Raw genomic sequence first — 72,089 nt, 5'->3', positions numbered from 1 at the left:
GTTAAGTCTGGAGAAGAGAAAGCTGCAGTGAGATCTTATTGCAGCCTATCACTACTTAAAGGGGGCCTATAGGAAAGATGGGGACAATCTTTTTAGCTGGGCCTGTTGCTACAGAACAAGGGGTAATAGCTTTAAAATCAGAGAGGGTAGATTTAAATTAGTTATAAGGAAGAAATTTTTTACAATGAGGGTGGAGACACACTGGAACAGGTTGCCCAGAGAGGTGATAGATGCCCCATTCCTGGAAATACTGAAGGCCATGTTAGACAGGGCTCTGAGCAATACAATCTAGTTAAATATGTCCCTGTTCACTGCAGAGGGATTGGACTAGATGACCTTCAAAAGTCCCTTCCAACATAAACTTTTCAATGATTCTATGATTAATTTATAGGCAACTTAAATTAGGGATTCAGACTAGACCAAAGTCTCATCCTGAGTGTCCAGAACAGTAGCATCAATGAAAGTACAATGGTTATGGGTTTGCACGGCAAGGTTTTGGTAGCAGGGGGGGCTATAGCGGTGACTTCTGTGAGAAGCTGTGAGAAGCTTCCCCCATGTCTGATAAAGGCAGTGTCAGCCGGCTCCAAGACGAACCTGCCGCTGGCCAAGGACAAGCTAATCAGTGAAGGCGGCAGCATCTCTGTAATAACATATTTAAAAAGGGGAAGAAAAAAATCTCTGCAGTGAAATGGCAGTGAGTAGAGAGGAGTGAGACAATGCGAAAGAAAGAACTCTGCAGACATCAAGGTCAGTGAAGAAGGAGGGGGAAGGAGGTGCTCCAGATGCCAGAGCAGAGATTCTTCCCTTGCAACTTGTGATGAAGACCATGGTGAGGCAGGCTGTCCCCCTGCAGTCCATGGAGGTCCAGAGTGGAGCAGATATCCACTTGTACCCGTGGAAGGGACCCCACGCCAGAGCAGGTGGATGCCTGAAGGAAGCTGTGATCCCATGGGGATCCCACACTGGAGCAGGCTCCTGCCAGGACCTGCGGACCCGTGGAGAGAGGAGCCCACACAGGAGCAGGTTTTCTGGCAGGGTTTGTGACCCCGTGGGGGACCCACGCTGGAGTAGCCTGTTCCTGAAGGACTGCACCTTGTGGGAAGGACCCACACTGGGGCAGTTTGTGAAGACCTGCAGACCGTAGGAAGGACTCAGGTTGGAGAAGTTTGTGGAGAACTGTCTCCTGTGAGAGGAACCTTGATGCTGGAGCAGGGGAAGAGTGTGATGAGTCTTCCCCCTGAGGAGGAAGGAGTGGCAGAGACAACACGTGATGAACTGACTATAACCCCCATTCCCCATCCCCCTGCACTGCTCGGAGTGGGGAGGAGGTAGAGAAACGGGAATGAAGTTGAGCCTGGGAAGAACAGAGGGGTGGGGAAGAATTTTTATGATCTGGTTTTATATCTCACTATCCTACTCCGATTTGATTTGTCATGAATTAAACTCCTTTTTCTCCCTAAGTTCAGTCTATTTTGTCTATGACAGTAATTGGTGAGTGATCTCTCCCTGTCCTTATTTCGACCCTGGAGCCTTTCATCATATTTCCTCTCCCCTGTCCAGCTGAAGAGGGGTAGTGATAAAGTGGTTTTGGTGGGCACCTGGCATTTATCCAGGCCAAACCAAAACAATAATACATTTACACGTTATCAGCTTATGCTTCATGATAATTATTTGCAGATATTGCTGTTCACTAGCAAATGGCTGATAAATTAAGATCAACATTTTGAATATTTTTCTTTTTATTATGTTCTATGAAAATATCTTCAAATCCCTTGTTACAATTCTTGTATTTGTTGTGAAGTGGGAAGTTAAACTGAACCTTTCATCCACATCTAATATTACTTCAGAAAGCAGTAAAATCTTTGCTTTGCCATACATATATTCATATAATGTTTAAACATTAAAATGCTACAGTATGTTCATTTTGAGTTTTTGCTGTACAGTAAGGACAGATACCACACACTGAGAATCACACAGAAATGTAGGCGTTGGAAGGGACCTCAGTGGGTCATCTAGTCCAACCCCCCTGCCAAAGCAGGGTCACCTAGAGCAGGCTGCACAGGAACGCATCCAGGTGGATTTTGAATGTCTCAAGAGAAGGAGAATCCACAACCCCTCTGGACAGCCTGTTCCAGTGCTCTGCCACACTCAAAGTAAAGTTCTTCCTCATGTTCAGATAGAACTTCTTCTGCTTCAGTTTGTGCCCGTTGCCCCTTGTCCTGTCACTGGGCACGACTGAAAAGAGTTTGGCCCCATCCTTTTGACACCCACCCTTGAGATATTTATAAGCATTTATAAGATCCCATCTCAGTATTCTATTTTTCAGGCTGAACAAGCCCAGCTCCCTCAGCCTTTCGTCATAGGACAGATACTCCAATCCCCTCATCATCCTTGTAGCCATCTGATGGACTCTCTCCAGTAATTCCTCATCTTTCTTGAACTGGGGAGCCCAGAACTGAACAGAGTAATCCATATGGGGCCTCACTAGGGCAGAGTAGAGGGGGAGGAGAACCTCCCTCGACATGCTGGTCACAACCTTCTTTGTGCATGCCAGGATACCGTTGACCTTCTTGGTAACCAGGGCACACTGCTGGCTCATCACAGGCTTGTCATCCACCAGCACTCCCAGGTCCTTCTCCGCAGAGCTGCACTCCAGCAGGTCAGCCCCAAGCCTGTACTGGTACAAGGGATTTTCCCTCCCCAGGTGCAGGACCCTGCACCTGGCCTTGTTGAACTTCATCAGGTTCCTCTCTGCCCAGCTCTCCAGCCTTTCCAGGTCAGGACAGGCTCGAAGGATGAAGGACGCTGTTTAGATTCAGTATTCATTTATGAAACAAGAAGCTAAAGACCTTGCAATACTTCCTTCCTGAGGAAAACTTTTCTGTCAAAAGTGGCTACTACTTTCAAGTGGCCACATAATAGCAAAAGAAAAGCAATTCAAAATAAGGCAGAGATTGAAATTTCTGAAATGGCAACAAAGGGACCGAAAGCAGAAGGGTTGAATAAGTCTATTTGACTGATATTCTAAACATGTTCCTTTAAAAATAATAAGAAAACTAGACCTGAAAACTGTAAAAAATATCCTAAGTGCTTCCATCTTTTGGGTTTTTGGGGGTTTTTTTCAGCAGTGATGATGAAGAGTAAAATCAGTACTGTTACCAGTATAGTAGCTGAAGGACATGGAAAGCAGATATTTTAAGAAGATTGTGAGAATCGGCTTTTAGGTATTATTTCTCTTTCTAGGATGGAACGACTATAATGTTAAGCAAAAATGTTAGGGCCAGGCTTCAGCCTTGTTGACAAAACTGCAGTACAACTCTGAATAAGCATCTAAATTTACAAAGATAGATGTGAAAAGCAATGGACAAGAAAATGTCTCGGAGGCTTTGGAGAGGCAATCATCAGTATTATGTGTTCTTGCTGGAGTAGGAAAGTTAAAGAGTATTTACTTCTTCCTGCATTTTTTCTTTTAAATAAACGTCCATAACTCATACAGTCATGCTGAATCTCCGTTCTTTATTTGTCTCCAGGTTTAAAAAGATCTGTAATTGCCTGAAGTACATTTCAGACCAGCCCAAGTTAAGAACTGGGATGTTGTCAGGTCATTTTTGTTGGAAAGAACTATGTAAGCAGTTGTACCTCATTTGTGTATTTTTTACATTAAAATATAGATGCAATTCTGTCCCACATTACAGTATAGCAGAAGATGCTTTTCCTTGCTTAGACTATCCACCATTTCTCTCAAAATAGTATATGCAGAGATTGTCTTTTTTTTCTACCAGCAAACATAATTTTTTATTCTGCTTTCAAGTGTTTAATTTCTATTCCCAAGTCACTATTTCTGTCACAGACAGATATCTCTTCATTCACAACTGGTCTCATGAAAACTGCTTTTGGACAAATCTTTGCTTGGTACTTACCTGAGTGTCTAATATTTTGGAAGAATATTTCCTTTTTTCCCATTTTGCAATTCTTGAAAATATTCCTTCCATTCATCCCCAAAACGACTGTTAACTGACCCATTACCTTGATCCACTTGTGTGAATTGTGATAGCTGTTAACACTTTCCATTAGGCATTCTGTTTCAGCTGATCATAACTGAGAAGGACAATATTCAGACTAAATATTTAGACAAAATATTTGGAAAAAAAATGTACATGTCAGTGATTAGATGTACATTTTACTTTTTCTTGATAACCACTGATCTCATTTTCTACCTCACTTGAGTTCTGTTTTCTAAGTCAATATCTAAAAGCACTGAAATGAGACATTCTGTCAGGACTTTTTAAAAATATTTTTTCTTCATCAATGATCAAAGTGCTTCTGCTGCCCATCCTGTCTTTGTTCAATGCATATATGGCAGCAACTACTTTCTTAGACAATTTTATGTAGATCTCTATTCATAATGATGCCTGAATATGCTGTCTCACAGCTGTTGTCTGGAGCGCCCCCTAAATGTTTTTACAATTTCACCCTGTACTAATAGCACCTCTAACAATTATGTCTTTAGAACTATCAACTTTCATAGCACTTGTGTGTTTCAGCATCTGTGCAAAAAAAACTTTTCTAAGTGTTCCAGGAATTAATTTTGCTAATCCAGTACTTGGCTTTTTTTTCTGAGTCAATACTCCAACATTTCTTAGTGTGATATTCCAGCTTTTTAACATTGTGATCATTTTAAGAGACAAGTAAAAACAAGCTGAAGGCAAGTAACACTTACTAGTGTTCCAATAACATGTTTTTAATGAGTTAGCCCTTTTTATTTAATAGATATAAATTCCATAGTTTTATTTCTTTGGGGTTTTTTAATGCAACACTTGTGTAGGAAGAAAAAATATTTACTTTCAGTCTTAGATTGTTGGGAGTGACTGTGTTTAAGAAAAGGTTAAGAATATCTTTAAGTAACTAGTCACTTGCTTTTTACTTGATTTGGTGTATGTTTTTAGCTTGCTAAGCAGCCATCATTAGTACCATACTTGCATGATGAACTGTACGTAATAGTGAAATCATAGCATCTTAGCTTTTCCAACCACCTGGAAAACAGTTCAAGAATTTTGAAGTCAAATATATATTTACAGAGAACATGATGTATAATGACAATATTTCTCCTATTCAAATGGGCAGCTAAAGGCTCAGTTCACAAGCATCATAACCGAAGCACCTGTACTCATGCCCCAAAATAACTTGTGACCAGGTGCACAGAAGAACTTGGTCCTGATGAGGCTCACAATCATTACAGCTACCTTTTATGCATCTATCTATGGATCTGAAGTTCATGTGTCTAAACTGAGAACTAAACTAAACTTAAAGCAAATGGGAAGAGCCCAACTTTCTCAGCCTGTCCTTGTAGGGGAGGTGCTCCATCCCTCTGATCATCTTTGTGGCGCTCCTCTGGACCCAATCCAACAGTTTCGTGTCTTTCCTGTGCTGAGGGCTCCAGAGCTGGACACAGTATGACGGGTGAGGTCTCACCACAGCAGAATAGAGCGGCAGAAACACTTCTCTTGACCTGTTGGCCACAATTCTTTTGATGCTGCTCTGGATACAGTTGGCTTCTGGGCTATGATGCCGTGAAAAGCCAGAGCTGAAGACTCAATAGTCAGAGGACTATTAAGCAGGTATTCTTTATTGCGGCGCCGGGCACACAGGGGATCTCTCTTCCAAACGTGCGCGCCAAACACCCTGTCATTTCAGGTTAAATACAATCACAATATACATATTCATTATGTTTCCGAGAAATGTTTAGCATATTCATGACTTTTCCAAGAACAAATTAGCATATGTTAATTTCTTTCACACTTGTCTGTTAGTGTCCTCGGGTGGTCTTTGGGGGTCTCAAGATGAAGGCTTATATTCCTCATCACAGCGTCTGCTGGTTGACCTTTGTTTCTGCGCAGACTCAGTTCTAAGATTACGTATATAATGTCCTTCCAGGTTGTTTTGCTTCGATCTTGTTGCCCTCTTGGTGCCTCTTTATCTCTGTAGCTTGGTACGTCTGCCCTCCCAAAGCTGAGCTGTCTGGAGTAGAATTATTTAGGAGCCTCTCTATCTTAGAGCTTTCCTGCCTTCTCAAAACAGAAAGTCGAATTTGTCTAAGTAATGTTATTGAGGAGCCTCTTTATCTTAAAGCTTTCTTGTCTTCGCAGAACAGCAAGGACCTAGTTTAGTTTAATTACAATCACTCTGGTAAGTCGAAATTTTACATTTACAGGTATCAGCTACAAGCGCACATTGGTGGTTCATGTCCAGCTTTTCATTCACCAGTACCCCCAAGTTCTTCTCTGCAGGGCTGCTCTTAATCCCTTCATCCCCCAGCCTGGATTGATAGTGTGGGTTGCCCCAACCCATGTGCAGGACCTTGTTCTTGGCCTTGTTGAACTTCATGAGATTCACATGAGCCCACCTTTCAAGCTTGTCCAGGTCTCTTTGGTTGTCATCCTGTCTTTCTGGCATGTCAGCTGTACCACTCAACTTGGTGTCATCTGCAAACTTGCTGAGGGTGCACTCGATCTTGCTGTCTATGTCAGTAATGAAAATATTAAATAACACTGGTCCCAGTATGGACCCCTGAGGGACACCCTTGGTCACTGATGTCCTTTTGGACATTGAGCCGATGACCACTACCCTCTGGCTGCGACCATTCAACCAATTTTTTGTCCACCAAGCAGTCCACCCACCAAATCCATATCTCCCTAATTTAGAGATAAGGATATTGTGGCAGACCGTGTTGAAGGCTTTACAGAAGTTCAGATAGAAAACATCCCTTGCTTTTCTCTTGTTCACTGATGCAGCCACTCAATAGTCTTGATACCATTTTCTACTAATACCTTTTAAGGTAGCTTTCAGTGTTTTTTTTTTTCCCTCGTGTTGACTAGTGAAATACAAACAGTCTTTTCTTCCTTGATCAAAAGAAAACTGCTCCTTGCTCCCTAGCCAGAAGGTTTCTTTTCTTAAAATGTCTTTCTTTTCAAAACATGTCTTTATGGATTATATGGATTTATTTCAGTGTGCACCTCATATTATGCTACTTCAGTTGAGAAAAAAGACAGGAAAAAAGAAAGAAATGAATTTTTAAAAAGAGATTAATAGGGTTGTGGTCCTTGGTTGCTATAATGTTTATCCTTGAACATCTCTGTAATTGTGATACAACTGCATATTTACATGGATATTGAGAGAAGATTCACATAAGCAATAAAGAATGTTTCAGGGGGGTATAAAATATTCCTACAGATGAAAACCCAAATTAAGTTAGCTTTCTATCAAATAGACAACCATCAGATACATTAACTGTGAGAAGGTATCACATCATGTTAACAGTCTCATTTGAGGCTGTCCATCTACAAAACCAAAAGGTAAAAGAGACCAGAAAATCTTTTAAGAATGAAATTTATTGTCTGTGGCTGGAATTACCTATCCTGGAATCTTGTTTCCACAGTTATGTTCCCCTCTTACCTCCCAGGTCAATTCATTCAGAACACGCTTTCCACAGATGACAAACATGCACTTCAAGTTCACTGTTTTCAAGGATGTTAATAAGTAGATCACCCACTAAAAGACTTGTTGAGCACTGTTTAAAGACACTATAAATCCAGGTGGAAAAAATTCTGAGATATTGACTTAGATCTAACTGACAACAATTTTCCTCCATACTTGTATTTACTTCCTAGCTATCATATCAGCTTTTGGTATATTCCTTCTGCAGCTGCTGTTTCAGCAATTTCTACTTATTTAGTCAAACATCAATTTTTAGACTGTGATTCTGGCAATGTCAAAAAAACATTTCTATATCTTTTCTCCACATCGTTTAACAACAAACTGATTTTGAATATTAAGGTACTTAAAGAAAAAACACCCTACTTTTGAATGAATTCACTCCATTGGTTCATTGACTTTCCATTTCTGTATCACAAAACAATACTGAAAACCTCAAATCATACTGCAGTACATTTGTTTACATTTGGCACAGTGTAATTTGAAAGACTCCTTAGTTTTTTAAATGTCACAAGGCAACAGAAAAGACCAGCAGAAGGCTGATAGCCTTAGGAACCAGTCTGAGAAGTAAATCAATCTTCCCTGTATCCATCCCTTTGTTTGTTTAAATGTTGGCAGCACATTTGCATTCTTGACAAATTCACATATCTCTGATTGTTTTCTATTTCCAAGAATTGGAAAACTGTAAAACTAGTTATAGATTTATTTTTTTTTTCTTTCAGCATGAGCAAGAAATCTTACAGTTCTGCGAGATGTGGCTGCCTTCACTCCTTGTTTCTTTTATTTTATAAATGATGAATTAAGGAATAGGAAAAAAAAGAAATATTTTCAAGTAAAGAAAATCATAAAGAAGTACATCTAGCTGCTACAAGCTGTGTTTTTACATGGCTGAGCTCAGGAAAAGTGAGAAAATTAAAACAATTCAGCCTAAATTTTTATCCACTATCAGTTGGAGTACACCTGCTGAAACCAATTGAACGATAATATTAAGGTAGGTCAAAAGCCAAAAATGATAACTAGCAATTGTTTCCAGAATAAGTTCTAGACTGGGATAGATTTGAAGCAGAATCTGAAACAGAAAATAAAGTTTCAAACAGCAATATCATGTAATTCTGCATTTTATACTCTGGGTGCTCACTTAACATTTAATAGGACTTCAGCATTCCTTCATGCTGTGCAGCTCAATTTTACATCTGTCAAGTCCCTGCATGTATTCATGAACTGTTTGAGATTACTGAGCTGAGGTATGAAAATGCAAATTTTGGAAGCAATATTGTCTGGAGGGCAGAAGGAACCCTGGCAAAGCATGTTTTGGAAATGAGTTCAGTATTACAAGCCAAAGACGTCTTATCATCAGTCAGATGGCAAAAAAAGTAAAACTGGAGCTAAAATAAATATGCATGGTACAAAAATTGTATAAAGGGATAGACTGAGTTCGCTTTCAAGTCAAGATTAAAAAGACTAAATAGAACTGGGGCTTTAGGGGCTGTTTGAAAGCATCCTTCCAGCAGCTTTCATGATGCATTTATTTAATTTCATTTATTTATTTTTTTCTAAAATTGCAGATAATAGCTAATAAAAGCAGTAGAACTTAGGATGATAAGCATTTATATGCATTGCATGTTGACTACTCATGACTGCTGATTTTATTTTGTTCATCTTTATAAGTGAATTAAAAAAAAGCCTTCCACTAAAACCCCTAGGTATTTCCTGCACAGACTGAGGAACATACTCCATGGTGCTCTGTTTCTGACTCAAGATGTTTTGAGCTACCTGTAAGGAACATCAGGCATGGGCTTCTCCATGAGAGCAAGAGACCTGAATGCTTAGGGCAATGTGAGGCTGAGAGGGCAGCAACTCATCAACAGTCACGGAGCCTCAGTACCAGGGCAGGGACGGTAATGGTGACTGGGGTCAGCTAAATGTCCAGTGATGACAGGGTAAATCCATGGTGACCAGGCAGGTCTAAGGCCAAGCTGGGAACTCCAGTCACCATGGCAAGGCTGCAGTCAGCAAGAAACAAGGCCTGGCACAACATACTTCTGATGTAGCTCAGGCAAGGACTGAGGGCCTGAGCCTAAATGCAGTGCATAGGTCAATAGGCAGAAGCTGCACGTAGAGGCCGAGGGGAGGCATCTGACAGCTCTCCTGTAGTATATCACTTTCTCCTTCTCACTACTCTTTCTGGAAATTTATCTGTATTTATACAGGTCTGATCCAAGGTCACACAGTTGCACTATATCATAGCTGGCTTTCAACACAAGCAGCCGAAGCCTGGGGAAGAGTGTGCAAAGAATTATGGAAAAAGACAGTTATACGCTGGTCAGGTCAGCTAGAGCCTCTTGGTACACTCAGTACTCTGACAGATAACAGTCTTATTATGTGAATAACATGCGGTATGTATTTTTCCTCAACGTTGCTTCAAGTAGAGCCTTAGACAAACATAAGAGAAAACCTACTGAACTTGTGATTTAATCAGTTACTTCAGAAAATTTTAACCTCAAGAAATTAAATTTGATTCTAGAATTTCTTGCATACCTGATTTTCCTACAGTTGCCCATGTTTTGGTAACAGAATATTTCAGCACAAATATATTTCTCCAGGAAGAGGATTTTTTTTCATATCTTTCACCTTATTCTAAGGTTACCTCACTATTCCCATCTTCATCTCTATGTCGGATGTCTGCATCATTACCAAGGCTCAGAGGTACACTCTGTGCTCGTCTCTTGAGTTTGTCATTCACTGCACATCCAATACACAATATGCTTATCTAAACCATTGTTATAGCTTAGCTGTGGCCTGCAACACATTTTAGTTTTCTAAACTAAAATACTATCAATGCAATCAATTGCTTAGTCTCAGTTATCAAAACCCTGTTCCGTACTGTAGAAGACCGCTACGAACTGGCTTTGTCTTGACGTTGCCATTGTTGTCTCTTCCTGGTCTCCAAAAAAAAAGCCACAATGACTTGCAGGAAAGCACTTGTGCACAGAGCAGCAAGTGGACTGGCAAGATAGGACTCGTCTAAGAGGGCAGCACATATGGCATGAACTGCACATAGGCAAACACACTCTGTGCATGGGCAAGTGCCCCTACAAAAGGGCAGCACATGCTCCTCTGAGGCCTCTTCCTCTCCTCCTCGCTGCCTTGCAGCCGGACCTCATCCTCGCCGGAACCTCCACACCTGGACAGAGACTGAGACAACTGGACATCACTGGACATCACCAAATCTGTGGTGGTGGTAACCGATTCCCACTACCCCCACACTCCTTTCTTCGCCCACTGGGGTTGTTCAACTTCACTGCTTTCTTTCTTTCTCTCGTCCTTTCTTCTCCTTTTTTTTTCCTTATTCTTTCTCGTGTCCTCACCCTGCTGCCGTCCATGCCCGACATCCAATTCCTGGTTCACCGAAATAAAGTTTACAATGTTGTATGGCATATGACACCATTTGCATCTTTATCTCATCCCCTGGGATCGCATCGAAAACCCTCCTGATATTGGATCGGGACACATACACAGCAAATAGGCACAAGTTTGTATTTTAATGTGACAGATCAATCTCTATAAACAGAAAACCTGGACGAATAAACTATGTAAATAAGTTGATTGCATAAAGTTAAGTAACAGATTTAAAGCTGTTAATGTTTGCATATATGTAACTTGTGTTTGAAAAAAAAAGTTGTTTATTTGTGAAAGATCTCTACTGCAATTATAGTAAGCAGATCTCTGCATATATCTAAAAAGTAAGAATAGACAACGGAAGTCATAGTCTGTGTAGAGTATCCAGAGATCAAAGAGGACAGCAAGACTCATTTCCCTGAAGAAATCAAGCCAAACTGGAACTAGCAGTAAAGCTACTTGCTGTGTTACATTGCCCTAGAAGGTTACATAATTTTACTGCATAACTATTAGCAATAATTCACGGAAAAATATTTTCAGAAAAGCTCTTTGTGTAGTCTGCCCCACAATTTCTCAAAGTCCTTGACCTACAAGCCGGTAACTGAAAATAACAAGAGTTATAACCCTGCTTATAGAATTCCCTCTGACAGGAAATAGGAGATTCAAAACATTGTAGAATACATATACCATTAATTTTAGAAGGACAAGAGTTAATTTAAATGGAAGCTTTATAAGAATCTCAAAGTATATAACTTTGTTTCTGTTAAGAGCAGAAGAAAATTCCCACAGAAAATAAATTCTTTCAAATAAACAACTTTCTCAAGCTCAGATCTAATAAAACATTTGAAGTCATGATACATTTATTTAGATAATGAGGACACAGACAGTAAAGAATGCTGGTTGTCACTGCCTTCAGTGTTGAGCTTTCAGTGAAAGGCAGAGGTCCGTATTTCTCAACTACTATATAGCTATTCCACTTCTAAAAGGACTTTGCTGTTGCTAGAAAGAGATGCAGCAAATCTCTGAGGGGAACAGAGGGCCCGATCTGCCGACCGGACCCATCCCACAGTGAAGTCTGCTGCCTCCCTGGGGCCCGGGTTAGGGATGTTGCTAAGGAACTCCCTGGTCTGGTGCGGCCTTCTGATTACTACCCCCTCTTGGTAATGCAGGTTGGCAGGGACGAGATAGCAGAAAGAAGTCCCAAGGCCATCAAAAGGGACTTCAGAGCACTGGGGCGACTGGTTGAGGGATCAGGGGCGCAGGTGGTGTTTTCCTCCATCCCATCAGTGGAAGGAACAGCACTGAAAGGGGCAGGAAAACTCACCTTGTTAACAGGTGGCTCAGGGACTGGTGCCATTAGTCAAATTTTGGCTTTTTTGATCATGGGGAGGTATACACAGCACCGGGCCTGCTGGCGACAGGTGGAACTCAGCTATCTTGAAGGGGAAAAAGAATTCTTGGCCACGAGCTGGCGGGGCTCATTGAGAGGGCTTTAAACTAGGTTCGAAGGGGGAAGGGGATATTGCCCAGCTCACTAGGGATGAGCCTAGGCTTGGAGTGCCAAGGCCAGGGGTGAGATTGACAGCCCAGCTCAAGTGTGTTTACACCAATGCACATAGCATGGGCAATAAACAGGAGGAGCTGGAAGCCATTATACAGCAGGACGGCTACGACTTGGTCGCCATCACAGAAACGTGGTGGGACAACTCACATGACTGGCATGCTGTCCTAGATGGCTACAGACTCTTTAGGAAAGACAGACCAACAAAGAGAGGTGGGGGAGTTCCTCTATATGTGAGGGAGCAAGTAGAATGCATTGAGCTTGGCCTGGGGGCAAATGAGGAACAAGTTGAAAGCTTGTGGGTTAGAATTAAGGGACAGGCTCATAAGGGTGACATTATGGTGGGTGTGTACTACAGGCCACCTGACCAGGAGGAGGAGGTTGATGAGGCCTTCCACAGGCAGCTGCAAGCAGCCTCACAGTCACAGGCCCTCATTCTCACGGTGGACTTCAACCACCCTGATATCAGCTGGGAAGACCATACAGCTAGGCAGGCGCAATCCAGGAGATTCCTACAGAGCATCGATGATAACTTTCTGATGCAAGTGGTGGAGGAACCAACAAGGAAAGGCGCGCTGCTGGACCTCGTGTTAACAAACAAGGAGGGACTGGTGAATGATGTGAAGGTCGGAGGTAGACTCGGCTGCAGTGACCATGAAATTGTCGAGTTTAGGATCTTGCATGGAGGAAGCAGGGCGATAAGCAGGATCAAAACCCTGGACCTCAGGAGGGCTGACTTTGCCCTCTTCAAAGAGCTACGGGGAGGAATCCAGTGGGCCAGGGCTCTCGAAGGCAGGGGGGTCCAAGAGTGCTGGTCGCTCTTTAAACAACCCTTCTTCCATGCTCAGGAGCAATGCATCCCCCTGAGAAAGAAATCGAGCAAAGGAGGCAGGAGACCTGCATGGTTAAACAAGGAGCTTCTAGCAGAGATCAGGCGGAAGACAAAGGTCCATGGAATGTGGAAAGAGGGGCAGGCCACTTGGGAAGAGTACAGAAATGTGGTGAGAGCATGCAGGGATGCGATGAGGAAGGCCAAGGCCCACCTGGAATTGAAGCTGGCAAGGGATGTCAAAAACAACAAGAAGGGCTTCTTCAACTACATCAGAAGCAAAAGGAAGGCTAGGGACAATGTGGGGCCGCTGCTGAATGAGGCGGGTGTCCTGGTGAGGGAGGATGCGGAGAAGGCAGAGCTAATGAATGCCTTCTTTGCTTCAGTCTTCAGTGCTAAGACTGGCCCTCAGGAATCCCAGGCCCTGGAGGTAAGAGAAGAAGCCTACAGGGAGGACGACTTTCCCTTGGTCAACGAGGACTGCATGAGGGATCGCTTAAGCGATCTGGACGTCCACAAATTCATGGGCCTCGATGGAATGCACCCACGAGTGCTGAGGCAGCTGGCGGATGTCATTGCTGAGCCACTCTTCATCATCTTTGAGAGGTCCTGGAGGATAGGAGAGGTGCTGGAGGACTGGAGAAAGGCCAATGTCACTCCAATCTTCAACAAGGGCAAGAAGGAGGACCCAGGGAACTACAGGCCGGTCAGCCTCACCACCATCCCGGGAAAGCTGATGTAGCAGCTTGTCCTGGAGGCCATCATCAAGCAAGTGGAAGAAAAGAAGGTTATCAGGAGTAGTCAGCATGGATTCACCAAGGGGAAATCATGCCTGACCAATCTAATAGCTTTCTGTGATGACATGACTGGCTGGGTAGACGAAGGGAGAGCCGTGGATGTTGTCTATCTTGACTTCAGCAAGGCTTTCGACACAGTCTCCCATGATATCCTCCTAGGGAAGCTGAGGAAGTGTGGGCTGGATGAATGGTCAGTGAAGCGGATAGAGAACTGGCTGAATGGCAGAACTCAGAGGGTTGTCATCAGTGACGCTGAGTCTAGTTGAAGGCTGGTAACAAGTGGTGTCCCCCAGGGGTCAGTACTGGGCCCAGTCTTGTTTAACTTCTTCATCAACGACCTGGATGAAGAGTTAAAATGTACCCTCAGCAAGTTTGCTGATGACACCAAACTGGGAGATGTGGTAGACACACCAGAAGGCTGTGCTGCCATTCAGCGTGACCTGGATAGGCTGGAAAGCTGGACAGAGAGGAACCTGATGAGGTTCAACAAAGGCAAATGCAGGGTCCTGCACGTGGGGAGGAACAACCCCATGCACCAGTACAGTCTTGGGGCGGACCTGCTGGACAGCAGTTCTGTGGAGAGGGACCTGGGTGTCCTGGTGGACGACAGGTTAACCATGAGCCAGCAGTGTGCCCTGGCTGCCAAGAAAGCCAATGGGATCCTGGGGTGCATCAGGAAGAGTGTGGCTAGCAGGAGGAGGGAGGTTCTCCTTCCCCTCTACACTGCCCTGGTGAGGCCTCATCTGGAGTACGCTGTCCAGTTCTGGGCTCCCCACTTCAAGAAAGATGAAGAGCTACTGGAGAGAGTCCAGCAGAGGGCTACGAGGATGATGAGGGGACTGGAACATCTCCCCTACGAGGAGAGGCTGAGGGAGCTGGGCCTGTTCAGCCTGAAGAAGAGAAGGCTGCGAGGGGTCTTAATAAATGCTTATAAATATCTGAAGGGTGGGTGTCAGGAGGATGGGGCCAAACTCTTTTCAGTGGTGCCCAGTGACAGGACAAGGGGCAATGGGCACAAAATGAGGCACAGGAAGTTCTGTCTGAACATGAGGAAGAACTTCTTCCCTCTGAGGTTGACAGAGCACTGGAACAGGCTGCCCAGGGAGGTTGTGGAGTCTCCTTCTCTGGAGATATTCAAGACCCGCCTGGACAAGGTCCTGTGGAGCCTGCTGTAGGTGACCCTGCTTCGGCAGGAGGGTTGGACTAGATGACCCACAGAGGTCCCTTCCAACCCCTACTATTCTGTGATTCTGTGATTCTGTGAAATATGCATACATGATTAACTGTCTTTTTTTTCCTAACTCAGTTTTTTTTTCTTTTAACCACGACGGAAACATGCTGGAGGCAATACATCTTATATGTCAGGTTTCTCGCTGAAAAGGAGAAGTTCTGTGAAATGTCCATTTACAGTACTGTGTGGTTCTCTAAAAGACTTTTTCCAAGAACTGATCTTTCCAAAAGGTGTACATATAGACAAATATTTTCCCTTCATCTCCAATACACTCTGTCTTGTAATAGCAGGACACTCACACACACTGCATACTGCATGCAAGGAGAGGGACAAAAAAAAAGAAAAAAATGTTCTGTATAAAGAACAGTCTCAGAAATGTGTGAACAAAATATAACTGAACTAATTAAGTCTGAGTGATCCAAATGACTATTGAACATGGGTATTTAATATATTTACAAATTGCTAATAACACCAAGTAAATGAATCATGTGTTAAAAGAAGATGTCTGTGTTGGTAAATTTACCAATATGAGATATTAAGTATAATTAGAAAATTTACCCTTCATATGTGATTAGAAAAGGAAATTTGGGGAAGAAAAAGATGGTATTTGGAAAATTAAAAGTCAAATATTGGAAATACAGCTGGTAGGCTTTAATGAAGGAATAATAACAAAATTAATTCCTGTCTACAGCTGCTGAAAAAGCAGAAGACTTGTTATGCAGATTGGTTTAATCTACTGGTATCCCTAAATTTTACTCTGAGATTCAGATGTGAACAAAAATCTCAAAATAAAACTAATTCAAGACCAGTGAGCTTGAATGAATGAAATTTTGCATAGAAAAAAAAAAAGCAGAACTGTTTAAATCTCAGAAGTCACAAAGCACTAGAGTTGTTCAATAGTTCTGTGAAAGCAGATAAAGACAAATGTTACAGTTGTATTGGATCGTAATGCACCCCCAGTACAAGAAAGAAGTTGATACATACTAGGGCAACTTCAGCAGAGGGCTGCTGGGATGGTTGGGGCTGTAGCACTTCCCGTGGTAGGAAAGCCTGAGGGACCAGGACTTACTTTAACTGGAGAAGAGACAAATCTGAGGTGACATAACAGCAGCTCCTCGGTGCCTATGAAGAGCTCATCAAGGAGATGGAGGCAGGCCCTTCACAGCAGTGTGTAGTTGGAGGAAGAGAGATTATGGGCATAAGTAGGCAAAAGACAGATTTGAAATGAATGTAAAGAAAAGCTTTTTCCCCATGAGGAGAGTGAAGTGGTGAAAGATGTTGCCTGGAGAAGTTGTGCAGTTGCTTTGTCCTTGGAGGTTTTCATGACCTGACTGGACAAAGCCCTGAGCAACCTGGTCTGACCTCACAGCTGCCCCTGTTTTGAGCAGAATTAGCAAAGTTCTGAGGTCACTTCCCACCTGAATTTTTCTATAGTCCTGTGGTTCCAAAGCACTACACTTCCTCAGCAAATTTCTGTGAAAACCACAGGAAGATTTTAAACCTCTTTTGTCAATGTCTGACTCATGCGAAGGATGATGTCACTTTTAGCAGTTAAACTAGTGGTCCAGACAGTAGAAGACTACATCTTTTCATATTTCTTTTTCAGTAGAGAGACTAACTTGGTTTAGAGCAGAAATCCTCTCACCTTTTAAAATTACTGCACTAGGGTTAAGTTGAATTGCACAAAAGGAATTGTGCCTATTTATCTCCAACAACTTTACAGAAACCTAGGAGAACTAGCTTGGATATATATGTTTACATTTGAACATCATGTGTCAGTAAGGTCCCTCCCTAGTAAACACGCTAATATTCCAAGGAAAATTGATAGACATACAGAGGCCTCAAAGATAAATACATTGCTATATATTTTATGCAATTAGATGGCCAGGTAGAGAACAAAAATTATCATTAATTGATTTATTCTGTGAAATGTGCAAGGTTTGCCTGTTCTCACTATAATTATCAGTGTGAGGTGATAGATTGTTCATGATGACAGCATTAATTCTCAGTATAACCCTGCTAATTCAATCAGTTCAAGAACACTAACCCAAAAGAAACTGTGCATTGTCAGTTATGACATTCATGGAACAAATTATGTGCCAGACCCTTTCTCTCATTTAGTGCTCAGAACAGACTCTTCTCAAGAAAATAAACTGCTGTCAAATTTCTAGGACCTGACTAAATGACACTGTTTCCTGAAAATTACTTTTAAAAAAAAAGTTACAGAAAAAAAGATTTTTCAATAAAAGAGATGACAGAAAATAAATTTCAAAATTTACATTATAGTATTAGAGTTTAGGCAACTGAATGCTGCAGTGAGGAGCTGAATTTTAGCCATATTTCTTCCATGGTCTCTTATGCATTTTGTTATGCTTGAAATCTTTTCAAGGACAAAAGTTGAACACACTTGATAAAAGGAGCCAAGAGTTTATTATTGATTTGCTTAAAATTTTAACAGTCTAGTTGTCCAAATTATTAGTCCAGTGTCAGTAATATATACTCATAACCCCATTTTATACGATAAAAGCATCATTAATAATACAGTTTAATTTCTTATATAGAAGAAACAGTCTTGCTATCTACCACATTTTTGGTGTTATGCTCAAATTTACAGTGTTCCTCTGAGTCATAAGCCCATGGATTTCAGTCAGGGAGGGCTAAAGCCGGTCATCAGCATCCTGTAATCTTTGCCAGGTGATAATCATGGTAGAAGTTTCTTTCTCCTCTTCAGCAGGAATACAGAGATGTTGATGGTTTCTTCCTCCTCAGTCTTGAGACTGCATGATTTTATTTTAATGTTAACTGAAAACAGTACAAATACTTGCTCTGTCTTTTATTTGGTTTGAAATCATTCCCTTTTTTTAATCTGTCTCATCTGTAAGACTGGTTTTACCTGCACAATACAAGGCTGCACATACGTAGCCTGGGAAATATGAGATCATCCTACGTTTACGTTCTTCCGTGCTACATTTTATTCTGGAGTCATAGACAGTTCAGCTGACACAGAGTAACTACTTGTTTTCTTCATTAACTCAAATTAAACTAAAAGTAATTCAGCAAATACTTATCTGATTGCTAGACTAATGTAAGTACAGATGAACAAGCTCAACCCAGCTTGGGTCAGCACAAGCGCAGACAATCCTGACCCTATACTGTCAAGTCAGTGCAAAACCTGTGTCCTCCTACCATGGATGATTTGTCTACCAATTTTAAGCACTCTTCTCATACCAAAGTGATAAGAGGAAGCTGTTAGATGAGTAGATGTCACTTTCCAAACCAGAAAATCTGATACGCAATTTTCAGTATATTTGTAGTCATAACCAAGATTAAATATGGCTCTCCACCAAAAAAGTACTAAAAAACAGATATTCTGAAATGTTAATCATCTAAAATTGAGCACACAGTATTAACAGCAGACACGTACTGGATCTGAGTAGGATTATACTAATTTTCTCCACAGCAGCCTGTATAGGGGTGTGTTTGGGATTTGTGACTAAAACTGTGTTGATACACCAGTGTTTTGACGGTGGCTGAGCAATGGTTGCACAGAGTCAAGGTATTCTTTTTCCTGGAAGGCTGGGAGAGGACACAGCTGGGACAGCTGACCTCAACTGACCGAAGAGGTATTCCATACCACATGACTTCATGCTAGCAATAAAACTGGATGTGTAGGGGAGTAGTTATCCAAGCTAGCTGTTGCTGAGAGACGGGCTAGGCATCAGGCTGCTGGTAGGAGGCAGTGAGTGACTATCTTTGCATAACTTGTAATTTTTTCTGGTTTTCACCTTCACGTATTAAACTATCTTTATCTCAATCCACTAGTTATTCTCATTTTTGCCCTTCTGATTTGGTCCCCTATCCCACTGCAGAGGAAGGGTTGAGCAACTGAGTAGGGGCTTATCTGCTGGCTGGGGACCACTCACCAGTTAAAGTTTCTTTGGGTTTGGATTTTTTTTTAATACAGAATGGTGTGTGTGAGTTAATGAGTGTTTCTGTGTGCGTTTGCATAACTAAGTAACTACAAATCACCAAACATTATTACTGCCAAATTGCAGGACTTGATATTTACTCTGTTATCCAGTTTAATAAACAATTAAATTTAATACCTCTCCATAATGTATTGTCTGAAGTAAAAAATGGTGATTTCATTTCCACGTCGTTGTTCATTGATTTTGACATTTGTTTATTGTAAAATTCAATTCTATTTACATGGAGTAGACTTGACTTCAAAAACCAAAAGGAAAACTAATCTTGTGATTAATTTCATTGCAGAGTCTGTTAGCTGGAACTATGTTTGCAGGGTTTTGTAATAATTGCTTATGTAATATACCGGTATAATTTAGCTCAATGAAACTACTACAAATGTATTCGTCTTGTAAGATTTTTTCTTCAAGAGAAGATTTCCATTACGCCATTTTTAATTTTTCATCTCCTGTCATACAAAGTAAAATTGTGTGGAATCTGTAACTCCACTATTCTAAAGAAAATTAAATCAGGAAAGAGTTCAAAATTTTCCCTTTAGGGCAAAAAAAAAGACAAACTGATGTCACTCTTTCCTTATTATGGGGTGCACGGAGAGATTTAAGCAACTCCATTCTGAATGCAAATTTGACTTTCATTTTATAAAATTGTCAAATCTTAGTGATAACACACAAAGAATTCAGTCTTCAAGGCAAGCAATATCAACTGGGTCTGCTGAGAAGTTAGTCTTGAAGTTGTTCAGGTGAGACAGGGATTTATTTATTTATTTATTTATTTATTTATTTATTTATTTATTTTTGAGAGAGATTACATTTTAGGATATAAAGCTCAATAGCTCTGCAAGTCTCACGAACTAAGTTTTACAATATATTAGAGAAGAAAATTATAATAAGATATTGTCTGAGATTGAAGTGAGGAGGGAAAAATTGAGTTATATAATTAATTTTAGAAATGTGGCTAATCTATGTATTTCTAAAACCAATTACTATCACAAGATTTTTGCAACTCTTGAGGTCCATTGAAAATAGAAAGTATCTCATAGACCAAAAAGAAGGAAGAGGACATCCTTAGAGATTCTCTTCTGTAATTATGACTATTTCCTTTTGGCAGTTGTGAGCAGTTTTCTACTCTGTGTCGCAGAAAGGTATCACTACCTACAATTTAATGTCAGACTAGGGGATGAATGAATTGAGAGCTATTCCATGCAGAGGGACTTGGGGGTACTGGTGGACAAAAAATTGAACACGAGCCAGGAATGTGCACTTGTAGCCCAGAAAGCCAATAGTATCCTGAGCTACAGCAAAAGAGGTGTGCCCAGTAGGTTGAGAGAGGTGATTCTCTTGCTTTACTCTGTTGTCATAAGATCCCTTCTGGATTACTGCATCCAGTTCTGGAGCCTTCAGCACAGGAAAGACATGGACCTGTTGGATTTGGTCCAGAGGAGGGCCACAAAAATGATCAGAGGAATGGACATATCTCCTATGAAGAAAGGCTGAGAGACTTGGTATTGTTCAACATGTAAAAGAAACGACATTCAGGAAATCTTACTGCAGCCTTTCAATACTTAAAGGGGTTTTTAAGAAAGATGGGACAAACTTTTTAGTATGGCCTGTTGTGATAGGACAAGGGTCAACAATTTTGAACTGAAAGAGGGTGGGTTTAGATTAGATAGAAAAAAGAAATTTTTTATGATGACGGTGGTGAGACACAGGAACAGGTTGCCTAGAGGAGTTGTGGATATCTAATCGTTGAAAGTATTCAAGGTCAGGTTGGACGGGACTCTCAGCAACCTGATCTAGTGAAAGATGTTCCTGCTCATTGCAGGGGGTTTGGACTAGATGAACTTTAAAGGTCCCTTCCAACCCAAATCATTCTATGATTCTCTCAGTTACTCAACAGACCAGGTTTCCACTCTAAGATTTAAGTGACTTGTTTAATTTTCATGTTAAATTGCCTTCAGTTATTGGGCAACTACTTGGGTAGACAAAAATGAATAAATACTTTGCTAGGTTTTCAAAATCAGAAAGTCATTAAGGCTTTTAATGGCTGGCACTTGCAAATATGCATTATTAATTAAAATATTTCTATTTTCAACAGGAGTGGTTTAAAGGTAACAACCAACAATATTGCAGCCTTTCAAGAATATAATAGACAATTAAAAATATAGTTCAAACTCTCACATAGAGATTGTCTATACTCTCACAAAACACGGTTGTTTTTTTTTAATTGACCACATACACATCCGTGTCTTATCAAAAGTGAAGACTGGATGGCTCAGAAATTGTATTTGTAGTGCGGAAAAAAATTCAAAACTGGATTACTTTGCTTGATAGATAGGATACATATTTAAAATATGGCTATGTCATAAAAGTCAATAGATATTTTTTTTCTTATGAAGTCTATTTATCTTCCTAAAGTTCTTTTATCTTCTCTCAGTTGGCAAGGTTTCTTCATAAAATAATGAAAAAACATTTTCATTGATCCAACCACTTATTTCAAGGATTTCAGATGTCAATAAATCTATAAAATTATTACAGTCAGTGTCTCCTCAAGTATTATACTTTTGCCATTGTTTTTAGACCGAACTAAAAGTATTGCCTGAGAAGACATTATCTTTCTTTTTATTATTATTTAACTTTTATTTCTAGTTGAGTCTTAAAGAGAGACAAGTATCTAAAATTTTAAGCATGTCTATACTTATCTAAATAGTATCTAAATTGATTAATGCAATCAGGAATACTTTGAAAATATTTTTTGAGGGACAAAAATAGAGAAGAATGGAAAAAACAAGAAACAAGAAAAGAGTATCCTTCTAAGAAGAAGATTCAGAAGCTCAGTTACAGACTTACTTAGAACTATTCCAAAAACACTGAGGCAAATACAAGAGTGGTGTGAGCAGACCTCATAACTCATTATTTCACTGAAGTGGTTCAAATTATGTAAAAATGTAGAGATGTACTTTCTTGTGAAAATTATAACTCAAAAACCACAATAAATAACTGATCTATAATATATAAGCCCCAGCCATCTTGTTTATTAGTACCACATCTTGCAGAAATTACTGTCATATCTATTAACAATGTCCACTTGGTAGAGCATGAATGTGTACGTAACACACACATGTTTCTGAAAGCTTCACTCCCCATTTGCTGATTGTAAGAGTTATCTTATAAAAGAAATGTGATTTCATAAGACTGATAAGGATTTTCATTTTGGGACTGACCCCAAACAGTATTAAAAGTCGAAAATGAAAGTTTTGTAGTGATTGCATACACAATAAGACATAGGACAGAGACAAATAACTGCATCAACTTTTCAGAGATAGAAAAGCTCTATGAGCAATCATATTTTTCTTCCATGTAGACCAGGCTGTAATCCATAGAGCAAACTGAAAAAAGTATGTTAGCTACAGCCACAGATGTTTTCACAGGAATCAATCAAAATAAAAACGCTGTATCTTGTCACTGGAAGGGTAAAAGGATGTGTGAGAAGCAAATAAGAAATCGTGTCCTGAAAAACACCAGCAGAGCTGAGAACATCATGTAAGGTGAGCATGAGTCTGGTATGTGAAACTGTCTTCCCAAAATTTGCAATGTAGAGCACTGAGGAAACTAAAAAGCAGAAAAAAAATTACCACTTTTCCAGTTTGCTTCTGTGACACTATTATTTTGTGCAGTAGATGTGCAGTGGACTTTAAGTAGCTTGCTTAGGTTTCTATAAAGAAATGTAACAGGAGGCAAGAAAGGGAAAAGTAGAGGAGGTGGGGCAAAAAAGTTCATAGCTTAGGCAGAGCTCTAATCCACTGGAGTTATATTTTGCATACCTTAGTCATGTTGAACAGTTGCACTCAACAAGGTTAGCAAAATCTGGCCCAGAAAATGTTAATGGGGTGCTGTATCCAGTCCCACTAATTTATAGACACAGTTGGATGCTGAAATTGTTTCATTGTTTTAATGTAACTCCAAAGCCCATTTTTACAAAATAAATGTGTTATCAAGGATTTTTTTATCATCTCGACTAGCTCCATGCTCCACTTTCAGGAGATTCTATTCCATGATAGCACCATTCCCTGAATTAATGCTTGCCAGTGAAATTTAGAAAAAAAGCAAGGCAACATTCACCAACAGATCAGAAGATGATATCTAAGGAGCCAGGAAGGTAGTACAGGTAACAGAAGTGCAATAATAATGAGTGCAAGGAAATGAATGATAATTCTAAAATAATCAATCTTCTACACTCATTTTTTTTAAAGTGCTTATAAGAAAGGACAAACATTTTCTGAATAAGTAAGTGTTAATGAAGACCAGGTCAGTATAGCTGTTGATAAAAGTACATAAGAAAATATTTGGAAACTTTTAGCATATGTAAGTCAGCAGGTCAGTACGATATGAAAGCCATTGTGTTAAGGGAATTAGTTAATGAACTAGCCCAATCACTTGCAATTACATAGCAGGTTTTATGGAGCTACAAGAAAATACCAAAGCATTTTGGTAAAAAGATCAATAGCAGTGAAATCTCTAATTAACGCTTTAGTTCAGTATCCTAGAGGAAGTAGAGGTTCTCTGCCTGTACAATTTAAATCTCAATTAGAGAGAAAATGAAATTTGGAGTCAAAAGAAAATACTCTGAAGTTAATGAGACAGTGGAAACTGCTTGTTTTGATTTCAGTAAGCTTGATATCAAGCCAGCCTTGCAAATATAGTGCTTTGTTTTTTTAAAAAAAGAGAGAGATTGCCATAACCAAAGTGGTTCTTGCTCAGTTGTCCTCTGACTCTCATAACAGGAACAAAGACTGTGCAGAAATCCAGCAACTGTTTAGTTATCCTCCAACAGGTGTAGAACACAGAGAAAAAGCCCAGTCATATGTTTACTAAAATTAATATGCAAACTCTCAGTCAGAGGCAAGAACAGAAAGAGCATTTTAAAATTCGTTCATAATGAAGATTAGTAGAAGTGGTGGATTTACCAGTTTCTTCTATGTTAAACTACTTTTAGAACTCTATTGATTGTCTTTGTCTGTGGAAATTTAACTGAAATGACTTCAAAATAGTTGGATTTCCAGAGGCCTCAGGTTCATTATGAATTACAACATTTTTATCTGTCATTCCACAAAAGCAAAGGTGGCAAAAGGTAGGAGAAATGTGAATCAATGATTTATGTGTTTATGAGACATCTTAAGCGATAAGCAAAATTCCTCATACTGATGCTGAGGTGGTTTTGACTCTCATAATTTTTCTCTGACAACGTGGACTCTTCTAACAAAGTTCCTTTTAATCTTCTTCCCAGCAAAGGATGGGTTTTTTATTAACACAAAGCACTAGAATAAAAAATTTGTTTAGGACTGGGTTGTCATTACTTGTGTATATGGAGATATTAGGGCGGCAGGTAGGCCATTATGTATCTATGGAAATATTACGTAGGCAAGTGGCAGGAGAAGAGACTTTTCAGTTGGAATAGGCAAAAATTACTGAGGTAAAAGCATTTAAAATAGGAGAGAAAAAAACCAAGAAAAATAATGAATCAAGGGTAGATAAAAACAACAGAAATGTAATACTGGAAGACAGTTATTTAACAAGAAATCTTAGGAAGGAAAAATCATTGTTTGGGAATGATAGCATGAAGCATGTGTCTTAGAACAGAGAAAAAAAGGAACATTGTGGTAAAATAATTGAAATACGAATGAATTAAAAAACCTCTGTAAACTGCACTACTTATTATAAATTATTATTTCTGCTAGAGAACAGTGGTGTTTTGGTTTGTGTTTTTCAAATTTATTGAGAAATGCCTGCATGATTTTTTAGTAAGTCCCTTTTAAAAAGGATATTTGAGATTTAATTTTGTTTCTTTGTTTTCTTTGCAGGAAAACAGAATGAGAAATCCACTGCTTCATTTTCAGAAGTATTAATCTGTATCCTCAGAGCATTACTTCCCCTTCAGAACAGTACATAAAGAAATTTCCCTCAGTCTCTCAAATGTCAAGCTCATTTCATCCTCTAGACCTCTCAGTAGACAAACCAATTGAAAACCACAGTCCCATAGTCCAGTTCCTCATCTGAAAAATGAGGATAATATTTTTGCACTCAAAATATTCCTTTTTTTTTTTCTTAGGAGTTTTGACTTTTCTACCGGTTTTTTGCAGTAGGAAAAATATTTTACTTTAAGCAGAAAACAATATTTTCCCTCATACATCTTCACTCTTCTAAAATAACAACAGAAAAATGGAATCAAAATTATAACTATCAAATTATTTCATCAGGAATACAAAAATGAAACACTAAATAATTTTTACTAAGGCAGTTTGGTAAAACATGCACCAAAATTTTCCATGGTTGCTTTAAATGGAGCATTTTTAAGTAAATCCATTCAGACATAATGATACATGATTTTTGTTCATTATGACTTTTCATTGCCTTTTTCTGGATAAATAAGAAGAAATAGGAGGAGTTGAATTTTTTGCTGTCTGCTTAGATACTGTTTCCTCATCTTGTAGCTAAAAGTTACAAGATACAAATCAAGGGATAGTAGCTGGACATAAGAAGAGAGTTGAGTGGGTTTTTGGGCAGCAGGAGCAGTAACAATGTTGAGAGTTAAAAGGTTCAGCTCTGACATCTTTCGATGGTTTTAAACAAGTACATGCAAGAGGTTTAGTTTTGTGTCCTAATTTGAAGTTTGACCCAGAAGTCTCACTGTTCTACTTTCTTGTGTGCTATACATCTATAAAAAGATAGAAGTGTGTAAATAGTATGTATCTGTGACGTTAGATACTAAGAGGAAATCTGCATGTGAACTTTGTCTTAGGATTTTATTTTTTGTAACAAAGAATCAAAAATAGCAGGGTTTCTTTAAAAGAAAAAAGGCAGGAGCAAACAGCATCAAGGTATGCCCAGAATCCTGCAGAAGACAAATTTTCAAATTATTTCACTTCAAAATCATGGAAGAAATACAGCTTATTAAATGCATATTGATAAAGCAATTACCTTGAAATTAATATGATACAAGTGTGCTTTACAGCCCATGTTCACAAACATGCATAACAACAACAAAAAATACAGTTCCTTTATGTGATAGTAAACCATAATCTATGATTCATAGCCATTAACATTTAACAGCAACTTGTTGGCTTTGGAGTTGGAACTATACGTAGCATAGCTTTTACTGACTATTCAGGGTTTTGGCAGTGATTCGTTACCAGTCAAAAAAAGATCCACCTGCAGTCAAATAACCTTAATTGATCTATTGCTATAATAATAAAAATCATATTAAATATTACAAAAATTATATGTCTTGATAGCTGCCAAGTAGTTGTAACTCCTACAGAAACTATTGTGTTTGGGGCGTTTGGCTGGTTTCAGGATTGTAGTTTGATAAAGCAAGAAAGTACACAAAATTCAAAGCATAAAATGCAGGTCTAGAAGAACTCATGCAGTAAGACACTCTGCAGCTTGACAGCTTGTAATGCAAAGGAATGATAAAGGTTTGTTCCAATACAAGCTAAGAAATTAAAGAAAAACAAGGTAAACAATTTTATTTTCAAGCATACTGTAATTTAAGAACTAATTTCTAAGTCACCGAAAAATACTTGTTCCTACAAAAACATAAATTCAACACATTAAAACCAAAATATATTTTCATGGGAAATTTTTTAAATGAAAAACACTTTGTGAAATATTAATTATGATACTATATTTATCTTTATTCTGATGATCCCCTTTGAGTGAAGTTATTGCAGATTTTAAAGGTTAAGTAGGTAAAGACTGATTCTGGATTATGTACAAATGGTTTTTAAAGGATTTCTTATGAGAACTCAAGTAGATGACTAATATCAGGCAATAATTTGGTCCTTGAAATAAATTTGCTTGCAGGCGCCTCACCCTAAATTTTCATAAATGTGACACACTAGTATTTTCAGAAAGACCACAATAACTAAACAGTTTAAAAAGCTTGATTATTTAATAAAAACCTAACTACTCTTTGTTAAAGACATGACTAAAAATGCATTTAAAATACAAAAAAGCTGCTGTTATTTTCATTTATTTAGTCTGGTAAAATCCAATGATTTGTGCTCCCTCTACTGGCAGTGAAACAATAATTCTTTACAATAAGAACAGGCTGCTGAAAATAACTGGGGCACACACAAAATAAATAAACACAAAATAATTTGTAGTACATTGACTTCGGACAGAGAACAGATGCACGAGAGTATACTCACAACACAGAAAAATCTTCTCTAGTTAGGGAGGCAAAATACTAGCCAGAGGAGAAATACAATCTCTTTCTACGTATTCCATGATGAGAACTAAAATGTCATTTCTATAAAGCAGAGAATTACAAACGCCTTTCAGGTCACCTGGTGACCTGAAAACCCCTTCCCCTTGTGTTCACAAAATATGTACACATTTTTGAAATACCTTTTTGTTCCCACCCATTAAAGTTAAACCTACAAATACATATGAGAGATAATCAGATCATTTTTAACAGAACATGATGTGCATAAACGTTTTCTAAAGACTGAAGAATGTCTCTGAATATTGCTTTTACTCTACCAACAAACATAAACAAATGAATGATGAATTGCCTCATGCTTTTGGGAAAGACTGAAAAAGAGAAAGGAGAAGTAGTTCAATCAGTCAAAATGGTATATGATGTTACTGGCTCAGAACTCAATGATTTAAGACTTACATTCCTTACTAAGATTAGAGAGAATAAAAAACCTCCCAGAAATCAAACCAAATTAACCCTGATCACTGGTAGATCGTAAAGGCAAGAGGAGAGCAAAGGGAGGAAAAAATATGAATTGATTTTAGGGCATTTTGACTATCCAGACTTTTATTGCACAAATGCAGAAAAGATGGACTCTGAAAACTGCAAGCAATCCTGAATCTACTTCTTACTGATGATTTGGAACTGATTTCTTTTCATTAATACGTTTATGAATCTGAAAGTACTGCTACTACTGACTGATATAAGTTAAATAACTTACTTCTGGATGTGCGAACATCAAAGAAACTGGAACACCTTGAAGACAGTTAGAGGAATTAAACAATCAGTTCCCACTCTGCTGAGAAACACCAAAAAATTTACAAACAACCCAAACTAGTGATATTAGCTACAGCTGTAGATTAGTGGTCATTCTCATGTTATATTCAAGTACAACTGTCAGAGACAGGCTATTTATACACGAGATGCCTTACTCTGAAATTACATTTGCAATTAGGTTACATGTTCTGAAGTCCTAGGCTTTTGCTCTACAGAAGATCAGATGAGACAGTAACAATGACCTCTCTAGATTTAAAACATAAATATGAATCTTTATCTGACCCTTACATTGAAGTGCCATGGACAAGGGACTCATGGTGCTTTCTTCTGAATTCACTGTATCTTCAGGCCCAATCCTAATTTATATTTTATGTTTTGAATTTCAAAAATTCCAGTTAACAAAGTACAGATCTCTACATAGTCCTTGTTCCAAGGCTCAGTCTTGATCTTTTTTTTTTTTGATCACTTCTTATTTTTTCTCCACAACAATTTTAATATGCTATTGAAGCCTCAAAGGGGCTCACAGAATACAGTGTAAGGAAACAGTACAGCCCTATACTTTTGTCTGTTTGTAGATAAGACACCACTTTTGCCTCTGAATTACAGGTATCCCAGCATGCTATGAAGATACTGTATATCTGTCAAGTACTTTTTAATTTGCTCTCTTTTCTTCACAGGCAAAAATTTGGAACAACTATGGCTTACTCTATGTAGAAATAAAGCTTGCTAAGTAAGCAAGCAATTCGTGGCACCAGAACATCATATGGATTCTATGTTCTAGGTATCAAGATTGCTATAAAGCTGTTTTTGCAATGGTACATATTCTTGAAGCAGTATTACGAGTGATTGTTACTGTCCTTTTTTTTTTTTTTTTGCATTATGCCTTAACTCTCCTGAAATGCAATGCAAAAGCTTATTTGGTCAAAATTATCAGAAGATGGCACAAATATCTTGTGGAATATTTTAGATAAATGCCTAGTGAATGTCCACCAAAGTCTACTAAATATGTAAGGACAGAACACTGTTCTAACCTCTCAGAAAAAAAAATCTGAAAAAAATCAAAGACAATTGCAATGTTGAAAATTTTGTAAACATTCCACGTTATGATTTTTTTGAACAGTATAGCTAACTTTCAAACATCATATGTTAGAATGTCTACCTGCTTGAAGATGATGGGTAACTTTCAGACACTACATGTTTAAAAATACAGCTGCATCCATGAATCATAGTGAAAAATACATACTTCAGCACGTATCTATAGACATACACCCATAGTACTCTATTTAGAGAATTTTAAACACAACACAACTCTAAATCACAGCAAATCAGTCTCTAAATCTAAGAAGAATCTCAAATAACAGCTTTAAAATTGTTGTCAGTTGAAACTGAAATAGACAGCTGTTGTCTTTTTTTTTCTGCTGTGTCCTTTTTCAATAAGGAACTCTGTTCTTTACAGGTGTAGTGATGTTACACAAAGATGTAAAAAAAAACATCAGCTCTGCCTCTCTTCAAGGCTGGCTTTAATGTCTTTTTTTTTAAAAAAAAAAGCGCTAGATAACAACTCACTATGAACTCAATAGCCAACATAAATGCTAGAAATGGCAAATGTCCTCTAACTAACCGTCTTATTAGCTGAATAAACACTGTTCAGTAATCTATACCCTGCAATAAAATATAAGCTCTTAAGAGCTTTTCCTGGAATAGCACCTATCAGTATCTAAAAACTACAACAGATACTAATGTCAGGAACAAGCATGAGCAGAAAAGTCTTTGATCACTGCACTTACAACTTTTCCCTGCCATAGTTCTCTGATTAACTCAGTTTTCAGGACTAGTGAGAAAACGGTACATGTTAATACAAAGCAGGTGAGTTATGCACACAGTTCTTGTTCGTATTCCCCAGGTCTTTAATGTTCTTGTTGGGGAGGGGTGGAGGGAAGTTTTCTCCTACAAGTGCAGCAGGTTGAGGAAGGTTATTTGTTCATTCCTCTTCCTTTAAATAAATAGTTAAACTACTTTTCTAGATATTTATATTCTCCAGTAAGGCTACGTAGATGTATTTTTCTTCATTTAATTTTGTTTTTCTCTCCTAAATATGAAATCTGAACTCATCCTTTTATATTTACAGCCAACCCAAGTCATCACCATTCTATGCATAGATTTCCATTAATTTTCTATGGAGATCAAATATAGACTATAGCTATTAATATGGAACAATTAAGCTTAACAATTTTGTTATACTTAGTTATAATTCTATTTATAATCTAATAGCACAAAAGCCTTCAGGAAGGAATTAAACTGATACTCATCTGAAGCAGATAAAACGGTCACCTGCTGGGCTATTTTTTTTGCTTAATCATTAATAAACATTAGCTTAATGATTTGTTTTACTGGCTTTTTTATAAAATCCATTGAGTAAAAATGTCTGATCTGCCATAGATTCAACGCACCATTAACTACTGCTAAATATCTTCTATAGATGCCATAAGATTTTGTGCTTACACAAGTAATCTACTCCATGACTTACTTGCAAAACTTAAGTATAAAAAGAGTGCAGGTGACATGGTTACCTTTAGATCATTAGGTTCATTAGCTCACCTCTGATACTGGTTCCTGTATTTGTAAGTACTAAAGTCCTTTCTCAGCTATCACAGGCATTTGTAACTCCCTTTAACATCCATCACTGTAATTTATTTATGTATAATAATTGAGTAGAATACCAGGTTTTAAAAAAATCTCAGGTTTGGAAGATTCTTAGAATAGTAAAACTATTGTGACAAGTTCCTGAACAGACATACTTATGTTTGGTGATGATAATTATTGCAGCCATAGAGTGTTGATACAATTTGTGTTTCTGTTGCATAAACAACATTAATCATAATAAGTTTCTAGAAGTCCAGCAAAGTGCTATGAAAATGGTTAAGGTCCTGGAGAATGTCTCTTGTAAGGAAAGGATGAGAGAGCAGGGACTGTTCAGCCTAGAGGACAGAAGTCTCAGGCAGGATTTCATCACTGTATAGAAATATCTGAGGGGAGGGTGTAAAGCAGATAAAGCCAGGCTCTTTTCAGTGACAGGACACAAATTGAGACACAGGAGGTCCCATCTGACCATAAAGAAAAGCTTCTTTTACTGTGACAACGACTGAGCAGATTGCCCAGGGAGGTTATGGAGTTACCATCTGCACATGGTCCTGGAGAACCTCCTCTAAGTGAATGTAGTGGATTGACCCTGGCTGGATGCCAGGTGCCCACCAAAGCCGTTCTATGACTACCCCTCCTCAGCTGGACAGGGAAAAGAAAATATAATGAAAGGATCATGGGTTGAGATAAGAACAAGGAGAGATCACTCACCAATTATCTTCACAGGCAAAAAAGACTTGTCGAAATTAGTTTAATTTATTACCAATCAAATCAGAGTAGGGTAATGAGAAATAAAAACTAAATCTCAAAACACCTTCCCCCCACCCCTTCCTTATTCCTGGGCTCAACTTCACTCCCATATTCTCTACCTTCTCCCCGCAAAGCGACTTAGTGGAATGGGGAATGGGGATTGCAGTCAGTTCTTCACACGCTGTCTCTGCCGCTCCTTCCTCCTCAGCAAGAGGACTCCTCACACTTTTCCCCTGCTCCAGCATAGGGTCCCTGCCATGGGAGACAGTTCTCCACAAGCTGCTCCAACGTGGGTCCTTTCCATGAGCTACGATTCTTCACCAAGTGCCCCAGCGTGGTCCTTCAGGAACGGACTGCTCCAGCGTAGGTCTCCTGCAGGGTTGTAAGTCCTGCCAACAAACCTTCTCCAGCATGGTCTTCGCTCACCACAGGTCCACAGGTCCTGCCAGAAGCATGCTCCAGCAGAGACTTCTGATTTAGAACATTAAGAGATTAAGATTTAGATTAAGAGAATCAGTCTATTGATTGCTTCTTCCTCTTCGTTTGGTATTCATTAGTCAGCATCTGGAATACATCCCCAACTTGGGGCTCCTGAGTAAAAGAAAGATGTTGATAGACTTGAAGAAAGTACCTCACAGGGCCAGGAGTGCGGTCAGGGTCTGGAGCACATCCCACATGAGAAGAGATTGAGAAAAATGGCCTTGTTTGGCATGGATTATTTCTGGAAGATATGGTAGAACTTATAGCAGCCTCCAATACTGACAGGAAATTATGGAAAATACAGAGGCAGGCTGTTTAAGGAGGTGCATAGAGAGAGAAAAACTAACAGATGGAGCCCAAAGTCATTTCAGTGGTGCCCAGCAACAGGACAAGGGGCAAAGGACACAAACTGAAGCACAGGAAGTTCCATCTGAACATGAGGAAGAACTTCTTCCCTCTGAGGGTGACGGAGCACTGGAACAGGCTGCCCCGGGAGGTTGTGGAGTCTCCTTCTCTGGAGATATTCAAGACCCGCCTGGACAAGATCCTGTGCAGCCTACTGTAGGTGACCCTGCTTCGGCAGGGGGGTTGGACTAGATGACCCACAGAGGTCCCTTCCAACCCCTATTATTCTGTGATTCTGTGATTCTGAGAAAACAATGGTCATAAGGTGAAACAAGAGAGCTTCTGACCTGATAATAGGAAAAAAAGATATTCACAATGAAAACAGTTGAGCAGTGGAACAGGTTGCCTAGAGGGGTTGTCATTCTCCGTCCTAGGAGATTTTCAAGACTCAAAAGCATAAAGCTTTGAGCAACCTGGACTTAATGAATAGTTGATGTTGCTTTGAGCAGAAGGTTGAACTAAAGATCTCCTGAAGTCCTTTTCAACCAGAAGTATTCTATGTATTCAGTGCTCTTTTGAATAAAGACAACTTATATTAAAAAGAATTAGATATCATGAATGAGACAAGAGCGAGCACTGAAAGGAGAGACGGAGTTATTTTTAATTTACCGCACAGTGACAGCACAGTTGGATAAACGGTGCAACACGTTCTTCAATTGGATTGTGTTATAGTTTGGCTGTGGCTGGCAACAAAAGTGCCACGTGGCTGCCCCTCTCCCCGCTGGGGTGCGGAGGAGAATGGAAAGAAACAGGCAGAAACTGGTGGGTCGGGATAAGGGCAGTTTAACAGAACAGCAAATAAAGGGAACAGTGACAACAATGATACCGATAAGGAGAATATAGAAAACAAAACAAAACTGTAGAACGCAGATAGTAACTCTCACCGCCCGCCTCCGCCACACGCTCCCAAGCCGCGACTGACTTCCTGCCGCCCAGCTCCCCCCACCCAGAACGCAGCATGGCGGCACATGGTATGGAATACCCTGCTCTGTTTGTCCAGGTCGGGTCAACCTGCCTGGCTGTGTTCCCTCGTGGATTCTGGTGAAAATTAACCCTGTCCTGGCCGAACCCAGGACAAATGTCATTACTAAATCCATTACTGCTCTAGTAGTTAATTAAGAATTAATATCCGCTCTCAAAATACAGTGGTTCAACCACTTTCAACTGTGAATTAGAATAACTTCAGAAAAAAATTATTCACACCTGGGAATCTGCAGATTGCTGGACTTTTTTCCTTTTTTTCTGTTTTTATTCCTTAAAATGTATCTAACCATAGCAGAGCTTTTAACATCTTTCACAGATAACTTTTTTGGCTGTCACTGCATAATATGTAATATAAGTTTGTTGCAACAGCAATTTTCAGCTTCGGGAAGTTATGACTTTAAAGGTATGAATTTTCAAAATACAGGTTACAGAAATATAAACAGTCACAAAGAGTTTGTTTCAGTTCTGAGGGCAAAATAGGCCTCTTGGTTGTACACCAAAGCAAAGCTTTTTCAAATGGGTATTACTGCGTCTTTCTCTGTACTACTGTTCCATATACAAGTAGCATGACTCTAGGTAACCACAGTAATGCACTTTCTGCATGTGTTTCTCTTCCATTCAGTCCTGTATAGAGGACAGCATGGTGTCTAATAACTCCTGAACAAACACAGACTTTGAAAACAGAGTCAGGAATTTGGGTTATCCTAGAAGTAAGTTACAGCAGAGGAGTTCTCAGACCCAGTAAAAGGTCAATACCTTAGTTAAAAACTCCAGAGATCACTCTTTGGGAAGCCTGTAAGGACTGCTGAGCATCATTGGAGTAGATACTTGCTGACAAGTAAGCTCTTCAGCAGAATTTTTAGAAATATCTATAGATTACAATCACTAAATATAATTCTCTGGTAAAAATTATTTTATGTCTTTAACAAACGCATTATATTTTCCCCTCTAAATATACGAAAAATTATTTCCTTGTTACATCAGCTCACCTTCTTGTTTATGTCTGCAGCTTACAGATTTTCAGTGCTAAAATTCACCTTTTTATACTTCTACCTTATACAAAAGTTGCATAATTTACTTCAACAAAATATAATAATTGTCAAATTAAAGTATGTTAGGGGAACATTCTGGTTTAAGCAAGTTTCTCTTGAGAGATGTTTCTCAGTTGCGGAATGAAACTTATAGAAGTAAAGTACAAAAAAAAGAGACTGAAATGAAAATATTCACACTTTGAGATGTCCCTTTTCTTTCTCGGGTTCTTTTGCAAACTGAAATGAAACAGGAAAAAAAAAATATTTTGCCTCAAGAAAGATCATAAAATTTCTAAAATTTTGAAGTCTTTCCCATAAACTTCTTACAGAGAAATGTAAGATTTTTACCGGTAGAGTGAAAGCTAACTTATGGCAATTTATATTCATTATAGAAATAGTGTTAAGAAAAAGCAATTCAAGAACTTTAATTCTTATTTCTTTTAAGATAGGGAGATTGATTTAAATCATTATCTGCAGTCAAAATGCTGCAGTGTAGATATATTAGCTGACTGAAGGACAGATAAGCTAAGCAAGAGGATTTGAAATCCTGGGCTACAAGAAAGAAGATTGGAAAATCTATGCAAAATTAGGGAAAGAGTGGGGATGTGATCACATTAAAAAAAAAAAAAGTTGGTATTTTATGAGGAGGAGAGTTTTCTCCTCCTCCTCCTCAGACAGTTTATTAGATCAAACATTCCACTGATAAAATCATGATATAACCTAGACTTGTGTAATTGGTATGATAATGAAATAATTTGCTTCTTTCAGTTCAGAAATGGCTTCTGATTCTAAAGAACTGGAGTGCAAAGATTAGGAAAATCCAAAATACATCAAGAAGAAAGTATCTGTTGACAGGCTGCCAGATCAAGTGGATGAAAATGGAAAAAAAGTGGAAAAAAAAATGAACTACAAGTAATACAAAATCTGAGTTCAATAGAACTCAGTCTTATTTCTGTAGTTCGTGATAAATCTATCCAGATGTAAGGTTGCGATATAGAGAAGTAGAGCATTCACTTTTCACCCACCAACAGTGGTCTTAAAAACTACTACTTTCCATTGCTAAGACCACTGTGTGACAAGGTTATTTTCTTAGCTGAAGAACAGGCCAGGAGCTGGTTTATGTGGTAACAAATTTCTAATTGACAGTCTCAACATCTTAGCTAGGATAGTGTGGTGAAGGAAGACTAAAGAATCCACCCTTAGAGAGTATATCTTCTTCTAGTTTTCATATCTGTGCACCTGCATTTGCGCACCTTAAGTCCATGAACATCTTTCACCAAACCACAAAAAAAAACCAAAAAACAAAGTATTTTCTCCCAAGAAGTGATAGGGAGAAGCAGAAGAAAATCATGTTTTTATCTCATAGCATGCTATGGCTCTGTAATGGATATGCAGAGAATTTTTTTATTTCCTGAAAAGCTGCTAACATGTTTAACCAAAGGGATCTTAATCCTAGTTAAGACAGAGGTTTATAATGTGTACAAACATCAGTCTACTCTTTTTTTTATATACAAACAAAAGCTGTAGAAGTACTTTCAGTACTGAATTAATTAAAGAGCTGCAGTTCTTGATCTGTGGAGAGAGACAGAGGGATCAGGGTGTGTTTGGCCTGGAGAAAAGTTGATTTTATAGAGAGAATTACATGACGTATTTCTACTAGTAACCAGATTCTGTCCAGGTGCAAACTTGAGCAATGGCTCACAAATGTCCCTGCTCTTCACTTATTGGCATGAACATTCTAGTTTCAGATTGTACCAGCTAGTATTCCCCTAAACAAACCTCAAAAACTGTTCAGGAGCTTTGTACCAGCTAGTATTCCCCTAAACAAACCTCAAAAACTGTTCAGGAGCTAGCACAGGACAGATCCTGGTACACAACATGGATTTGTCTCATACATTTGAGAGGAGGCAGGAGAGTTGTAGAGACATGAGTCATCCAATGTCAGCAGCCCTCAGACAAAGAAGCCCTGTTTATGTTTAAAGTTTACTTGTATTGGTGTACCCACTGATCTATTTTCCTCCTTCATGAGCTTTTTCTTTGATGTATGCTATCTTGCTTTATTAATGAGTCCTAAATAAAGCTGTCTAGTAACTGCAATATGTCTTTAATATATTTGTTTCTTATGCTTACCAGTACCTTATTTTTCAGTATAACCATGTAATAGCTACAAAAAAAGTTCAAGGATTCCTGTAGTACAAAACTGTGGAATAGCCTGTCAAAATAGAAAAATTTCGTTCTGCAGATTGCTTTTGTTCCATTTCTTGGTTGGTTTTTGTTCCAGTTAGTTTAGCTGTTTTAGTCTTCATTATTCGTAGGAAGTTCTTAAATATTTTTAATATTGTCAGTCTCTTTGCTTGTCAGGTGAATTCCATGGGCTGACTGCGTTTTTTTCTATCTCTGTGTGGCTTCATTGAACCATCCACTAAATAATTCTGTGGTCAACTAGTTTGTTCTTTGATCTGTTGGAAGAGTTACAGTCTCTTTCAAAACCCAGCTTATGCTGCAAGGAAAACACTAGCCTTGACAGGAGCGTTTTCTTTAACTGATTTCTCTTTGTGATGTCTCATCCGTGGTGCTGGAGAGGTTTTTCTGGTGCAGTAGATCTTGCCCACTTAAGAAATATCCATGTGTCTTCGTACTCTACCAGACGTCTGCATATGAACAGATTGCTTGTGGAGATTTGTCTTCTTTAAAGAATGATAACATCTGCTGCACTAGAAGCCAGGCCATGTCCCTAGGAGGGGGAATTACATAAAATACAAAGATGTATTTTTGGAGTAATGTCTGAGCAAAATATCCATTTCAGGTGTTCCACTTCTATATAGAGAAAGCTCAGGAAAATAATAGGGATTCAGAATATGGGAAAGCCACTGTAGAAAATGAACCATTTCCAAAATAATAGTAGTAGAGTTACTCCTTACATAAGATTTCTACAAATACTTTCTCCTTGTTATGAATTTTACCAGTACAAACTTTGGTATACTACTGTTGTGGGTTGTCCGGTTGCCAGATCCCCATCCAGCTACTTTCTCACCCCTCCCCCCGCTAACAGGACATAGGAATAAATAAGATGTAAGAGCTCGTGGGTCAAGATAAAGACACGGAGATCAACTACTAATTACCATCACAGACAAAACAGACTGGACTCAGGGAAAACTTACCTCATTTATTGCCAATTAAAGTTGGATGGTTACATGCACTGCTTCCCCACTCTCCCTTCTTTCCAGGCTCAAATTCTTGAGCTTACCCAACTCCTTTACCTTACCCTTGCCTGAGTGGCCCAGGACAATGTGGAATGGGGGGTTGCAGTCACTCCATAACAGCTCCTCTCTGCTGCTCCTTCCTCTGCATGCTGTTCCCCTGTTCCAGTGCCAGTACTTTCCACAGGTTGCAGCCCTTCATTCTGCTCCAGAGAGGGTCCTCCACTTGCTGCAGTGGTCATCAGGAAAATTTGCTCCAGCATGGGCTCTCCATAGGCCACTGTTCTTTCAGGAAACATCCACCTCCTCCGGCATGGGGTCATGTGTAGGCTGTAGGGTGGTTATCTGCTCTTGTGTGGTCTTCTCCATAAGCTGCTGGGACTGCCTGCTTCACTGTAGTCCTCTCCACAAGCTGCAGAGGAATCATAGATATGTTAGCAGTGGTGAAGGTGCATTTTATAACAGGAGAAGAGGTATTTAGTGCCTGTTCCAGACTTAATATATTATAGTTGCATTGCCTTGTGTCACATTCTGAAGAACTTACCCTACCTTCAGCAGGACTTACCTGCTGAGTTCAGGTCTAGCTCTGGGTGTCTCGGTACTTCATAATCAAATCTTTCACCTAGATTTTTTTTTTATTTTCATTAAATCTTTCTTGCTTATTTATATGTGGTTTTAGTTTTTATGATTTTAAAAATTTGGCGATCAATTTGTTAGGTTATTCTGCACAACTGAGAGTTCATTGTGTTTGAGAAGATGGAATATACAGTTGTATATTCTGCTCCACAAGAATTTGGGTGTGCAGAAATAATGCCTAGGTATGGTAATTTCTATCATACCTGCCACTGACAAAAGCATTTTATATAGCTCACTACCAATGTCTGTGTGGGCAACAAAAGCACTTGTAGAAAGACAAAGTGAGAAAAAATTACAAGCAATTCCTTTACAAACAGTTACTTGATTACATAGTTATGGCATGATATCTTGTTTCTAAAGAAATCTAAAGAGAAATCTTTGCAAAATCTAATGGCCAAATTCACCCCTGCTGTGTCTGGTAAATTGCACTTTTTTATTTGAGAGATAATTATATCCAGTGTAGACAGAAGTAGTACAGATTTACTGTCGTTCCCAAGCTTACAGTCGATGACCCATACTAGTATATGTAAGTATGTTGGGTGCAGTCTCTAGAATTCCTGGCAAGTGAAAACAAAAAAGGTGAAATGACATCTGCACACCATATATTTTGATTCTCTTTCCCCTGAACTTGAGAACAACTAGAGTTATAGAGAATACAAGATAATGAAAAGCTGAATTATGAAGCAAAACTGTGCAGTACTAGATGAGAAAAACAGTATAGAAAGAACAGGCATTGAAATGCTTTCGATTATATGAGCTCTAGCGTTTTATTCCTCTGAATTAGTTGAAGTGAAAGTAAACAAGCAGCTGAGAACATTGCTAGCTGTTAACACAAAATAAAGATTTCAAATTTTTTTTTATTATTATTTTGTTGTTGTTCCCTACATTTTTGTGGAACTTACAACATTTTATGAATATACCAGGCAAAAGGCAGAACAATGATCACAAAAGACAGAATGTTAGTGTAATTGTTGATACAAGATTAAACAAAAAACTTCTTTATTTCCTGCTTATTTGAAAGAGCCCTTTTTTAAAGGAGTTGTGCATTGTTACTAGCTGAACTCTGTTTATGACCACAGTATGGAAAAGTGTAATCACTGTTGCCCCATTTCTGGAAAGAATTTTTACCTGTTCTTAATGCTCGTGTCCATGGTCTCACTGAATTAAAAGTATCTGATGTGAATAGATTTGTCTGGAGATGGAGTTCATCATGCTGAAAAAGTTCTCATTTATAAATGCAAACTGAAACACTCTATAATACTTTTGACAACTTGCTTGGTGAGAAGAAAGTTTCTTGTCACTAACAAGGAACTAACTTCAGGCGTCTTGTTTTGGAAAGCAAAGACATTTGCATTTCAACTATTAGATAGGTTTAACTAGGAGACAGTTCTGACCAAAGTCAATCTATGTTTTGAGCTTTGGTCAGCTTAAATACCATAGTGACTGGTTTTTAATAAAAAGGAGACGTGTATCAATGTCCTGCAAAGAGTAACCAAACTATCAATTAAACAGAGAAGCCTATGTAGAGTTTTGAAATGAAATAAAAGCGAAATAAGCTGGACACTTTGCTTAGCCTAGAGTTCTAAAAAGTTCTTGACATCCTAGTGACTTAGTGGATAATGTGGAGGTGCTGAGTAACACATGGTGCAGCTTGAGGTGGCAGTTAGATGTCCTCTTCAAGCTACAGAGAAGATTTATTAATATCTTGTGCTACACTGAGTAAAATTCTAACTGGTATGTAACCAAAGGTAGGTCGGAAGGAAGTTTCCTTAGAAGCTGGAGAAGGATCTAATGAATTGTTTGGAATTTTCATCCCCATTTAACAAAGAGAGAATGAGGATGTTGCAGCATGGGAAAAGGAAGGTAAAAGTGGCTAGCAATATAGCTATGCCTCAAGAATGAAGCTCAGTGCTTAGGAGTAGAGTGAAAATATGATAAAGTTCTTCAATAAATACTGTGAATTTATTACTGCTGAATTTTGCTTGTTTATTCCCTGCAGCAGTTCATCTAGCAAAAAGTATTTTTGTTTTGTGCATTAGTGTTAGAATGATAACTAGTATCAAGTCTGAGAACATATCTTAAGACAGTTGCCTCAAAGTTTGTTTGCAAAGCTTGCTGCAGGACCTGCTGGGAGGCCAGCCAAAGCTTGTTTGCAGCCCAGCTCACTGCAGGACACCCTGGCACACCAGACAAATACAAATCAGACAAGGAATGAACAACTGCCTAAAATCAGTTTTGAAGGAAGTTGGAGGATGGGTACCTCATGGTGGAAAACACACCGACACCCTCCCTGGCCTGCCAGAGCAAGGACTGAGAAAAAAACACATGCATGGGACTGGGGGAACGTGGGGTACATGCCATTGCCTAGGGAACAATCTCCCCAAACACCTTATAAAAGGCCGTGTGACCAAACAACGAGGGGACCCCCACCTCTAACTCACACCGGAACTACGAACTGATGGGACGTCGCTGGATCCATGGTGGTGACTATCTCTTGAGACTCTATCCCGACTGCTTGCTAGGTTTCTTTCTTTCCTGTCTTTCGTTCTCTTTCCTGTCACTCTTTCCTCGTGCCTTTTTCTGAACAGGTGATAAATAAACCTGTTGGACTGGCAGCATTTGACCTTGTTTGTGTCTTAATCCCACTCTGGGAATAACAATGAATCTTTACAACTCGGGTCTTCCTGGACTGTAACACAAGAGTGTTTAGAAATGTTCAGACTTCTGGATATTCAAGATGTATATGGAAGGTGAAGGAGCTCAAACCAGAGTTCTCTGTGTTTTTTAGAACGAACTACGTTCAGCTCTTCTCACTGACAACACACTTCCATCTCCCTCCCTGCTCCAACAGGCCGTGCGAGTTTCGTGAAAAGGAGATTCTGCTACCAAGACATTTCTGCAGTTAAGGCCAAGTCTTGCAATATTTATGAAATATTTTCATAATAATTATGGAAACTTGCCATTGATTTTATGAGTGTAAAGACTTTAGTTTCAAACTGAACTGAGCTTCAAAAATAGGGTATGAAGAGAGTGAAAATTGTATTGTAAATTAGCAGCTACTTGAAGCAAAGAGAGTAAATGAAAATCCAGTGCCCTTCACGCAGTCTTTCTCTTATGGAGGTAAGAAAAAAATTGTATCTGTGACCTGGTCGCCGAAGAAAATATCTGTAAGGTTAATTATAAATTCTAAAAAATGTAGTTAATAAGATACTACAGCATGTACATATTAATGTGATTTATATGTGTACATTGTCATAAACCTTTTCAAACTGTAGATCTTTTCAGAATGCTATTAGCATAATTTAGGAGAATCAACACAATTATTTTGGATTAGGTAATGGAAAGTGGCATAATAAATAAATGTTAGGAGGCTCTTGGGTATATGAAACTATTATTAGAACTTCAGCTAAAATGATAAGGCCTGGTGATTACATTTTCATTTGTTGTACATTCTGCGGTGTCACATAACAGCTTTGTTGACTGCATAATTTACAGTGTTTTCAAAATGCAACACAATTACATGTCTCTTTAAAATAATATCGTGCTGGAAAAAAATGGATGGGGCTGGTTGAAGCATTTTGAATGTAGCATGAAAGACTGCAGATCTCATTTGGAAATAGTGTATGAGACATATTCCACATGAAACCTAATATTTTCACAATTAACTATGGCTACACAAAGAAAAAAAACTGCAGAAAAGGTCGAAGCAGATAATACTGGTATTTCTCTAGAAAAAAACTTGGTAAATCACTGCCAAAAAATGTAAGAGTCTAGGGAAGCAGGGAATTGTAAGAAAAGAAGATAGAGAAGAATAGACTATGAAAAACAAGCATGGCAGCATGATTTTGAAAAGCAAAGATGAGAGAGGATTTTTTAATCTAAAAATATAACCTAAAAGACACCCACAACTGTGAATGTAAGTCTCTTATTTTTGAACTTGCTGTGTTTAGGGCATTAAATTTGTATTTTCTTATAGAGAATCTACAGTTTTGCAACCAAATAATATCTTACTTCATCACAAATTTAAAAAAAAAAATCTAGATCTCAGGTGAACTAAATGAGAGATATACTACAGGAAACACTTCTTTTTTAAAATGAAGGTGTTTTTTTTGAAGATGAATGCAAAAAAGAACAAGGAATAATCAGCAAAGATTTGTATTATGCATTAAATACTTTCACTAGTTTCATTCATTTAAAATTTTTACTAGACAGATTTTATATTAAATATTGATTTATTACCAAATATAAGTTGTAAACTATGCTTTATAAATGCTGTGTTATTATGACCAAAGTGCTTTGTAAAATATTTTTAATCTTTATTGAATATTATTTATAAATTTCCATTATTAAATACTCATAAATATTTTTTTATTTCTAATCATCTCATTCATCCCAGAGTAAATGATGTCACTATAGTCAGCCTTAAGACACGTGTCTATTCTTTTTTTTTATTTTTCCTTGAATTTTTTCCTTCCCCTACCCCTTCTTCTGTTTTTGTGATAAACATCTATACTTATTGAGGAAAACAGGAAAAAAAATATACCAGGCATAGCAGTTGTGCTTTAGACAATGTTATTATTTCATGTCTTTATTTGTTATTTGGTCCATCCAAGTGACAGGCTGTGACTGTGTCCTCCAGAGTAGCTGTTACTTTCAGACTATAAAAATACTGACCAGAATACAAGGGAAGGCAATGTCTGAGCACAATGTGGGTTGGTGGATCCGTGGGACCAGGGCACTGGGGACCCTGGCACCTTGCATTGGGACAGTCAGGGCAGGGACAGGAAGATAGGGCTTGTCCCACTGCCCCAACCAGGAGCAGGGCTGCCAGGGGCACCGGGGCACCCAGTCCCCGCATTGAGCAATGCCCTGAGGATGGGCATGGGCTGAAAGATGTTGTCCTGAGGGTGAGGTTCAGGAACAGGCCTGATGAGGGTAAGCAGGGTCAGACACAGTCCCAGGATTGCTGGGCAGGGCCAAGGGGACAGCACCCAGTGAACCCAGATGCGCTGATCAGATGAAAGTTGGAGGGTGCTGTGACATGGGCACAATCTGGGCAGTGGGGAAAGTGCTTGAACCCATAGGAATGGCATCGCACGTGTCCTAGTTTTTAATCCAAAGTGCAATCACACCTTCAGGTTGGCCTAACAGACTAAATACAAGGGGTAGAATATGTTCTTTTCTTTAATGATGATAAAGTAATACTAAGGTTTGTATCAACACAGAAAAGCTAAGTGATTGATTTTGCATACCTGCTTCTCAACAAAAGTGCTTGAGAAACTCAGTTGTGTGAATTACAGTTTTATACATAAAATTTACAGGCAACACACTTATGCAATTAGTTATACTCTACCTTGATGTATTCTCTCCATGCCTAAATTTTGTGATCCTTATATAATACTTAATTGGTTTTGCCACTAAAGGTTATTTTTTCTTCAATTTGTTAATACATACATTTTGTGAATCATCTGTCAAAGTATACTTTCTCATTTAGCCTAGTCACGTGTGGTAGCACAGATAATTATTTTTTAAGTAGCATTAAGACAGAGTATCTTAATGGATGTTGGAAGATGTTTTTCCACTTACAGTTCAAAATAGTCTTAATACATTCTTTGTCATGCATATTCTTACTTCTCAGAGTCCCCACAAATTTGAATCATAATAATACGTACACAGGTATATATTGTGTGTATGTACACTCAATGATCGTAAAGGTCTTTTCCAAACTAAATGATTCTATGATTCTACATGTGCATATATACTTGGATATGTATTGTACCATCCTAATCCCTTGCTACTAACATGTCTTATGTTAAGCTATAGCTTAACATGCTATAGCTATGTCTTTTAATTTGATTCCTTTTCAAGTTATAAGGACAGTTCAGATGCAACTGTGGGATAAAAAAACAGTTTCTGGTATCAGTGTACTGAAAACCAAAAGCAACAAAAAACCCGGTTTAATATTCATGTTTCCTATACTGGTATTTACATCTATTAAAACATATATTTATTTGAATAAAAAGATCACTGACCAGATTTTACTCACCAAAAACATCCAAATAAGAGGAATGTATAGAGGAAAATACAGTGCAATAAGCTTACCCAAAATCCAGTATCTTGTAACAAGCAAGGAAAAAAAAAAGGATTTGACCTTCTGTTGCAGACCTTATTATGTGAATATATGTTCTCTGTATTGCTGAACTTCCCAATCAGGAGTGCATGCTGGAGTACCAAACATGCTGACGTCATCCTGACTATCCCATATTCCTTTTGGCAGGGAAGTGATATATTATTCTTGGAAGTTTTAGGACATTTTAGAAATCATAATCTTTGAACGTAGTCCAATTGTTGGTGATCAAACTGTCTTAACACTTCATGAAGTACACATCATACTTTGATTCTGATGTCATTAATGCATTTACTAGTCTAGAGAAATGTATATACCTGTGCTCACCCCAGCAGCTTGAGCTTTCAGTCTTGAAAAAGAAAAACGATGAAGGTCCAGTGTTTCTAAAGATTGCTGGTTTGTAAGCGATCACCTCAAAAGCTGCTTGATGCCTGTATTTAGGCTGCTGAGGAAAGCCCAGATATCAAGTTGTTAAACATGTCTTAATACACCTGTTCAAAAGCTGTGCAAAGTTGAGAACCAAAAGAGAAGGCTTCATAAACACAAGTCGCTTTTTGAAAACCCAACTGAAACTATAGACTGAGAAAACAACTTTAACAAAGTGCTTAAATTGTTGGACTTTCCTACAAACTTCTAGTATCCACATGTCCCTAATTGTGAAAACCTGAAAGCTCTATTATGAAGTTCAAACTCATTCATGTTTTAATTTAACAAGACTGTAGTGTTCTCAAATTAAAAAATAAATCTCTTTTTTTCATATTTGGAAAAGAAACCAAAAAACTTTTACAGTAAAATAAAAAATAGAAGCAACAAATTCGATAGCTCTGTCATACACTGATATAAAAGAGTACAGTGGATTTTCCCCCTGTTTTCTATTCACTGTTGTTTTGGTGAGAAAATAATTCCAGGGAATCTTGAATACAATAAACTGATCTGATATTCATTGTATAGAGTCCAAATATGCTATACATATATGCTTTCTAGCTTAATATTGAAAAGATAAACTTTAAAATGCCCAATAATTTTTAAAACAATTAAATACATCTCCGGTATTTTTTTAAGCCAAATATTTGACTCTCTTAACTTACTGTATTTCAGTATCCAGAAGGCCATTCTCATTTATCCTCTAAGTTTTGTGTTTTGTTTTTTTTTTGTGTAAATATACATATGGAAGGAGAAAAGTATACAATGATTCTTTTCAAGACCTTGCTAAGTAAGATGAGAAGTTTCTCATCACCTGCAATTTCTTTTATTTTAGCATTACATCAATTTGAAATACTTCTAAAGTTTCATTTAAATATCCAGCTTTCTGAATATCGTACACAGATTTTCAAGGGCTTGTATACAATCTAAATGGGTAGTGAAACATAGAATTCCATACCTGCATTTCAGATTTTCTCCAGTAAACACTTCTTCAGAGGAGCTTAATACGAGAATACTGAAATAGTAGTGTTCCTCAACCCCTACACACCTCCAGGTTGATTCAATATTTTTGGCTAGCACTCATAATAGAAAAATTCTGCTGGATAACTGCATTTACATAATCAAAAAAAATGGCTGTGGTGAAGTAACTATCATGAAGACTCAACCTTTTCGTAAGTGTACAGCTCACTATGCAAGTTGAATAATCTTCCAGCTGTTTTCTTTTTAAAAAAATGTTGCTCAGTATCAAAGAAAAGAGAGTTTAAAAGCCTGTCATTTCACTCCACAAATGAAAACAGGAATGTTCTTCCAAGAGGTGGTAAATCTTTCTGGCTTTTGAGAATATAACCAGTAGCTGAAGGCAACTTCTCAATCAGGTCTCATAAAAATCACAGGAAATAGGCATTAAAATTCCAGTTTAGTTTTGAAGGATCAAACCAAAATCATCAAATAGAACTACCCACTTCCTCAATGCCTATACATTTATGAATAAACACAGACACTGAGAGTCTGTCATCTACATCTATAGAAAAGCAGTTAATACTTCCTCTGCTCCTTCTGCATCCAGCTTTCTTCATTCGGGCAGAAACACACAGCACGTATTGGTGTTACAAATTGTTCGTAGTAGGACATATTACATTGTTGTTTTGGGTCCAGTTCTCCAGTTTTCAATTGACTTACACACCTAAAAGCAAAGTTTGGGTAAGCTGATCTACTTTCATGTTTTGTTTCTCTTACTGTTAAGTCATGAGGCTTTGTTAAATATACTGAACTTCTAACTAGCAGATGGGAATGAATTTACTTCATTGCTCATAGCTCACAATAAGCCAAGGAAGACAGAGCTAGTTCTATGTTAACCATATTGCTATTGCTTCATTAATGTTCTTTTTATTCATATTAAATGTGGAATGATTTTTCAAAAAATATTGTTATTAAAAAGGGAATTATCATAAAATAAGAACAGTTCAAGTTTACTGAATCCAATTTGCTTTTATTGTATTCTGAAGGACTATGATTTTAATTTTAAGGATTATGCAGAGAAAAAAAAATGTATAAAGTCCCAGTTTACCAATCTATCCCCTTCAGCAAAACATTTAAAAACAATTGTGACCCATTAATTTTAACAGGTTTAAAACATGCTTAAGTGTAATGGACTTTGACATGTAACAAATCTATGGATTTAAAGCAATTCCATCTGCTGCACCTATTCTTGCCAGACAGACTTCTGAACCATTCCCATAACTGTAATTGCCCAAAGCACTTAAAGGAAGATGTTGGCTTTGTGAGTTCCTATCAGATCATCTAAATTTAAGGTAGGAGGCACACTTCGTGTTTTAGCTTCTTGCAATGAAATGAATCTTTTTGAAGTGATCTAAATGAATGAAGTTAGAACCATTGAATCCATATCTTACTAGCCTGAAAGTAATTTATGATCTGGCTGAAAAAATTGCACTGCTCTGTAATGTCCATGAGACTAAATGATCAAAATCACAGAATCAAAGAATCATGGAATGGTAGGGGCTGGAAGGGACCTCTGTCAATCATCTAGTACACCCCCTTTTCCAAAAGAGTTTCCCCTAGAGCAGGCTGCACAGGACCTTGTCCAGGCAAGTTTTGAATATCTCCAGAGAAGGCGACTCCACAACCTCCCTGGGCAGCCTGTTCCAGTGCTCTGTCACACTCAAAGACATTCTTCCACAAGTTCAGACAGAACAGTGTATGCTTCAGTTTGTGCCTGTTGCTCTTTGTCCTGTCGCTGGGCACCACTGAAAAGAGCTTGGCCCCATCCTCTTGACACCCACATTTGAGATATTTATAAATATTTATTAGGTCCCCTCTAAGTTGTCTCTTCTTCAGGCTGAACAAGCTCAGTTCCCTCAGCCTTTTCTCGTAGGAGAGATGCTCCAGTCCCCTCATCGTCCTTGTAGGCCTCCGCTGAACTGTCTCTAGTAATTCCTCATCTTTCTTGAAATGGGGAGCCCACAACTGGACACACTACTCCGGATGTGGCCTCACCAGGGAGGTTTAGAGGGGGAGGAGAAAGTCCCTCGACCTGCTGGCCACACTCTTCTAAATGCACCCCAGGCCACCATTGGCCTGCGTGGCAACAAGGGCACATTGCTGGCTTATGGTTAACGTGTCGAACTTGATGAACACGTTGAGCAAGACTGGGCCGAGTACAGCCCCTAGGGAACACCACTAGTTACAGGCCTCCAACTAGACTTTGCGCCACTGATGACAATCCTCTGAGTTCTGCTGTTCAAGCCAGTTCTCAGTCCACCTCACTGTCCACTCGTCTAGCCCACACTTCCTGAGCTTCCCTATGAGGATGTGTCCTGGGTTTGGCTGGGATAAGGTTAATTTTCACAAGAAGGCAGGAAGGGACACAGCCAGGCCACCTGACCCAAACTGGCCAAACAAATGGGATATTTGATACTATTTGACATCATGCTTGGTTCTGAGTGGGGGAGCTGGTCACAGGGAGGTTAATTGCTGCTCCAGAGCAAGCTGGGCATCTGGTGGTTGAGAGGTTTTCTCTGTATAGTCCCTCGACTTTTTGTATATTCTTCTTATCATTATTATTATTATTGTTACTGTTTACTTCCTTTGCTATTCTGTTAAAATGCCCTTATTCTAACCCATGAGTTTTGTCTTTTTCTTCCCATTCTCCTTCATACCCCAGTGGAGGGAGAGGCGACAGAGCAGTCACATGGTTCTTTGTTGCTGTCTGCGGCTAAACCATGATAGTTCTTTGTGGCACCCAACAGCACGAAGGGTGGGAATAATGGCAGGGCTGCCAAGAGTGTATTAATACAATTTTGTTATAGTTTGTTATACACATTTATTGTATTAGTTAAATAGTCACTGGACAAAATGTTGCTTTGTTTAGTCACACTGTTGTGATATGAAAACCCTTATTTGCAGTATGCATGCACCACAGTGCTACTCATCATCTCTGGGAAAAGGATCAGGTTTATGATTTTTCTGTAAGGAAAAACAATCACAAAAGAGGATTCTGCTAGGAAAAATGCCACTCCAGTTTTCAGCAGCCAGCTCTCCAGATAGGGTAGAGACTTTGATTTTGCTTCTGATCGTCTTGAAGGGACTTCCAAGTCATTTTTACAAGAAGTGAGTAACAAACACTCTGACCAGGATTAGAAGGGCCTTGCCTCCAGCCAGGTGGAGGAAAGGGACAGCCGGGTTTATTGGATGGTATGGATTCGATGGCCTGGCACGTCAGATCCATAAGAGTGTAAAGCTCTAGTGGACACTGGTGCACAGTGTACTTTAATGCCATCAGAGTTCAAAGGGTCAGAGTTCATCCGTATTTCTAGGGTGACAGGGGAATCCCAAGAGCTGAGTGTATTGGAGGCTGAAGTGAGCCTCACTGGGCAGGAGTGGCAGAAGCACCCCATTGTAACTGGCGCCACGGCTCCATGCGTCCTTGGTATAGACTATCTTAGGAGAGGGTATTTCAGGGACCCAAAGGGATATCGGTGGGCTTTTGGCATAGTTGCTGTGGAGACAGAGGAAATTAAACAGCTGTCTACTTTGCCTGGTCTCTCAGAGGATCCTTTCTTTGTGGGGTTGCTGAGCATTGAAGAACAACAAGTGCCAATCGCCATCACAAAGGTTCACCAGCAACTACCGCACCAGCCAAGACTTCCTGATCCCTATCCACCAGTTGTGGATGCCACCAGACATCAACGACTGGCACCCAGCAACTTCATCAAGATCAGCTTCTTCAACCCACAGACAATGGGCATGGGCCATGCCAGATACATCAGCCACGAGCTCCGCATGCAGCATGTGACTACCCATCATCTTTCCTGCCCTGAAAAACTAACAGATGGAGCCCAAAGCCATTTCAGTGGTGCCCAGCAACAGGACAAGGGGCAAAGGACACAAACTGAAGCACAGGAAGTTCCATCTGAACATGAGGAAGAACTTCTTCAATCTGAGGGTGACGGAGCACTGGAAAAGGCTGCCCAGGGAGGTTGTGGAGTCTTCCTCTCTGAGGATATTCAAGACCCGCCTAAACGCAGTCCTGTGCAGCCTGCTGTAGGTGCCCCTGCTTTGGCAGGAGGGTTGGACTAGATGACCCACAGAGATCCCTTCCAACCCCTACCATTCTGTGATTCTGTGATTCTGTGACATAGATGGTATAGAATAAGGGGTGAATAATGTCCTGGGTTTGGCCAGGGCAGGGTTAATTTTCACAAGAAGCCCGGAGGGGACACAGTTGGGCTGGCTGACCAGAACTGGCCAAACAAAATTCATGGTATTTTGGGGTATTCATGGGCCATCATGGTCGGTTGTGAGTGGGGGAGTTCACCACAGGGAAGTGAAATGCGGCTCGGGGAGTGCGTGGGGCATCAGGCAGTGAGAGTTGCTCTGTGCATTTCACTATTTGTTTTGTATATTTTTCTTATCAGTATTGTTGTTACTGTGCGCTTCCTTTGCCGTTTTCTCAAACTCCTCCCCACATCTACAGGGGAAGGGGTGATAGAGCAGCTGTGTGGTTCTTTATTGCCGGCTGGGCAACCACAACGTGTTATTGGATAAGGTGTCAAAAGCGTTGCTGAAGTCACGGTAGACACCACCCACTGCTCTGCCCTCATCTACCCAGCTGGTCATGCTATCATGGATAGCTATCAGATTGGTCAAGCATGATTTCCCCTTGGTGAATCCATGCTGACTACTCCAGATAACCTGCTTTTCCTCCACTTGCTTGGAGAAGACCTCCAGAATGAGATGCTCCATCACCTTTCCCAGGATGCAGGTGAGGCTGACTGGCCTGTAGTTTCCTGGGTTCTCCTTCTTGCCCTTTTTGATGATTGGAGTGACATTGGCTTCCTTCCAGCCCTCAGGCACTTCTCCTGTTCTCCAGGACCTTTCAAAGGTGATGGAGAGTTGCTCAGCAATGACATATGCCAGCTTCCTCAGCACTCATGGGTGCATCCCATCGGGGTCCATGGACTTGTGGGTGTCCAGTTTGCTTAGATGATCTCTAAACCATTCCTCAACCAAAGGAAGGTCTTCCTTTCGCCAGGTTTCTTTCTTACCTCCAGCATCTGGGGTGCTTGAGGGCTAGCCTTAGCAGTGAAGATTGAAGCAAAGAAGGCATTCAGTAACTCTGCCTTCTCTGTATCTTCCATCACAAGGGCACCTATCTCTTTTAGCAGTGGGGCCATATTTTCCCTAGTCTTCTGTTTGCTGCTGATGTACTTGAAGAAGTCCTTCTTGTTTTCTTTGACATTTCTTTCCAGATTTAATTCCAGATGGGCCTTAGCCTTCCTCGTTTCTTCCCTGCATGCTCTGACAATGTTCCTGTATTCCTCCCAAGTGGCCTGTCCCTCTTTGCATCTTCCAAGGACCATTCTCTTCCATTTGAGTTTTGCTAGAAGCTCCTTCCTCATCCATATAGGTCTCCTGTCTCCTTTGTTTGATTGCTTACCCAAGGGGGTGCACCGATCCTGAGCATGGAGGAAATGATGTTTAAATAGCAACCAGCACTCTTGGACCCCCTTACCTTCTAGAGCCCTGACCCATGGAATTCCTCCAAGTAGGTCCATGAAGAGGCCAAATTTAGTTCTCCTGAAGTCCAAGGTGTGATCCTACTTATTACCCTGCTTCTTCCATGCAGGATCCTGAACTCCACCATCTCGTGGTCACTGCAACCAAGACTGCCCCCAGCCTTCACATCCTCAGCCAGTCCTCCTTTATTTGTCAGAGCCATTATTTATACAAAATGTGTTTATAAAATCTGATTTTTTTAACTCTTGTTAATATTGGACTTTACTGGATAGCTTCCATTATGTCTTCAGTTATCTCATAGCTTGATGGTTATTAAATAACATAACAAATGCCTGCTCAGAAGACACAAATAAGTTCTACTAGTACAGCATTTCAGATTCAATATTTTTAACAGAAAGATGGCTTCAGGAAGTACAAGAATAATTCACAGTTCCTTCTTAAACTTCTGGATCATTTTTTCCAAGCACCTGTTTTAGAAATTTACATTTACAGTTTTGCAGGTGCCTGTTCTACATAGAGACAACTACAAGATCCTTGATTCTATTCTGAAAGCTAACACAACACGTGGGAAACAGCTTGCTCAATTTGACGTCTGGGCTACTCACTTCATGGGCTAGCCACTGCATGTAATTAACTTATTGAAGTATTTCAGAGATACTAAAGTTATACACTCTCACCATGTTCATCACAGGTTAGCTTTCTAGGTTAATGCCTACTCATGCTCATTTTAATCAAGATATTAAAAATTTCCCTAAGGTTTCTTTTTGTGGTGCTTATGGTATCAGGTACTTCTTGGCCGAAAGTTGTGAGTTTGCCAAAGAGTAACACCATTGCAAAAATGCGTATGCAAAATTCATTTTCATCTGTGTAGCACAATTCACAGAGACCCATAGGTAGATTTAATCTTAACCAAACAAGTGATTATTGAAGAAACACAAAATGAACTGGAACTAAACATATTCCATGTTAAAGTAAAAAATATCTAGTCTTGTCTTTGGATATATGCAGGTCAAGGAAGATGTATGTGTGTTCCTGTGCAGCCTGCTGTAGGTGACCCTGCTTCAAAAGGGGGATTGGGCTAGATGACCCACAGAGGTCCCTTCCAACCCCTAAAATTCTGTGATTCTGTGATTCTGTGTGTGTGTGTGTGTGCGAGTGTTTATGTGTGCACAGTTCAATGCAAAGGAAGCGTTGCACAGTTTTCTTTCTGGGAATTTGGTAGACATTTCATTAGTTTGCATTTGTCCCTAATAAATTAATCACTTTTCATCAGAGCTTAAAGTCTTGTTTGAGAAGCTTAAGGTGTATTTAGTCTCTTAATATTTGTCTCAACATCTAATCAAACTTTGGTCATACTTACATAGGCATGAAGCATAGGTTTGTGGCATTTTTTATTGATATTAACAACTGCATTTGTGGCTGCTGCAAAAATACAGCTTACAAAAATTATGGTGTATAAATGGATTTTTATTCATCTTTATCTGTTTTCTACTGCAGGCTAATGTCATCCCATTATTTAATGATTTTTCTTCAAAGAAAACATCCTCTGCTGGAATACATAGAAGTTTAGTTTCTCCAGGTAGAAGAAAATGAACAGTATATTTTCTTCAACATTTAAGAAGTCACAGAGCTTTTTCACATATCTTTGGTTTTATAGTGTGTATTTCTGTTTCTTTATTTTTCTGATAGCTCAGTTTTAATTCATCAACTATTTGTATTAATGAGAAATATAAAATAATTTTTAAAAATCAGTTACTTCTGGCATCTGGTTTTCTTTTTTTTTCTTAACCAAGATAACACAAACCCTTAGAAGAAAAGCAGAAATTTTTATAAATTTTGTTATATCTGGGAAAGAAACAAAAAGCATTCTTCATCCAGTGTGCAAGATGATCCTGATTTCCTTTAATGCAATCCAAAAAGAAAATAAACAAAAAGAAAAAAAAAAATGTCTGGATTGTATATGTCATTTTGGTTTTCTTATTTTACTGAAGTAAGCTTGGTACCCAAGACTGTGGAAATCTTTAGGTCTCAGCAGGAGAGCAGTTATTACGCATATGGAACACAGTAGCATACCAACAGATCTCATGGTCCCTTAACAGTTTATCCTGTATGGATAATCATTGTTAAGCTACTAGACTTTCTTTGACAAACTTTTGTTTCAGACTACTTTACAAGATAATGAGCTCTCATTTGTGAGCCAGAATCTGGACATCTTAAATAATTTTTTTTAATTACTGTTATTATTTAAGAAATGTAAAGGTTTCTGCCTTCATAGGTTGCTTATTTTTCACTTAAAGAGATTCATCTGAGTTTGTAAAATTTAGACTTAATTTCACACTTTTCATTTAAGAAAGATAAGTTTAGGGGCATGTCAATGCAATAAAATGCAGAGGGCGGGTCGGACATGTTGGAAGTAAATTGTCTTTCCTTTCAGGTTTGTTTTCTCCTGAGCATATAACTCACAAAAATATATTTCTAAAGGAACCAAAAAACCTGCAAACTCTCTACAGGACTCCTGGGAGAAATCAGGAGTCATTCCATGGTAAGACATAGCAGAGTTTCACTGACTTCTGTAGGTTTAAGATAGACACACACTCCACTCTCCCCCAAATCAGGAGATACCATTTTTCAGCAAAGATCAACAACACACAACCTAGGTCTCACAGTTGCAATGACTGATCTCAAAACAGAAATTTCATAAGAAAACTGTTTTTCAGTACTGTATGGGGAGCAAATAGAATGTATATTTTCATTTAATAATGACAAATTTCATATGACCATAATGATAATTTGTGAAGTAAATTAAATAGGTGAATATTTCAGATATAAATAGGTGAGTATTTCAGATAAATACTTCGAAGGATCCTTATGTTTATTTAGGAGTCTTGTGGGTTGTGGTCACAGCTGTGTGTTTAAGGCAACAGAAAGCAACGCCATCCCTATGAAGTTTAGACTTCAGTCCACAAATTTTACAGGACAGGTTTAAGAACAGGAATAAATTTGGAGTGATTAACCCATATGCTTTTATGATCTAAAGTCTTAAGAATGTTTTCATCTAAGTTATTTTTTTCTCGAGAGATATACTCCTACTATTTCTTTTTTTTATGGGGTGTTTCAATGCCTTTGAGTTAAAATAAACTTTTCAAGAGTCATACACTTGGCCCCTGCACAAGAAATGATGTCATATATCCCTGTTTGCTAATACTAGTGAGTCTCTCAGTAATTTTATTGGCTATTAGTTTATGAAATAAAGGTCAGCTAGTCTTCCACATACAATACAGCTGATGGAGAGTCACCTTACCTCATGTTTTTGTAGTTCAGTTATTGGTACGCTTCACTCATTTGAAAGAGACACCAGAGAACAATTTTGTTGTTTCAATACCAGCACATCTTTGCACGAGTTGACAAATACTAGAAGTTATTATTACTGCTGACACTGGTCTTTTCCAATATTGTTTTCCAGCTGCATTTTCTTCAGTAATTTTACTAAGCAATTTTTTAAAATGCATTCCAAGCAAATACGTCATGCTTAGTTTGCTAAAAGAAGAATGAAAGTATAATTAACATATTCCTGCAATATTGAAAATGTATGGCCTTATTGTTATTTTTTGCAAAGGAAGGAAATGAAAGAAGGAAAGAAATCATCTATTACTTGCTATAATGTATCAAAATTATGTGCCTTTTTAAGTAGTTCTTTGGCTTAGAAATCCTTATTATAAGAAATTCTCCTGAAGGACATCTAAGGATGGATTGTTATTCTAGGTTCCTGTAAATTCTGAGGACATTGTTAAATTCTGAGAGAGTACATAGTTTATCCAAGACAAAAAAAAAAAAAATAATAATACTGATAAAGGTAGGATTGTTGAAATAAAAACTGAAAATGTCAAGAGAGAAAAGTGAAAATGTATAGAATTCTAACGGAAGAGGGAATAATTTCAATAAAATAGCAGAACAGCATCAGAGATCATCCCCATTTCAAGGAGAAACAGATAATGAATTTTTGTCACCTGAGCAAGGACTGCCTAGTTGACAAAGGTTCATTGGGTGCCTTGTCGGGAAAGGTGAACATACTAATGACTAGCTTAGCAGATCGTTATTCTCAGTTGTCTGTGTGTATCAGTCAATAAATAATTACTTTTTACTTTGAAGTTGTGTTTATCCTGCCCACAGAGTGTCTTTGTAAGTGGTAAAAACACTCAGTGACACACAGAAGGAGGCTTATACTGTGAAAACTGGAGAAGGCAGATGTAGCATTGAGAAAGGAAGAGGCCAGAAGATTTCTGGAGAGAAATTTGCTGAATTTGGTGCCTCTGGTAAGAAGAGGGAGGTGGAGGCATTGATTATATTACACTCCTGTTTCCAGCAGAGGTCTGTGTGTTTTCACACACCCCGACTGCTCTTTCAGTAGTGGCAATCAGTTCTATGACTGAATCCCTAGCAAAAGAGAGAGCAGTGAGTGTTTTGTTGAATTCAATAAATTCTTTTCATAGGAAACAACATATTTTTCCTATAGTTAGTGTTATCTACACATAGAGATATATTTATGGTATCATAGGGTAAGTGTTTGCAGGATCACAATCTGTGTTAGCAATTAATAATCAAATTTTGTGAAAATAGTTGTTTAACAGACTTTCTGCAGGGATTAAACATTTTTTGTTTCTTTTGTGAGAAATTGATACATATCCCACACTAAGGATTCATCATTGGCTTGATAGAGTAGTTTCATTGCTACATTCAGAATGAAATGTGGAAAGATAAGAGGCAATGCCTTTTAACATTGCCTAGAGTTTATCACTCAGAAGTAGAACAAGGAGAAGATTTCTATCAGAAAAGAGAATAGCTTGTATAAAGGAATAGATATAAGGTGAAGAGTCAGGGAAAGAGAAAAGGAACAGGTGTTTGAAAAATCTCTACACACTCTGCCATATGAAAAGAAATCATTGAAAATCGAATTTGAAGTAATTTTTTTTTTCTTTTTGTACTAGCATACTGGAATCTTGCTTCTATTTGAGACTAAAATAGTTTTTTAATGCTTCCATTACAAATCAGGGATAATGGCTAGCAACAATCTCAAAGGAGTGTTGATGGAGTATCAAATGACATAAGAAGGCTCATATTACCTTTGATCAAATCTTTTTTTGTATATTAATGGTTTTAACTTTCGTCTTTTTGTGATATGCATGCTAACAGATCTAGTTCTACTCAATGAAGTTGCAGGAAGTGTAGTTAATTGACATTCAATTATATTTTTGCTTCACATATTATATCCATATTATCATTACTTTTAAATAATGATAAGATTGTTTTTGATTGGACTTCTATTATTATTTTGAGTGGAGAGAATAATCAGTAAATGGACAAAAAACCCCATAAAGTACTATGAATTACTTTCCAAACCAACCAGAGTGGGCAGAATAAGAGTCATTTTCCTTAGTTCATAAAAAATCACACTAAGAGTCTCAAATCTGGTGCAATTAGGGGTCTTTTTCAATATTAAAAGAAATACCTGCCATTTATACTGCTAAATAGACCAAGGAAAGAATCCAGCTGAGATAAAGGAGTTGTTTTTTCTCCCTAGCTGGAACACACAACAGAAATAGATAATCTGAGAACTGTTCTGGTGTTACTGAGTCCTATGTTCTGAAAGTTTTGGAAAAAGAAAGTATCTTTTTTTCCCTGAACCAGTCATCAACATACAAAGATATTACTTCATGTGTTCAAGAACCTTCCACCTTCGAGTAGAAAAGGTTGATTACCTGTAGTAAATACATTTCATAGTATTTTTTTGTTAAATACTAAGATATCTACGTGCTCAGTTCTTATGCATTAATTTCACACATGTATGAGCTTACTATAGAGGAAAAAAAGTACAAGGTACTTAGAGGAACTTGTTTGGATTTTATATATCTTAATTGAAACAGACAACCTGTGGAAATCTTCTTGGAATTTCATGTCAAAAATATCAGTAAATGTTGTTGTCTACACATTAATAAGTCTAAAATGTCTTTTAAATATTTTCATGGTGAGAAGAGAATTATAGAGACAATCCAAATCACAATAATGGAACAATTCTTTCATCTGCTTATTCTGCATGCTTGCAAGTTCTTATTTTAAGGCATATATCACCTTCTGATTATCATTTAACAAAGATATGGTACATTAAACAGTAAAGTTTACGTGTATTTTGTAAACAAGCTTAACAAATTTCAAAACTACATTCACAGAAAATGTGTGAATAAACTTCACCAATCAGTAATACCATTCTCAACCCAGTACCTATGTAGTAATAGATACCCCACTTACTCATTTAAGTGACCCTGACAGGTCATATTGTCATTTACATATATGTAGACTCCTGCATTTTAATGTCTAATGGATGCACTTTTGTGTGTTACAAATCATAAATCTTATCTTCTTTACAAAGGACCTTCACAGATCATTAAACATTATTTTTTTGTTGTGTTCTCAGACTGTTTTTATTTTAATCTTTGTGGGTAATTCTGAAGAATCATGTTGAAATTCATTCCAAACATCAGCAATAGAAAATATACCCCAAACATTATTGCGCAGATATACTGAACTACCACTCAATATCCGAAAGAAGACCTGAAATATGTTCAATGGGCATATAGCTCCTTCAAAGTAAAAAACCTAACAGAAATAATAATAATTTAAAAAACCTGATTGATGGGGTGATAAGCTCACCAGCTACAGCTTTTATGCACTAGTAGTCAGTTCTGCGACTATTATGGACTCTGTCACAGGTCTGAACATTTCTTTTCTGCTGGCAGAAATCATTATTTTATGAAAAATTGTGACTAGGAGAGATGGTCTCTCTCTTGCAGTTATAGGGTTCCACCAGGCAAAGAATTAGTATGTGAGGATGATTACATTTTTCAGTACACAGCATAATAAGGCATTAAAGACCATATACAAAGATTAATAACATGCAAAAGAGTATAAGCAACATACAAATATTAACCATATTGTTGTCAGTATACTGAACTGTATAAAGCGGTATTGTCCAGACTGCTTTCAATATGACCCTGCAATTTACACAGCCAAAGCCCAAAAAACCACAATGAGTTTAATTCTTCAGATTCTTTCCCATGTACTTGTAGTTGTAGTTAAATTCTACCCCTTGTTTGCTGAAAAAGATTCCATGTAGTACTTGATATAAAAGACTACTGACTGTGTTCCTTCTTTCAGTGGGAGTTTATTAACAAATTGCATGGTATACTTATAAACAGATTTCATCAGATATTGTAAATGCTGTTTGGTGTCTATTGTGTTTTCTTTCTGTTCGCAATGTACAGGCATTTTGCAGAGACAGACAGTAAATAGCTACAGTGAACTTCTACAGTAAACTGGTACCCTCTTGTTCTGTTTGTCACTTTTCACGTAATGGTGAAGGAATAAAGATCAAGTGGATCTGAAAGTGAGTGACCACAAACCAACATAGATGTCTAGTTTTCTCAATATATATGGGAAAAAAGATCTGAACTGCTGTGAAATTCTTCCTTTCCCTCTTCAACTAATATTGGGAAAAAAATCTCATCTGGGACTCTCAGTCTTTTGGTATGGTATACTGCAAGGATAAATAAATCCCTAAGTTCCTGGAGGATGTATACAGTATCACCTTTCGTATAGGTCATACTATACCTATAGTATCACTTGACAAATGCCACTTTAAGGATTAATGGGTTAAAATTTCTTTTTTTCTGAAGAAAGAAATCACAGAACATAATTTTTTTAACTGAGTGTTGTGATGGTGATTTACTCTTTAGGTTATTGAAACTATTCAAAGTCATTAATACCACATTCCTTAAACCTGTGATGCCAGAAAATACTACTTAAGTGAAGTATATATGCATAGTGAATCTGAGACTATGTAATTTTAAATTAGAGTTCTCTACAATGCTCATTAGAAACCTTCTCATGCTACTGTGTAATTCAGAGGCATCGTCCTGAGAAATGGATCCCAAATATTTTAGTTACATGATATCAGAATTTGTAATATTTGAAGGTACAATAAAAATATTAATATTCTTGTTAAGTTAGTCTACTGTTACTCAAATGGAATTTTCCTCAGAGATGTCTCTAGGATGGGATGTATGGTCGTGTACTGTGACACTTTGTTCTTATTTTTTCCACACTTGAAAGCACAGTGTACTCAAATGTTCATAATTGTGCATTGCTTATTTTGAAACATTACTGGAAACAATTGGCATCGATATAAAAATAAGAAACAGGAGCATTTTGATGTAAAAATTAGTGCTTTTTATACTGTACTATTCTTGGCAGTATTTTGCAAAGTTATGTACATGTATTTTTAGTCTTTCCATTGAAATGGTCAAATATCATATTCTTCTGCCTTTGAAAGATAATGAAGACTATGAACTATACAGGAGGCAACATCTAATAGTCTTTTATTTTTTCCTTCTGTCAAATGAAGAAAATTTTGAGGGTAATAATTTCTTTAAGATATAACCACCATATTCAACAATCATGATAGCAGAAGAGTCCACAAAAACATCTAGCACAGAAATAACAGACAAACAATAGAACTGCATGTATCGGAAAACAAAGAACATGGTTATTTGAATTGGAAAATGCAGAAGAAAACATTCCAAATCATTTGTAAAGAAAATGATCATCAAAGAAAGGACATTCATGACTTTTAACTTTTAGTAATTCAGGACTCAACATCTTAGAGTAAAGCTGACATCAGGAACTCAGCAGAGGTTGAAGTTCTTGTCAAAGATTATTTTCTCACACAATAAAGTGTGTAGTCTTGTAAACATACAAGCAGTTCATATTTTTTCCCACCTCAAGTCCTGTCTCCTTTAAAAATCCTCTAAAAAGAATCTTCTAAAGAATAAGAAACAGGTAACCTAGCCATATTATCACTATACTAAAAAAATCCGCTACAGAACAGAACTGATGCTCAGGAAGATATTTTAACTAAATGTTTTCAGATTGCCTCACATAAAAAGATTTTAATGGCTTCAATGACATAAACCATTTATAAAAATAAATAAATTTTTAAAAGCAATAAATGTGTTTGATATTCTAAAGGGTTTATTTTTTAAATTCTGTTCTTTTAAATTAAAATATTAAAAGAAACGTGTCTCAAGACACTGAAAAAGTCAGAGGCAGTGTGTCATAGTCTTATTTTATAATTAAGAGAGATCAGACATACCAAGCTAAACATGCTGCAGAGAGGTGTCAGCTGAGGTATTGAAGCATGATCGCATGTTAGCACGGTGCCAGACTTAAGCTACTAAATCCTGTTCAATGTTGTCTCAACATGAAAATATTTCTGCTTCAGTATGTAAACATGAGTGATTCTCTGCACTGTACTCTACTGGACATTTCCTAAGTTGCTTAAATGCCTTAGGAAATGTTCAGTAGAGTAAAGTGCAGAGAATCACCTAAATGTCATAGTGTTTGCAAGGGCAGGACCAAACATGAATTAAAACATTTATTTCTTTAATTATGCATATATTTTACACTACACCTTGATCTTCCTTTGTGGTTATAATTAGAAATGAATAAAAATAAAAATAAATAAAAACAGAAAAATATTTGGTTTATCAATATTACTGATGATTTACTAAAAATTTTGTGATTTCTGACTTCAGTATTTCCATGTGTTTCAATTAAAGTATCTTGCGTAAAGAAAAATGAACAAAAACATCATCTGTAGATAATCCAGGATTACAGAGAAACATATTTATAGCCAGAAGTTGCCCTGAATATATATTGATGATGACGGTATCATTCTTGGAAAAGATGAATATTCTCCCCACTTTACAGGATTATTCAGTTATGAATTCTCATAAAATCAGTATCAATTGACATCTGAAGAAATTTGAGCTCTTAATCTTAAAACTGGACAAAAAAAATTAATATTTTGCTAACTGGTAAAATTCTAGGGAAAAAGGAGTACAGCAAAACTTTCAGTTTTCTGATAATGAGATAGTTGCATAATAAATGGAATGTAGTGCTGAATAAAAAAAAAATTAAGTTAATTTATCTTCTTGTTTGCAAGTTGGATGTAGCTCTGCGTTTCACCAGATATTTGAAAGGTCTCATTGAATGAAGGAAAAGAATATTTAACTTGCAGATTTTTCACAACCTATCGGTCATTTAATGAAGGAAAAGAATATTTAACTTGCAGATTTTTCACAACCTATCGGCGAAAATTTTCAGTAGGGAAATGTTGAACTTTCTTACAGACAACTTGCTGATTCTGTGGTGTTATGACTGTTCTCTGAAACAAGGAGCTGATTGCTTGATATTTAAATTAGGAAAAGCCACTGTAACAGGTGCATATGGATTCCACCAAACATGGTCACAGAGTGTCATTTTTCCTTCATCATTTATGTACCTCACAATACACAGTATGGAGAAAAGTTTAATCTTGATTTGAATACTTTTTGGAGGTTTCAATACATTTTTAATAGGGTGTTCCACTGGTTAATTCTTATTGGTAAAATATTGCACATTTCAATAGTCTTGGTCTGGGGAACTGAAATTTGGGTGCAAACTGCTTGATGAGTCACATAGAAAGAGGTCTCTTGTGAAGTTCCTAGCTCAGGTGCCTGTAATAGTGGGTTGTGAAGCTGAAGCTAAAGAAGATATCTGAATCTTAAATTACAAATATAGCCTTATTCAGGGATGTTCATGTCAATTAATTTCAGATAAAAAACTAAGTATGGCTTAAAGGGTGTCTAAAGATTCTTGCAGGTTCTTTGCACTGGTAAAAAGTAATCTACAATTAATAAGGTAAGAAACTTCGTATAGGAGAAATTCTTCAGGAAGGTGAATAGAAATATTTATGTATATTTTAATCAGTCAGGAATAGTTCGGCCCTTTAGTTATAGTAGCTATTTATATTGTCTTATACAGAACTGGTTATTTTATAGATAGATAGGTTTGGTTGTTACCATTACTTTTTGCAATTAATATTTTATGAGGGATCTCTTTTTCCTTAAAAATAACACTTTCATTATTTTTACTGGAATTCTTTTTGTGTCGATAACATTTGTGTAGCAATTAAGTTGTGTGCAAGATTCAGAAAACATTAACTTTAAATTTTAAATATTTTAATGATTTTTAATAATGTACTTGCCTTAATATGCATAATTGTTTATAATTCATTAATCAATTTCATTCTTTATGTTTACAGTGGTAATACTCTGAGAAAGTTCTAAACATTTTCTTGAAAACAGCTTGCAAGGTGACTAAGTGCTCGATGTCTTTTACGAATAACTCTGTCTTGTCACAACCACCAAACTGCTAAAGCTTTCATAATGTGAATATACTTCAGTGTATCTTTCAGGGTTATTTCAAGGTATTGTGAAAGTTGGTTCAATATTTGTTCATAGCTAGTCATTAGCATAACACCCAGTAATCTTTATGAAAAGCACATAACTGTTGGCAGCAAGTCAAAAGTTACCACTGTCACTGAAGTGATAAGGCATGAAGCCAATTTAATTGTTAGGCACAGGCAGCTCCTGGAAACTCCAAACCATTTTGTAAAAGCTGTTTGAAAAATATATTTCAGGACACAACAGAAAATACTGTTGTATTTAGACGTAAAACGTTGAAATGTTGAGAAAGAAGGTCCTGGTAAATCAGCATCAAAGTCTCAAAGAGTCTCTGGGAATTCCAACTTAGAAATCTTACTTTATTAGATTTTTGTGGGTTTGGATTCAAAATTCAGAACATAATTCATCTCACCTAATGTTAGCTACCTAACATTTGATATAAACTATTCATTTAGGATCTCCTAAGAGTCAAGGGACAATTATTTCCAGGGATGATTCATTATATTTTCTTCAAAAAATATTACAATTCAGGATGAACTGTTTCCTAGAAATGCCTGTTTCATTTCACTGGCTGTTAAGAAAGCTTATATATTAAGTTTAGATTACATACCAAACTTTGAGATGATTAACTCCTTTCATAGTAGCTGACTCCACTTTCTTTTATATAAAATAAATACTTCTTTATAAATAAATTATAAATACTAAATAAAATTGGTTATAAAATAGTTTAGATTTGCTTTTGTTTTTAAAATGTATTCAGTTTGCTTTATTTTTATTTAAAGTGAGCATAGTTGAGCATCTTACACGCTTTGTTGTCCCTCAAATAAATGTGTAACTAATTCAATATTTCAAAGGGATTTGCCTTATTAAAACATTAATGAAAAAACTAAAAAATATTCAACCCATAAATCTCTATTTTTCTTTGATTTGTATGTTGCCTGCCAGTTAATAAGCTTGGTAAAGAGTCCCTTTTTGTAGTTGTGGGCCCCATTGCAATGCAGAAAACTTAAGCAGAAGCAGATAGATAGAGTCCTCTGACTCATAGCAGATTTACACATGTGTAATATCACACTTGATGTAGTTTCCACTCAGGCCATGAGTTCAAAATGCTTATTCATGCTTGAAAGGTTTGGAGTATCTGCTAAAGCAACCTGTACACAATGTTCTTATTTTTCAGAGAAATCCTTTTCATGTTGTCATCATAGCGAACTTCAGCTCTGGAGGCTTTTCGAAACATCTGGTCACCGCATAAGCAGTGGTTAACCTCCACAGTGGTCAGTACCTTTTAGCAGTAGATGTACTTATACAAGCGGACAACTGGTGGAATTTCTGCAGTGTTTCCAGTTCTACTTCCTGTATGCCTAAAGAGATAGAATGTGAAAGACCAGGCTAGCCCATTTTTAGTAGTAGTAAGTACAAGAACAGCTACATTTGGATGTGTTTTCTGAAGCAAGGTGGCTGGTTTTGATAACTGTGGAAGTCCTCTCTGAAAAGGTTTTTACTACAAAGCTTTCTCAAAGATGCCACGGTGGAGTTTTTTTGAGTTCTCAGTCATTTTTTCTCCTCACACAACACTGTTATACACATAACCATTACACGTAAATTCAACACTCTTCAAAAAAAAATGTCATAATTTTATATCTGCACAAATAATCATGACTCATTCATGATTTTGCCTAAAAAGAAAACAAAGATCACACATCATTTTGCCTTTCTGAGAGTTCAGCAGTATATTGCTTATAGCCTGCAACCAGTACTCAGAAGATATTATAGCTCTTGAAATGTAATATAACTGTGTAAATATATGTAGAATTAAAGGAAAACTCTAATATCTTTTAGTAAAGGGTCTGTCAACTAAGAGACAGAAATTGATTGAATACTAGCTAGGGTTTTTTTTCTATACAGAGATTGTGCCTACTCTTGTGAAACTTCTGTAGAGACGACTGAAAGGCAAAGCGAAACTGAGAAAGATGACTGAGCTAATGTTTTGGCTTATATAGCACCGTGAATGCTCTTCGGCTTTATAGCTTGTGTGAACAGCAACAAATTTAGTGGACAATGTATCTGGTTTCAGTACAAAACCTGAGCAGCCAGGCACTGTGATGTCCCTAAGCCACTGGAGCATAATGTGAAATACCTATATAAAAAGGGGAGTTTCTCAGGAAAAATTAATGCTGTGATTTCAATTAATCTCATTTATAGTATGCCCCCAAAGGACCATTTTATCATATTTGTTCAACTTAAGACTATGCATGAAGACACAAACCTTATTCCGTAATGGTTTATTAACAAGTTAGCTAAGAAAATTATTTGCTCTGTTAATAGAAAGAAGAAATAGTGAAATATCAATTCCTTATTTATAGAATTAGCACCAAATTGATCTCTGCTGTAGCTACACTGCTTTTCTTGAATATTTACCAGAAATGAAATCACTTTTGCAGGAATGCTTTTATGAAATATTTCTCAGGCAACTGCTTTTACATCACTACAGTTACTTATGTGGCGTATCTATTCTAAAAATATGACTTTAGACAACAGTTAGTTTTTGCACCTCCCAGGAACCCCAGAACTAAACAGGGACAGACTGAATGAGTGTAAGAAGAATGTGTAGTGATAGGAGAAGCCACCAATCTGTGAGTGGCAAACAACTGCCATAAATTCAAGATTTTGTCTAAGAATTTGTGCTTCCTCTTGAAAGTGAAAAAGATGCTAGCTTAATTCCTACTGATGGTAGAAACACAGCATATTTCTCAGACAATTTTTTTCTTGAAGAAAACTCTTAAGATTCTGAACAGTCTTGCAAAGGGCATGTGCATTAAAGAAGGTCGCATACAAAGGTTTTTGTAGATGATGTCCTAGGAAGATTTATACAATATAGAAAATGTAAAATAGGAAAATCTTGACCTGCTTCATACAGTCTTACTATACTAGCTATAACGAGCACATTACTATGTACTCCATTTTACTGTGTAGTGGAAACCAAGTACTTATTCTAAAGACCTAGCTATCTTTCAGTGCCTTGGTATTGACAACTTATGTACACTTCAAAGGCAAAAAAGTAACTTCATGGTGTGCAAATTCCAAAGAATACATATATTCCTGTTTTCTGGCCAAGCTTAGTCCCCAGAAAATCCACTTGGAAGTGCTTCCTCCCTTGTGATTGAGATGGAAGAAATGTGTACTCCTCACATGACTCAATATGGATGGAAAGGCCACACTCATCTTCCACACTAATACTAGGGTTGTATCCACACCTGGAGCTGTATAATTTAAATAAAGTATAAAAAAATAACAAAGCAAAATAAATAAATAAAATAAAATAAAACAAAATAAAATAAGGGTTTTTTTGTTCACTAGAGGCAAGAATTTAAATTATTCTATCTAATATCTGCCACCCTATGTGCTTTCTAAATTCAACTTCTAGAAAACTTTATTTCGGGTCCTCTTCTGGTGACTTTCAAAGCCAATCATTCAATTACTTGTAGATACAAATTGATTTCAATTAATGACTGTTAAAAATAATGTGAACTATATATATTATTAGTCAAAATAGAGGTTTTCTGGACTAATGTTACCAAAACAGTAATAGAATGCATCATTAGTAGTAGTCTGTAATGCAAAGCCTCTCTATTATGGCTTACAAGCTGAATCCAAGATAAGACTTCCTGCCCGTCCATGTGATCCACTTCTCTATCCTAGTTGATAAAATACTCCTAACTAACACATCAGTACTAAAGAGCTAGCATGAACTTGACAATAATGGTTATTAAAAAGAATAATCTAGGTGATGTCAAGCTGCACAGGTTGTATCACAGAGTTCAAAATCTTGCTCCTGTAATTCACTATTACATCATGATAAGAAAGGTTATTATAAATTAATTTGAAAAAGTTTTCATGCTTTTCAAAATAAATAAAAAAGGCATTTACTGCAATCCAAGATTTAGTTCTGTACCATAATGTGCAGTCCTTGGAATTGATATGGAGTGGTCATTAAATGATGCATACAACAGTACTTCAATAAGTTGCAGAACATAAAGAGTGTTTCTCCTGCTTATTGCCCCTTGTCACCGAACTCACAGTTATACTGTTTTTAGTGTGACTGTCTCTAAGCACAGATGCAAATCAGTGATTTCGAAATCTTGCTATGATTCAAGTGATCAATTGTTTCTGCAGTTCAGTCGTTTACCTGAAGTGTTTCAACTGTTTTTTATTGGGTATTTTATTGAGTGGTAAGTAATCTTGCTTTCACCAGAGACATTCTAGACATTTAAGACGAAACTTCTTTTGGCTGCGAGGCTAAATTTCATTCTCCAACTTTTCTTCCCCATTCTCTTCCCTGTTCCCTTCTCACCCTTTCTAAAATTTCATTGTTCATGGAAGATTTGATTGCTTCCCCACTTTGTCATTTGTAGTCTGCCATACTGATGAAGATGTCTTATTAAGACATCACAGATGTCTAATTGGCAGCTCAGTATTGAAGTCTGCTTGACCTGTGTTTACTGCTTCACTTAACATTTCTCTACATTCTTTTTCCTTCTTGCCCATAGGTCAATTTTTTATGTTTGAAAGTCTTCTTTCATTCCTCTATCTTTTATAGATAATGAATGTTCTTTGTGTCTTGAATAGATTTTGAATTTAAGTTCTTTAAAATTTAGATCATGGCTCCATTTTACACTATCAACAAATGTGCTACATGAACCATGAAGCAGGCCTTTTCTTGCATCATAATGACAAAGGAACAAGCATAATGATATAATCCCTTTCCTCTTGTTTCCTTCTGAGTTCACAAACTGAATTATATGCATGCTTTTTTAAAAACTAATTTCTAAATTGCTGTGACCATTTTTAGAAAAAAAAACTTACTGATTCTTATTTTATTCTTATTTAGGATTTTTTAGATGTTAATTAATGGCTTACTTTTCATTCGTGGTATTTCTTTACAAATTAGCTTTTTCTTTCTTTCTAGTAGGTTGTTTCTGAATTCTCAGTTTCAGTCTACTCCTTGGTACCCACTAAAGAATATTTCTGTTCCTCTGTTAATTTTAAGTCTTGCCTATTTTATGATTCACTTCACAAACACAGCCAGTACTATGAATGAAATTTTGAAAGATAAATGTCCGTAAGTGGCTTACAAGAGAAGGTAGAAAGAAATGTAAACAACTTCCAGTTGCATCATTTTCTGGTAAATTGGCTATATGTTTACAAATTTGAACTACTACTAAACTGTTATATATTGTCATCACGAAAATTAAAATACTTCTATGAAAATATAACAGGTTTTCTCAAACCAGTATTTATACAGATATGCCAATTCCTTGGCACTGCATCTAACAACATGACCAATCCAAATATCACCTCTGAAAGTTTAGAGAAAAAGACTATTCCTGCTAAAATCTATGAGATTATGTACATATATGAAGATAAATATTGAGCTGGATTTAGGGCCATACGGAGTAATTTTTACAGTACCAGGCAATGTTCCTCTGATACAAGGCTACAGATAGAGTCAAAATGTGCCAAGTGTTAGAAGAACTTAGTATATTTCTTAAACTCCTCCTTTTACACATAATGTGTTTGCATTTTTTTTGTTATTTTTGTTTGTTTGTTTGTTGACTTGCTGGATTTTTATTTTTTTTTTAATTTTTGCTTTGTTTTTTTTTTTTTTTTGTCAGAGACGGGAAATGATTACTGCTGAACTACCAGCACAGTTTAAACAGCGAATGAAGTCCAGCTTTCAGAAGGGAAACTGGTATTGAAATTCAGAACCTGGAGAACATAAAATGCTACCACTGGAGTTTTACTGTCTTCCAAAACTCAAATTATATCTTGGCTATTTTGGGAGATTAAGCGAGCCTCAATACATGCCTTCTATATTTTTGCTGAAATATTTAATGCAATAGAATACACAAAAGGATCACAGAATCACAGAATGGTCAGGGTTGGAAGGTACCTCTGTGGGTCATCTAGTCCAACCATCCCACCGAAGCAGGGTCACCTACAGCAGGCTGCACAGCACTGCATCCAGGCGGGTCTTGAATATCTCCAGAGAAGGAGAACTTACAACCTCCCTGGGCAGCCTGTTCTAGTGCTCCAACACCCTCAGAGGGAAGAAATTTTTCCTCATGATCAATCGCAACTTCCTGTGCTTCCTTTTGTGCCTGTTTCCCCTTGTCCTGTCGCTGGGCACTACTGAAAAGAGCTTGGCCCCATCCTCCTGACACCCACCCTGAAGATATTTGTAAGCATATATTAGGTCCCCTCGCAGCCTTCTCCTCTTCAGGCTGAACAAGCCCAGCTCCCTCAGCCTCTCCTTGTAGGAGAGATGTTCCAGTCCCCTCACCATCCTCGCAGCCCTCCGCTGGACTCTCCAGTAGCTCTTCATCTTTCTTGAACTGGGGAGCCCAGAACTGGACAGAGTACTCTAGATGAGGCCTCACCAGGGCAGTGTAGAGGGGAAGGAGAACTTCCCTTGACCTGCTGGCCACACTCCTCCTAACGCACCCCAGAATGCCATTGGCCTTCTTGGCAGCCAGGGCACATTGCTGGCTCATGGTTAACCTGTCGTCCACCAGGACACCCAAGTCCCTCTCCACAGAGCTACTCTCCAGCAGGTCAACCCAAAGCCTGTACTGATGCATGGGATTATTCCTCCCCAGATGCAGGACCCTGCATTTGCCTTTGTTGAACCTCATCAGGTTCCTCTCTGCCCAACTTTCCAGCCTGTCCAGGTCACGCTGAATAGCAGCACAGCCTTCTGGTGTATCTACCACATCTCCCAGTTTGGTGTCATCAGCAAACTTGCTGATGGTACATTCTAACTCTTCATCCAGGTCGTTGATGAAGAAGTTAAACAAGGCTGGGCCCAGTACTGACCCCTGGGGGGCACCACTAGTTACCGGCCTCCAACTAGACTCAGTGCCGCTGATGACAACCCTCTGAGTTCTGCCATTCAGCCAGTTCTCAATCCACCTCACTGACCACTCATCCAGCCCACACTTCCTCAGCTTCCCTAGGAGGACGTTATGGGAGACAGCGTCAAAAGCCTTGCTGAAGTCAAGGTAGACAACATCCACGGCTCTTCCTTCATCTACCCAACCAGTCATGTCATCACAGAAAGCTATCAGATTGGTCAGGCATGATTTCCCCTTTGTGAATCCATGTTGACTACTCCTGATAACCTTCTTTTCCTCCACTTGCTTGTTGATGACCTCCAAGATAAGCTGCTCCATCAGCTTTCCCGGGATGGAGGTGAGGCTGATTGGCCTGTAGTTCCCTGGGTCCTCCTTCTTGCCCGTTTTGAAGATTGGAGTGACATTGGCCTTTCTCCAGTCCTCCAGCACCTCTCCTGTCCTCCAGGACCTCTCAAAGATGATGGAGGGTGGCTCAGCAATGACATCCGCCAGCTCCCTTAACACTCGTGGGTGCATTCCATCGGGGCCCATGGATTTGTGGACGTCCAGATTGCTTAAGCGATCCCTCGTGCTGTCCTCGTTGACCAAGGGAAAGTCGTCCTCCCTGTAGGCTTCTTCTCTTACCTCCGGGGCCTGGGATTCCTGAGGGCCTTCCTTGGCACTGAAGACTGAAGCGAAGAAGGCATTCAGTAGCTCTGCCTTCTCCGCATCCTCCGTCACCAGGACACCGCCGATGTGCTACTTTAAGTAGAAATCAGCCAATAAGTCAATCCCCACCCCAAACCTTTGTTATTTTATGAATTAGTTTCACTTAGTAAGTAAAATGTGAAGGTAATGCATTAGTGCTTTGACAAATACAAATAAATAAAAAAATGAGCTCAATATCTCGCGTAAATTTATATTTTCATTCTATGAGATTTGTTAGAGTTTATGTTCAGAATTCTATCATCTCTGGTTATTTTAATGAGTAATCACTTCCATTCAATATAATTTTAAAAGAACAATACTTAGAAGGTAGGAGGGAATAACAAAGGGAATTATTAAGACCAAATTAAAATATTTTTTCTGTTTGTCCTTCAAAAGAGTAAGCAACAAAACCCCACTATATTGTTACCAAAAATTAAATTTATCCAATTGTATATGTACACACACACAAACAGCCCTTAATAAATTTTTGCAAAATTTTCAGATAAATTTTTATTTTAAGGAGAATCCCAAATACTTGTTTTTGGAAAAATGCAAATATTGAAATTTAACTTATTGCATTTTAAAGAATTCTGTTTCTCAGAATAGAATAAAATAGCTTTCTAAAACAAAACCAGAAATAAGTACAGTCCACCTGAGTGCTTATTTTTTATTAAGAATTTTGTCATAAATATTTATTCTGGCTCTTCTTCCAAGCCACCATTGCAGGAGGTTTTACTTTCCATCTCATTCTGTCTTCCCATAGGTAAAAAAACTGCAGTGGAACAGCAGTACTGCCAATCTCTGAAGCAGACCTCCTTCTCTAAGAAAGGAGAAAGTACACTGGAATATTTTCATTTAATATGAAAAATGCCATCACACATCTGTAGCACAACTATGCTCTCTTCAGTTCCTGAATTCTTCCCAGACAGCACACAGGACAGTGTCCTAAAGAGTCTAAAGTTTTGCATGAATTGCCTTATATTTTGGCTTAAACATAAAAACACACTCCATAAAACATATTCCAGACACAAGCGTTTTTCAAAAGAGGACAGGAGTAGTTACTTGGACTGAACACTGTGTTTTGGAATTGTGTACTTAAAATCTGTTTATAGTTTGAATTGATACCTGAGAAATGTAGCAGTAATTCTTTCTACACGCAAAATAAATGTCACTTTGTTACTCTTTTTCCATGCTTCATGAGATTGGTGTTTTGGGTTTTGTTTGGTTGGTTGCTTTTTTTTTCAAGAATACAGATAATATTTCTGAAACATGAAAAAATATGACATTCCAGGGACAAATTCAATGATAATACAGATAGATACCCATTCAGTCTGCCTTAATAATTTTAATAAAGCATTTCTTACAGATGTTCTTGAGCAGAAAAAAGTAAGGAAGCTCCCATAAAATGACTTGCGAAAATTGTGGGTTGGGAAGTTTCAGCTGGGGGCAGTTTCCGCTTTTATGAAACATGCTGTGACAAGACAGTCAGAAGGCTTTTATGACTACTCATTTCTCACCTCTTCTTTCTACTGACATCAGATGTTTTCCAGACATTGTGTCATTCCACTGTGCTATGTAGAGCATGCAGATCTGGATAATTTATATTTCACAGGCATT

The sequence above is a fragment of the Opisthocomus hoazin genome, chromosome 1 (genome assembly GCF_030867145.1).
Source record: "Opisthocomus hoazin isolate bOpiHoa1 chromosome 1, bOpiHoa1.hap1, whole genome shotgun sequence".
Lineage (NCBI taxonomy): Eukaryota > Metazoa > Chordata > Aves > Opisthocomiformes > Opisthocomidae > Opisthocomus > Opisthocomus hoazin.
Note: the sequence above shows the minus strand (reverse complement) of the source record.